This window comes from Patella vulgata, chromosome 3, assembly GCF_932274485.2.
Source record: "Patella vulgata chromosome 3, xgPatVulg1.2, whole genome shotgun sequence".
In the NCBI taxonomy this organism is placed as follows: domain Eukaryota; kingdom Metazoa; phylum Mollusca; class Gastropoda; family Patellidae; genus Patella; species Patella vulgata.
Window position 1 is genome coordinate 2,869,118 of NC_065881.2, and position 61,875 is coordinate 2,930,992.

The 61,875-nt window shown below is 37.6% G+C and overlaps 1 protein-coding gene and 3 long non-coding RNA genes across 6 annotated transcripts; 3 read left to right on the forward strand and 1 right to left on the reverse strand.

Annotated features, from left to right (window-relative positions):
• The first annotated feature begins 23,581 nt into the window (after positions 1-23,581).
• On the forward strand, positions 23,582-32,995 carry LOC130012222 (uncharacterized). Its single transcript, XR_008787602.1, has 3 exons — positions 23,582-24,814; positions 28,008-28,319; positions 32,091-32,995. It is a non-coding gene; the product is annotated as an uncharacterized LOC130012222 (long non-coding RNA).
• A 2,331-nt stretch (positions 32,996-35,326) lies between these two features.
• LOC130012219 (uncharacterized) lies at positions 35,327-37,204 on the forward strand. Its single transcript, XM_056099630.1, has 2 exons — positions 35,327-35,979; positions 36,273-37,204. The coding sequence occupies exons 1-2, from the start codon at positions 35,629-35,631 to the stop codon at positions 37,053-37,055; spliced, it is 1,134 nt and encodes a 377-aa protein (XP_055955605.1). The 5' UTR covers positions 35,327-35,628; the 3' UTR covers positions 37,056-37,204.
• Positions 37,205-37,292: 88 nt separating this feature from the next.
• Positions 37,293-56,635, reverse strand: LOC130012221 (uncharacterized). 3 transcript variants are annotated; one of them, XR_008787599.1, is made up of 6 exons: positions 56,579-56,635; positions 56,286-56,339; positions 55,965-56,060; positions 40,962-41,164; positions 40,620-40,742; positions 37,293-39,372 (listed from the first exon to the last, which is right to left on the reverse strand). It is a non-coding gene; the product is annotated as an uncharacterized LOC130012221 (long non-coding RNA). The 3 variants fall into 3 exon arrangements; XR_008787601.1 differs by lacking the exons at positions 55,965-56,060; positions 56,286-56,339; positions 56,579-56,635 and adding an exon at positions 44,206-44,298; XR_008787600.1 differs by lacking the exons at positions 55,965-56,060; positions 56,286-56,339; positions 56,579-56,635 and adding an exon at positions 41,338-41,532.
• LOC130012223 (uncharacterized) lies at positions 52,660-57,540 on the forward strand. The gene is made up of 2 exons (XR_008787603.1): positions 52,660-52,850; positions 57,396-57,540. It is a non-coding gene; the product is annotated as an uncharacterized LOC130012223 (long non-coding RNA).
• The last annotated feature ends 4,335 nt before the right edge of the window (positions 57,541-61,875 follow it).

Genomic DNA, 61,875 nt, shown 5'->3' on the forward strand with positions numbered 1-61,875 from the left:
GAAATAAAATTGAACCATATGTTAGTCCCAAAATGACCAAGTTTGTTTCGAGTGGACGTTAAATCCCATTTCTCTCTCTCTCTCTCTTTCTCACTTTGATAACCATTCAATAATTATTCCCTCGAACACCTCTTCCGAAGAACTTCTAATTAAATATTATATTGTTAAATATAATATAATAACATCAAAACCTTCGAACATCCCTATTAGATTTCTTTAAGTTAGAAAAATTTATTGATGAGAATGCTTGAATATTCCAGAACATCCCTAAATATTCCTTCTAACACCTTCTCCGAAGAGCTTCGAAATGAAATAAAATGAAAAGAAATGGTCCTACTGTTCTGCTCCGAACTCGACTAATGAAGACGGGCATGCGCCATACAGTGTGATATGAGGAAAATATTGCCCAGACAGCGGCACTACCGCCTTTTTTCATCTAGAATTCCAACTGTCAAGGGATCTTTTACGTGCACGCCAATGACTAGACAGCTGTGCTTGTCAGGCCCTCCGTCCTGCATCACTCTCAAGGGAGAACCACGCCGGACAATCTGGATGAACTTGTATCATCTATTTCAATCAAATATAGAACAAATCTACTTTGTTTAAGAAATAACTTTAGATATGAAATAAGCCTAAAAGGTAATTGTCATACTTAGAAATCACAATAAAAAAACTCAATCCTAAATATAACATCTAAAGTTACTAAATTAGATACCCTTAATGATGATATAACTGACAACTTAAATCCTTTAGGAAAATATCTCTCTAGAATAGCAGACGAATTGCCGTCTGCCAGCATTCGACCCATCTTTTAACCCCTAACATAAACACCAGTGATACAAGTCCCTATTATCCAGCTCTATCTAAACTATACAAATCATATTAGTCTTGCTCATCAAGTCATCTCAAAAAATTAACATTGAAATTGGCTATTGTAAACCTTTTCACAAGATATTCTCAGCCAACTCTGAATTATAACCGATTTTCTTGCTTACATTATCTTTATTTGCTATTGAAGTCACCAAATATAGTAACTTTTGATACATTAAGAGCCATATTTTAAAATTTAAAGCATATTTTCAGATAGACACTATGTACTCAATAGCCAAAAACCTCTGCACTCCAAAATCCTACTGCAAACCTGTTTATTAGAAAATATCTGCAAATTATTTTAATGCAATTCTTTTTCTATGTATAATCTTCATTTAGACGTAAAGTCATCAAATATTGCAATAACTGAAACATTGAAATTTATAATTAGTATTTAAAACCAGGTTTTCTCATTGACAATAAATGTACTTAAAATCTGTATCACTCTATTGTATAGGTGTCCAAAATACAGGTAAAGATTTTATTTGTATATATTATATTTTACTTTTTAATCTTTTATACATACTCAACTCTTATCCTATACATATTATAAATAATCAAAAATACCTGTTTTTATTATTGTATATTACTGTATTTTACTTTGCCTGTGTGTCTTATATAGTAACAGTGAATAAGTAAAAAATAAATTAAAGGTGTGGAAATTATAAAATACTGCAAATATTATAATGTATAATTATATTCTGTGAATAAATATATTACAAGCTAAAATAAATATCATTAGTATATCATGTATTATATATCTGACTGATATCATTACAATATCATTAGACCTCTACTATTGATCAATCAATTATATGTTATGATACTTCGTTTAGTCATAAAATACTATATTACTCGTCTAATGATAGCAGGTGTTTCAATGTTGATTCATTTCACTTGAATAGAAGTTCATTATACCCATTATAAATAAATACATCACTTGTACAATATAGGTTATGTTAATATTTGTTACAATTCTGATTCATTCCACATGGAAGCCACGTTGGTTCAGTGAGTAAGGCGTTAACTCGCTAACTTGTCAGTGGTGTAGGACAACTATAGTCGTTTGGATGGGATGAAAAACTGGGGTGAGGTTTCACGTACACATTGGCGTGACGTAAAAGAACCCTTGAGGGTTGAAATTTGAAATAAGAGTAGGCCGTAGAGCCTCTGTCCGAACAAAATTTATCTTATAGCACACTGCATTAGCCCAGTCGGAGCTGTACAGTAGGACGTTAAAATCCATTTCATTTCATTCCACTTGAAATATTCTGATTATAGAAGTTGATAATTCCCACCATAGCTTGTAATACAGTAAACTTTGATGTTAGTTATTCTCTACTATAAAACAATGATATGCTTGGTTTAGTAAATGGTGGGGGGGGGCGTACGAGTCGATGAATGTTAGAAGGGCAAAATCTGAAATGCCTGAAAACATTTCGGTTTACAGACGGTAGTTCCGGTCGTCTGCGAGAGGCGAAGGAGCTCCCCTTCCCGCAAATGTGTTTTCTTGCTGTTCCAGCCCACCAATGCAGCAACTTCAAAGTGATCTAATATACCCTAACTTAGGTAGATGACTCAGATACCAACCAATCGTTCACAGTCCACGGAGACGGAATTAACTGCCGCAAACTCGTTTTCCTGCTATTAAATTAACATCATTTGGTTCGGTAAAAATACGTCTAGCTATAGCTGCTTCCCCTCGGCCTCACAGGACCGCTCTTCCTGGTGTCGAGGGCAGACCCTCTCCCGAGGTCCGGGAGACCTCTCAGCCTCTACGGGTCTCTCTTGCCCCTCCGCTGTACCTCCCTGCCTGCTTGTAAACTGGGCTTTTTATATCGGTTAAGGCACGCCATAGTTAATACCATTAGTAATCAGAACAATGAAAAGTAATTATTAAGATTCACACATCTTAGCTCAAGACAAAAGCTGTCAATACGTGTTAAGCCCAAATCTTATATCATATAGACACTCTGAGTATACATGTTTGTACAATCCATTAAATCTTACATAATACTATTTCAACAACCTACACCTGATATATAGATTAAATCTTACAATTAATCTGTCACTTAATTGAGTTACAAATAAAATATGAATTCAGAATACAATATTAAAATTTAGATCCCAAATGATATTGTATTACAATGGAAGCGGACGTAAATTAACCTTGATATTATATCAAGTATTATACTATCAAGGGAGTCGCGTTGGCTCAGTGAGTAACGTCTGTCATATACGTGGCGTGTATTCGGTCTCCCGCATGTACGTGACAAAGAATATGATCGCCAGTCCAACCTCGTGGGTTTTTCCTGGTCCTCGGCTACGGTTTCCCTCCACAGCCGCATCTAACTAAATTTCCGCTTCAACCACAAGGATGTTAAAGATACATTGTCACAAATGTATTTATCAGGTGGTTATTTCCAGTAACAGTATGACATGATATATGAAAAGTTTAGACGCCCAATCTTACTAGGAAACTACTCGATTACCGTATCATCTCAATGGAAGCGGACGTAAATTAACCTTGATATTATGTCAAGTATTATATTATCAAGGGAGTGGGGGTGGCTCAGTGAGTAACGTCTGTCATATACTCATGTGGCGTGGATTCGGTCTCCCGCATGTACGTGACACAAAAAATATGGTCGCATGTCAAACCTCGCGGTTTTTTTCGGGTCCTCGGCTGCGGTTTCCCTCCACAGCCCCATCTCTATCTTTCTATCTAAATATAATCTAAACGTATACTGGGTTTCCTCTACCAACCCCCCCCCCCCCTCTCTCTCTCTCTCTCTAAATATAATCTAAACGTATACTGGGTTTCCTCTACCACCCCCCCCCCCTCTCTCTCTCTCTCTCTAAATATAATCTAAACGTGACACCAACTCTATCAATATCCGTTGTCATTTAATATAACATACTTTCATAATATTATAGTCGTGCACCGCTAGATATAGTGTCAATATGATCTAGCGTGATAGTGATAGCCTCTATTACCTACTCTAACAATATCAGTTGCAGTTGACGTACACCGTTATCGTCTGGGTGACAAAGGCTAATGTCGAAGGTCATTATATCAAAACGAAAATAAAAATAGAATTTCTAAGAAACTGTAGCAAGTCCATACATATTCAGTCAACCAACAACTCACAAACAGTGCGAGACAATGATTGGCGTGGTTTTCTATGTAATTTAGACGTTTTGGATAGAATTTCCGAGAAACTGTAGCAAATTTACGCTTGTACAGTCTACAGTCCGAGGAAGATAAAATGTGTGGGACGATGGTATTATAGACGTACACCGCTAAATATAGTGTCAATATGACATGGCGTGCTCGTGGTAGATTCTGTTACCCACTCTAACAATATCAGTTATAGTTGATATACACAGTGATAGTCTGGGTGACAAAGGCTAATGTCGAAGGTCATTATATCAAAACGAAAATAAAAATAGAATTTCCGACTTGTCTGCGATATCACCTCGGTGGAAGCGGACGTAAAACACAACTAACAAGTAGTAGTAGAATTTCCGAGAAACTGCAGCAAGTTTACGCATGTTCAGTCTACAGCATAAGGAAGACAAACTGTGCAAGACGATGAAAGATGTGGATTTCTATGTGATTTAGACGTTTTGGTGGAATTTAATACTTTTGATTTTTAGTTCATCTGTCTCGATATCAAATATTATATTGTTTGATTTTGTATTTTCGTCCAGTTTGAACTCGTATTGTCTACAACTATGTGCCTTAGACCTTTTGGCTAGCATTTCTAAGAAACGGTAGCCAATTTATGCATTTATAAGAAACTATAGCAAGTTTATGCAGGTTCAGTGTACAGTCCAAGGAAGATAAACTGCTCGAGAAGATGTCAGGCGAGGTTAGACGATTTGGCTAAATTTAGCAGTTTTGATTTCTAGGATATCGTATATATTATATTTAGCCTAATTGTTTGTTGTTGTTTTGTCCAGTTTATACAACCAGTGCAACAAACAGTTATTTAAAATGGCAGAGAAGGAAGTGTGTAGTATTTGTTTGAACGAATTTCAACAACGCGTGGTACTCGATTGTGCACACCCCTTTTGTTTTATCTGTTTAGAAGATTATGTGAACAAAACCTCCACTAAAGATCAGTTCCAATGCCCATTATGCCGTAGCTGTATAAATCTTAGTGACGGAGGTCTAGATAGATTTAAACCTAAACCAATTAATATTCCTCAATGTGATGTATGTACTGAAGATACATGTCAATATTTCTGTCGAGACTGTGATCAATATTTATGTAAATCATGTAAAACCGTGCATAATAAGATGAAAATTTGTAAAGACCACGTTGTGTCTCGATATGATGAAACACAGATATATCAAGCGCCTACTTCACACGAAACAATAAAGGAAAAAGCTTTGGCTTCGTCTATCACAAATCCTAAAGATTCCTGTCTGCGCCATGAAGAAAAGACTGTAAAATTCTACTGTAAAGATTGTACCTTAGCCGTTTGTTGGAGATGTTTCGTGGCTGATCATAATGGACACAATTATTTAGATTTACAGGAGGATGAAGTCAGACAAAGTATCAGACACGATTTAAAATCAATGAATGATGAATTAGAAAAACAAATCACTAATTTTCAGAAACATTATGATAATCTAAATAGCAGGTTAATTGAAGTCAAAACCTGCACGAAAACTGAATGTGACAAAATAGATGCACAGGTTGAGAAAATCTGCTCAGAATTTCACAAAATCGGAGAAAATATTAAAAAGAAAATGCAGAAAGCTAGTGAAGAGGAAGAATCCAAATTCAGGAAATTGATGGAGGACATTAAAAGACTAACAGAAGATTTAAAAGCAAGTGTTAAATATTCAGTGAATGTTTTAGAAGATTCATCCGTTGTTCAAGTTTTACAAAGAATACCTAAAGTTAGACAGGAAAAAGATGAAAGTTGTTGTAGAAAATTGGATATACCTGATGTAAGATATTCAACATTTCAAGTAGCAGAGATAGATAAAACTTTGTTAACTAATCAACTTGGTAAAATTGTAAGTTGTCATCAGAATATGATTGGTAAAGTTGTAAGTTGTCATCAGAATATGTTTGAAGATGTTTTTAATGTGGATACTGTGAGAGAAGGTTATTGGGGTTGGTATGGTGGTAAACAACATGTAGTTTCAGGTTTTACATGGAGTTTTGGTGTGTTTAAACTAGGATCATCTTTATTCTGTTTTGGATTAAACCTGAATGACGTAGAAGATAAAAGTATTACGTCATGTAAAGTTGACGTCACATTTAAACTTATAAATAAAACAGATGATAGACAATCTGTAGTTAAACAATGTAATGGGACTGTTAGACCTGGTGATTGGTTAGAATGTCATACTGATCTTATTGACTGGGAGAGAAGACTCAGTAATCCTGGCCGTGGATTTATTGATGATCATAGAAACTTTACAATTCAAGTAACAATTAATGACATAACTGACATTAAAAGATGTTAATAATTAGACTACTGTTATGGCTGAATGATTGTTAAATAATGTTTTGTTTACGGTGTAAGGGAGATAACATTATTTCTATCCGAAATGGAATAAATTATGGTCAATCGCTGGAAGAAGTAGTTGATAGTTTTTTTCAGATGGAACTTTAATACATGTATAATATCATTCCATATTATAATAAAAAATGATTCCAGATGGAGCTAAAATACGTGTATAATATCTTTCCATATTAGAATAATAATTGTAAACTCTTTGTATTGTTGTTTTATTATGAAGCACTGGTAGTAACCAACAGGTCAAGGGAAACAAAACAAGTTACTGAACACAGGCATTCCAACCCATTCTTGTTCGACACCGGCTTTGACTGAGAAAGTTGAACAATTTCCAGCCTGTTTTCCACTTTGTTAGGAAAAACGTGTAGTTACCATTTTTAAAACAGTTCTTGATCTTGAAGTCTGTTAACTTACATTAATGCAATAAGAAAAAAACCTGTGCGCCGTTAATATAGAGGTAGCAGTTTACTGCTAAAGGTACACCAGTGGGAGGAAACCGGTGGACCCAGGGAAAACCCAAGAGGTTGGACAGGCGATCCTACTCATTGTCATGAACAAGCGGGGAATCGAAACCACGCCACTTCACTCAATGAGAGACCTTATGATGCCACGCGCACGCATTAACCATTAGGCAACCCAACCACCTCTCACTAGAAGATAGGATAGAGGGTTACAAATCTGATCACAAATTTGTATTAATACCTACTTTAAATTAATAGCTGACTTAATTGGGTAGAAACGCCATTGTACGGACTAAATTCTCCCCTGTGCATTGCATTGTGAATCGTTATGTAAAAAAGTGAAGCAAAGTCTCTATATATTGGTGAGATTACAAGATTGTACCAAGGGTTAAGTAATTATCAGGAATTGTTCTTCTTATATAAAATATTCTTCGAAATGTCGCCTAAATATGGTACCTATTAACCATAAGCATGGTTAATACTGGTTTAGTCTATCCAATTAGTAAAACAAGCCAAAATATGGTAGCTGTTTACCTTAAGCATGGGTAATAGCATGTTAGTCTATCCAATTAGTAGATATCACTAACAGATTATTGCTCTGTCTTACTAGCTATCCTTGTATAACCCACCATACAAGTTGTACTGATGTCGTCATGTCACGTTATATAACACAGCTAGCAATATATATCTGATATGAACTGTAAGAAACTATACAGCTGCTATATAAGACTCTGACACATAAAAAAAACATGTTAAAAAGCCAAAATTAGTATAGAGCCCCCCCCCCCCTCAAATACACCCGCTTATAATTCTAAACTAGTTTATGATAACACATCCACTCGAGTTGGTGAAGTTGAAGGTAGACAAGTGAAATGATATGAAATAAGGTTTAACGTCCTACTGTTCTGCACCGACTGGGCTAATGAAGACGGGAATATACGACAAACAGTGTGTTATAAGTGAAATTTTGCCCGGATAGCGGAGCTGACTCTTATTTCGAATTCCAATTGTTAAGGTTTTTTTAAGGTCCCCGCCAATGTGTCTACGGGTCCCCGTATAGTCATCCTATCCGAACGCCTACACATGTTGCCCCGTGGCCGTACCACTGACAAGGAGGAAATATGCCGGAAAAAAAACGATGAACTTTCTTGGCCAACGATATGAGACCTCCAGGTTAGCGAGCCGACGTCCTACCCACTGAGCAACCGTGGCTGTCATGGGTTCTTTTACGTGTCCGACAACATTTAACGTCTTACTAATCACCACCGACTGCAATGAGGGGCCTTCTTTTATTTCGAATTCCAGTTGCCATGGATTCTTTTACGTGCCCGACAACGTGAAGACTGCAAAATGTCCCTCATAGTACACTGTATGGCGCATGCCCGTCTTTATCATGTCCACCCGAATTCCAATCAACCAATCAATCAGACGTCGGCATTGACCCGATGCCTGAAATTTCACACCCCGGGAAACAAGGCTCATGCCATGTAAAATGTGGCGCATAAAGCAGAGTGACAACTCTACTATTGCGCTAAACACTGTTTATTACACTGATTTAAAATGTGTAAATGTTAAGAGTGGTACTCGAGCTTTATCTCCGATAGGAATGTTTCTTAAGAGCTGAAAATGTCATATAGATTAAATTGTCGTACATCTCTGGACACTGTATCGGCACATAGTGTACAGGAGCATGGGAATATACACTCTGTCTCTGTCTCCCCCTCTCTCACCCTCTCTCTCTCTCTCGCTAACAAACAGACAGTGCTAGATTGACCTGTGGGCTTGACAGGATGAAACCTAGGAGGGTCTCAAGATATGAGGGTCATCGGGCCAAGATATGGGTGAGTGGAGGGTGGTGTGGGGGCTCATCGGGCCATGATTGGGGGGGGGGGGGGTCATCGGGCCAAGATGAGGTATGGGAGGAGGGGGGGGGGGGCATCAACTAAACATTCGTCAATATCTTCAATAGTGTTTAATAGTCACTTTGATCTTCCTGTTGTCGTGAGGATGGGGAGGGGCTTCAACTAAATCTGGCAATGCCAACAGAAAGACAGACAGAGCTAACATGTAATGTGTCTGATTTAATTAAAAAATTTAGTTGCCAGTTTGTTTTTGGTATAATCGTTCGGATGGGACGAAAAAACGAATCTTATGTACAAATTGGCATGATCTTTAAAGATCGCTAGATAGTAAGAATTCGATATTAGAATAGGCAGTAGCGCCGCTCTTCGGGCTAAATTTCCCTTATAGCACAGTGCATGACGTATGATCGTTTTCATTTTCACAGTCGAAGCAGTAGGGCGTTAAACTCCATGTCATTTATCATATCGTAAAATACGTTCTAAAAGAAACCCACAAACAGTTGTAATAATACATATCATTCATTTTAAACATATAAATTGAAATAAAATGACGTTTAACGTATTAAACCTGATTGACGTAGAAGAAATCCAACTGCCAAGGGATCTTTTACGTGTAGGCCAATGTATACGCGGGTTGTTTTAAGGCCCTCGGTCCTGTATCACTTTCAAGGGGAAACCAGGCGACCTCTAGGCTAGCGAGCCAGTGTCTTACCCACTTGACCACCATGGTTCCCTCTCCTATTTATAAGCCAGTACGAACACTATAAAGATATTCGGAGGTTGGTTGACCGAATGCTTAACGCGTGCGCGTTTAATAGATGGCCTGCCATTGATCAAGTAGAGTCGTCTAGCCAAGATCGTGGGTTTTCACCGGATCCTCCATTTTCCTACTATTGCTAAAGACCCCTTCGCTCAAGCGAATTATTGAAATAAAATCAAACCATTTATGTTAGTCCCGAAATGACCTAGTTTAAGTCGAGTGGACGTTAGACCTCATTTCAAAGATTCAAAGAGCCATAGAAACACACTTTCCAGTGATGTATGACACAATAACTGGAACCTCGTATTAAGACCGGTAATTTGACATTTGTTGGACATTCTCCCAAATGGTTAGTGCGCACTGTAATTGAATAAACTGGCGTGGTTTCGATATCCCGGTTGTAGGAGTAGGGTCGCCTGTCTTACCTTGTGGATTTTCTCTGGGCCTCCGGTTTCCTCCCAATGCAAAAGACCCGTACACACCAGAGAATTATTGAAATAATATTGAACCACTGTCCCGAAATGACCTAATTTGTGTCGATTGGACGTCAAACCTCATTTCTCCCTCTCTCTCTCCCCCACCGCCCCCCTCTCTCTCTCTCTCTCTCTCTCTCTCTCGTTAACTAACAGAGAGTGCTAGATTTACCTATAGGCTTGGCATGCTGAAACATAGGAGGGCCTCAAGATATGGGGGTCATCGGGCCAAGATAGTGGTGAGGGGAGGGGGGGGGCTCATCGGACCAAGATAGGGGTGGGGTCATCGGGCCATGGTGTATAATATTTTGACTGTAGTCTTAAACATTCGTCACCATCGTCAATAGTGTTTAACAGATACTTTGATCTTCCTGTTGTCGTGAGGGTGGGTGGGGAGGGGGCTTCATCTAAATCCGGCAATCCCAACAGCAAGGCAGACAGAGCAAACATGTAATGTGTCTGATTTAATTCAAAAATTTAGTTGCCAGTTTGTTTTTGTTTTTGTGTTTTTTAAACTAGAAACGGAAGTTTCGTATGAAAACCTGGGAGCCACAGTGGCTAAGTGAGTAAGATGCTGGCTCACATGAACACATTGGCGTGCACGTAAAAGAACCTTGGCAGTTGGAATTCGATATTAGAGTAGGCCGTAGCACCAAATGGCGTATGCCCAGTTGTAGCAGAACAGTAAAATAAAAGTGAGAAAAGTGATTGGATGAATGATATGTCTCTTTGTTTAAGAAATAACCTTTGGGTATGAAAGTTGATTTTATCACACTAAAATACATTTGACGTATTTAGGTATGAAAGTTGCCATACTTAAATATATTTGTCATATTTAGAATACACATTGAACAAGCTCAATCCTAAAAATATATCTAAAAATAAATAATTCCCATACTCTCTCTCTCTCTCTCTCTCTCTCTGTTGAATGCAGTCTGAATCTAATCAATTAAGTGGAATCTAATCATTAGTCAATATTGCAAGGGAGTTAAATCTTTGTTAATTTTTAGAATATAATAATTTATGTGTATATTATTCTTAAATCAGTCTGAATTTAATCAATCAAGTGGAAGTTCAGTTTACTTTTATTACAAATATTATTCGGGACACTTTATTACCTCGAAACTTTTAGATCTTTCGAACTTCGAGGTCGGGTATTCCCGAACTTAGTTTAAAATTACTTTTTAAAAGTATGTTGATATACTGTCTGAAGAGCTTGGAATCCATTTCTCAACTCTGAATGTAATATAGACAAAACATTCAAAAGCTTTTGCGTAATCTTAATAATTTTTTCAAAACAATTCATTTCACTCTGAATCTCTTCATATTTTACACTTTTGCCGAAGAGCATCTAATTCTTCTATCGTTGAACCTATTAAAGTCAAAATCTCCATACCTGAGAAATCTTTTTGGTTTCTAATTTATTTAGAATCTCATATTATTTCTCACTTGTTAGCACGCGCGCGCTGTATCACACGGTCTGTCATTGAGTCAACTGGTGGGGTTTCGATTCCCGGGTTGTACGTGACAAGGGGTAGGGTCGCCTGTCCAACCTCGTGGGTTTTCTCCGGGTCCTCCGGTTTCCTCTCACAGCTAAAGACCCCGTTATGGAAATTATGGAAATAAAATTCAACCATATGTTAGTCCCAAAATGACCTAGTTTGTGTCGAGTGGACGTTAAATCCCATCTCTCTCTCTCTCTCTCTCTCACTTTGATAACTATTCAATGATTATTCCCTCGAACACCTCTTCCGAAGAACTTGTAATTAAATATTATATTGTTAAATATAATATAATAAGATCAAAACCTTCAAACATCCCTATTAGATTTCTTTAAGTTACAAAATTTATTGATGAGAATGCTTGAATATTCCAGAACATCCCTAAATATTCCTTCTAACACCTTCCCCGAAGAGCTTCGAAATGAAATGAAATGCTCCGAACTCGACTAATGAAGACGGGCATACGCCATACAGTGTGCTATGGGGGAAATTTATCCCGGATAGCGGCACTACGGCCTACTTTCATATAGAATTCCAACTGTCAAGGGATCTTTTACGTGCACGCCAATGTGTACACGGGACCTCGTTTTTTCGTCCCATCCGAATGACTAGACAGCTGTGCTTGTCAGGCCCTCTGTCCTGCATTACTGACAAGGGGAAACCACGCCGGAAAATCTGGATGAATATTCTCGGCCAATGCAGGGATCGAAAACCGACTTCCAGGATAGCGAGCCAGCGTCTTACCCACCTAGCCACCGTGATCCCCTCCGAAGAGCTTCGAAGTCTTTCATCTATTTCAATCTAATATAGAACAAATCTACTTTGTTTAAGAAATAACTTTAGATATGAAATAAGCCTAAAGGGTAATTGTCATACTTAGAAATCACAATAAAAAAACTCAATCCTAAATATAACATCTAAAGTTACTAAATTAAATACCCTTAAAGTTGATATAACTGACAACTTAAATCCTTTATTAAATATCTCTATAGAATAGCAGACGAATTGCCGTCTGCAAGCATTCGACCCATCTTTTAACCCCTAACATAAACACCCAATGTTTGTCAGTGATACAAGCCCCTACTATCCAGCTCTTTCTAAACTATACAAATCATATTAGTCTTGCTCATCCAGTCATCTCAAAAATTACCATGGAAATTGGTTATTGTAAACCTTTTCACAAGATATTCTCAGCCAACTCTAAATTATAAACAATTTTCTTGCTTACATTATCTTTATTTGCTATTGAAGTCACCAAATATTTTAAAATTTGAAGCATATTTTCAGATAGACACTATGTACTCAACAGCCAAAAACCTTTACACTCCAAAATCCCACTGCCAACCTGTTTAATTAGAAAATATCTGCAAATTATTTATTTAATGTAATTCTTTTTCTCTATATAATCTTCATTTAGACGTAAAGTCATCAAATATTGCAATAATTGAAACACTGAAATTTATAATTAGTATTTAAAACCAGATTTTCTTATTGACACTAAATGTACTTAAAATCTGTATCGCTCTATTGTATATAGGTGTGCAAGATACAGGCACTGATTTTATTTGTATATATTATATTTTACTTTTTAATCTTTTATACATACTCAACTCTTATCCTATACATATTATAAATAATCAAAAATACCTGTTTTTATTATTGTATATTACTGTATTTTACTTTGCCTGTGTGTCTTATATAGTAACAGTGAATAAGTAAAAAATAAATTAAAGGTGTGGAAATTATAAAATACTATAAATATTATAATGTATAATTATATTCTGTGAATAAATATATTACAAGCTAGAATAAATATATTACAAGCTAAAATAAATATTAATAAATCATGTATTATATACCTGACTGATATCTACTACTAATCAATCAAATTATATGTTATGATACCTCGTTTAGTCATAAAATACTATATTACTCGTCTTATGATAGCAGGTGTTTTAATGTTGATTCATTTCACTTGAATAGAAGTTCATTATACCCATTATAAATAATTACATCACTAGTACATTATAGCTTAGATTAACATTTGTTACAATTCTGATTCATTCCACATGGGAGCCACGTTGGATCAGTGAGTAAGACATTAACTCGCTAACCTGGAGGCCCCGTGTTTAACCAATGCGTTGATCGAGAAAGTCCGCCCACATCAGTGGTGTAAGACGGAGGGCCTAGCAATGGACACCGTAAAGTCTTATGGATGGGACGAAAAACCGAGGTGAGGTTCCGCGAACACAGTGGCGTGTACGTAAAAGAACCCTTGACAGTTGGAATTGGAAATAAGAGTAGGCCGTAGAGTCACTGTCCGTGCAAAATTTCCCTCATAGCACACTGCATGGCGTATGTCAGGTATATAATACATGATTTATTAATATTTATTTTAGCTTGTAATATATTTAGTATACTAATGAGAACAATTTTGCCCGGACAGCGGCGTTCATCGAATGTATTTTTCGTGCACGCCGATATATGAATTGAAAAGTAGTGTTTAACCAATGCGTTGATCGAGAAAGTCCGCCCACATCAGTGGTGTAAGACGGAGGGCCTAGCAATGGACACCGTAAAGTCTTATGGATGAGACGAAAAACCGAGGTGAGGTTCCGCGAACACAGTGCCGTGTACGTAAAAGAACCCTTGACAGTTGGAATTGGAAATAAGAGTAGGCCGTAGAGTCACTGTCCGTGCAAAATGTCCCTCATAGCACACTGTATGGCGTATGTCTGTCTTCATTAGCCCAATCGGATCAGAACAGTAGGACGTTAAAATCCATTTCATTTCATTCCACTTGAAATATCCTGATTATAGAAGTTGACAATTCCCATCATAGCTTGTAATACAGTAAACTTTGATGTTGGTTATCCCCCACTATAAACCAATGATATGCTTGGTTTAGTACTAATTGGTTATCTATTGAAATGAAATGAAATGAAATGGAGTTTATCGTCCTACTGTTCTGCTCCTAACCTGGGCTGATGAAGACGGGCATACGCCATACAGTGTGCTATGAGGGAAATTTTGCCCGGACAGCGGCACTACGGCCTACTCTTATATCGAATTCCAACTGCCAAGGGATCTTTTACGTGCACGCCAATGTGTACACGGGACCTCGGTTTTTCGTCCCATTCGAATGACTAGACAGCTTTCCTTGTCAGCCACTCCGTCCTGCATCACTGACAAGGTAGAACCACTCCGGAAAATCTGGATGAACTTTCTCGGCCAATGCAGGGATCGAACACCCGACCTCCAGGCTAGCGTGGTTATCTATTATAGTTCATATAATATTAATAGTACATCATACTATGATATGCTTGGTTTAGTATTAATTGGTTATCTATTATAGTTCATATAACATTAATAGTACATTATACTATGACATGCTTGGTTTAGTATTAATTGGCCATCTATTATAGTTAATATAATATTAATAGTACATCATACTATGATATGCTGGGTTTAGTATTAATTGGCCATCTATTATAGTTCATATAATATTAATAGTATATCAAACTATGATATGCTTGGTTTAGTATTAATTGGCCATCTATTATAGTTCATATAATATTAATAATATAGGATGTAGGTAATAGTAAACATGTACAGTAATTATTGACTTTAATAAAGTTCAAATATCAATAATACATAGAGGATATTTGTCGTTTTAGAGTGAATAACATATTTTATTTCATCGAGAAGCAAGAAAACTTATATTTTCACGAATGCGTAGCATGAGTGAAAATATAAACGTTTTCTTGCTTAGAGATGAAATAAAATATGTTATTCACGACAAAACGACAAATGTTCTATTTATTTTATGATTTTACAATCATTTTAGGTAAAAACAACATGGACTACTGCTAGCCAGTCGAATAACACTTTTATTTCACTGATAAAACGCGGTATTCCACTACTGATCATAAAATAAATGATTATAGTCAATCGTTAAATGTAACGGTTCATTAGTATAATTAGAGAGAGAGAGAGAGAGAGAGAGACTGACTAACATATTGTTTAATTTTATGTAAATGATTCATCTAGTCTACTGCATCCAGATTTTTAAAGCGCGTTAACAATATGTCATTTTGGGATTAACATATCGTGCAATTCATATTCATTTGACAATCGGCCTAAAAATGTTGATTAACTTAAAATCGACCGTTTTATAATGCTGCCATTTTGGATTTCGAAATTTACATATAGCTTTAAATTAATGGTCTGACTATTTATTTGATTCGTTCATACCAGTGATGTGTTAAGATAGATATAGAATATGTTAATACAGCCGCCGTAATGCTAGGCTCTACTCGATAAGTCTCGATCCTTCGTCTCGTATGATCTTAATACGAATTTTAATACGAATTCTAGATATCATGTTAGGTATCACTGAAACGCACGTTCATTTCTATTTTCAAATATTTAAATAATTTTCTGGCACATTTATATTTACATACTTTGAAAAAATGAAATGAAATGGTGTTTAAGGTCCTACTGTTCCAGTCCGACCGGGATAATGAAGACGGGCATACAGTGTGCTAAAAGGGAATGTTTGCCTGGGCTGCGACACTATGGCCTACTCTTATATCGAATTCCAACTGCAAAAGGATCTTTTACGTACACGACAATGTGTACACCCGAATGATTAGACAGTTTTCCTTGTCAGGCCCTGGTCCTGCAACCACTGACAAGGCGAAAGCACGAAGGAAAATCCCGACATACTTTCTCGGCCAGTACAGGGATCGAACACGCGACATACAGGATAGCGAGCCAGCGTCTCGCCCACTTAGCTACCCTGGCTCCTTACTTTGAAAAAAAAATCTAATCTGTATCTTTTAACAACGGACGTGACAATGAATAGGGTCCGTCGGATACACCACTGGCAAATAAGAATGTACGTTTCCAACGTCTTCCAAAGTCCTACTCAATGAGCCAACGTGGCTCCAGAACAGTGTATAGTCGATCGGATAGGTCTAAAAAACGAGGACATTGTGCACGTAAAAGAATCCACCACTATTGGAATTGGTTAAGAGCAGATGGTATCGCCGCCTGTCTGACAAAGCTGCCCCCCCCCCCCCCGCCATAGCACACATCGATGGTCTTGGGTGGCCGAATTGTTAGCGCGTGTGCGTTGTATCATAAGGTCAACTAGTGTAGTTTCGATTCCCCGGCTGTTCGTGACAAGGAATAAGATCGCCTGTCCAACCTCGTTGATTTTCTACGGGTCCTCCGGTTTCCTCCCACTGCTAAAGAGCCCTACGCGCAAGCGAATTATTGAAATAAGAATGAACCATGTTAGTCCCGATTAACTTGGTTTGTGTCGAGTGGTCGTTAAACCACATCTCTCTCTCTCTCTCCCTCCATCTCTCTCTCTCATATTACAAACATTGTTCATTACATGTAAACACGTCAAGTAAAGACAGTCATGTAAAATGAATGCCGTACCAATTATTTATATATACTATTCAAAAAAAGTAGGGGATATTTGATTTTTAAGTGTTATTAAAGTCACCTAATGAAACTGACGAAGAAACAAATGACAAAATGAAATGAAGTTCACATTCATCGATTTATTCCAAATGATCGTTAGACTAAGTAAGGCACAGACTGACCATTATAAGGGTAAAATGATACCCGGGGTCAAACAGCAAAGTTACCACAGCATCACAACCAAGTCAGTAACGGGTAAATCCTCCTCTGTTTGCCAAACAAGCATTGATCCGACGTGGCATACTCCTAATGAGACATCTAAGGTCATTTTGGTCCAGATTGTCCCATTCCTGTTGCAACGCAGCAGCAAGTTCTTGGACATTGGCAGGACGTTGTTGACGTTGACGTAACCTCTGTCCAAGCATGTCCCAGACATGCTCGATGGGGGAGAGGTCGGGACTCAGTGCTGGCCAAGGTAATGTGGTGATGTTCTGTTGTTGGAGGTAACCTGTAACGATCCTGGCCCTGTGACATCTTGCGTTGTCATCCTGGAAGATAAAACGGCGGCCATGACGTCGTGCGAACGGCACAACATGGACTGCCAAGATGTTGTCCCGGTAGTACTGGCCTGTAACACGCCCTGCAACAACATGTAAAGCCGTTCTTCCAGCAACAGTGATGCCTCCCCACACCATAACAGAACCACCCCCAAATCGATCATGTCTGATGACGTTAACGTCTTGGAAGCACTCGTTTCGACGACGCCACACCCTCCTTCGTCTGTCCAAAAAATCAACAGTGAACCTTGACTCATCTGAAAACATCACATTGCTCCAGCGTCGATTATCCCGGTGTTGACGATCCCTACACCAACGACGTCTTGCCTGAATGTGATGATCTCTCAAACAAGGGATCACGCGAGGACGTCGGGCGCGAAGGTGACCCCTATGCAGTCGATTCCGAATCGTCTGGCCACTCACTCTCACACCAGTGTCTGTTTGAAGACGAGCGCTGATCTGATTTGCTGTGATGACACGATTTCTCAAGGTCAAGGTACGGATAAATCGATCCTGGGCTTGAGTTGTCGTCCTTGGTCGACCTGAGCGTGGTCTGTCCTGTACAGATTGTGTATCACGGTATCTGGACCATAGCCTGCTTATGACAGACTGAGAAACATTCATCGTCCGCGCCACAACCGCCTGTGTTGTGCCGATCTGTAGCATGCCAAGGGCATGTAACCTTTCATTTTGGGTAAGCCGACGCATATCAAAATTTGTTTTCTGGTCACTAAAACAATTAAACTGATGTTTCCACCCTGGAATTCAATGCCACAATGACTGTAACATTCAAAGTCAGAGTCGTGCAAATCTTGGGTTGGACCCCCATGATGATCCCAAGCATCACCTGCATTCCATGCGGTAGCTATTGGTGCGTTTGGACGTCACATGTAACTGGAAATGTTTCTTCTGTTAGGTTCTATAGTGACTTTTTTCGTAGTCATTTGCATATTTTAGTATTATGCCCCCAAAATCAAATATCCCCTACTTTTTTTGAATAGTATACAACACGAACAAAGTGAGTAAAATAGTAAAGACTTCCCTATTACAACCACTATATCAATCATTACAGTCACGAATATTCAGTTGTGCGACATCATCGCACTAGGTGTAAGCGGACGTTAACGACACACACACACACACACACACACAACAGTAGAATCCGGTGTTAAGCAGCAGTTTATAGTGAAAAACTGTTTTCGTGTCCAAATCGTTTAGAACATTATTACAGAGAGATTTAAAGTATTAAAATTCTTCAAGGTGTATGGATAAGTTGAGTGGGAGAACGACGGTAGCTACTCATTAGTATCTGTGAAAGATATCGGCGAGTCTACGAAGGTGGATAGGCCTACACCTTACAGAACAGGAGATAAAGCTAAGGTTAGAGGTCACAAGAAGATTTACAGCCGTAAGCTAGCTACAGTACCTGGTGGGTCTAATTGTTAAAGTAGCTAAGTCGGTTTATAGACATAACGGCGCTAAACCATAACGGTCAAAATAAGTCAATATCATCCAAAGTCTTCAACTTTCAAAACACGAATTATTTGTTAATTTAAATCAACATTGATATTGTGATCTTACCGGGAAAAGATGGGCTTCTGATATCCAAAATAATCATTTTAACATTGGTACACGAATCGTGTACCATAATGCGTTTCATGCCCATTTTTAACAAAGGACTCGACGAACGAGGCTAGACATATTCCACAAGTCATATCAAACGGCGACCCATATTCTTATCTGGAGAGCATGCGCCATAAATACTATGTAGACTGGAATAACCAGACACTAGAGATTGCCATGCAATTGAGACTTCCCCGAACATAACTGATTTGAAATTAGAGTCTCGGTTATTCATTTTTGCATTTAATTAGTTTTCAAAAATTGTATCCCAATCCGCTAAATATCGCAGGCTAGCGATGATATCGAGAGTTGATTATGGTCTGGATAAGTTAATTAATGTCTAATTAATAATTTATATAACATTTCAGGCCTAAAGAAAGACATGCAATAATCCGATTTAGCTCTTGTATAATGTCTGTTTAAGCCACGTTGATATATACCCAGATTCGTTATTTGACACATAATTAAGAAAACAAAATCATAATACAAACGCTGGATAATCTCCCTGACTGGATTCAGTCGGATTTAAAACGTGTTTGTCATTAAATTGTCGCGACAACAAAATGACCGCAGGCGTACTTCATATAGCGAGTAACATAGATCGATGGAATTTCTATATTGTATATATCTTTGTAAATACTGGGCAAAATTGAACCAACTTATAACTGATATTACAATTAGATATTTGTCTTCCGCCAGCGAGCCACGGTGGCTGAGTGGGTAAGACGTTGGCTCGCTGACCTGGTGGTCCCGTGTTCAATCTCTGCGTTGACAGAGAAAGTACCCCAATGTAGTTCCTCCTTGTCAGTGGTGCAGGACTGCAGACCTGACAAGGGACAACGTATACTGGCTCGGGTGGGACGAAAAACCGAGGTCCCATGTATGTGGCGTGCACGTTAACGATCCCATAAGAGTATAGGCTGTAGAGCCACTGTCCGGTCTAAATGTCGCTCATAGCACACTGGCAATGAATCTGGATTATCTAGTTTAGGTAGCGTAACATAATTAAACCGACTGCTCAAAGAAACAGCAGTGGCACCTGAATTAAATGGAGGTATGGTCTTAATCATCTAAATTTCACATATAAAAAAATATGGAGTCGTTTTTAATTTTAAATCATTGAAGTAACTTTCTACACAAAATACAATTTATGATCCAATGTTCCTCTGATTTTTTAGCAATCCTGGCTGATAACGATTAAGTGTCCACCTTTCCGGAATTTGAACATATGGCACTACACGTGATGAGATTCCACTTGAATCGGACGAATCGGAAGAGGGACCTAAACGAGAGGAGCCTGCCTGTAGTTAGTATTTAAAAATGGAAATCATCGAAATTATATTTTCTACAGGGGCTCGCTGTGGCTAAGTGGATAAGACGCTGCCTTAACAGGTTTACAATAGCCCCTTTTCAATGTTAAATTTTAAGAGCACTGGAAGAACTGGACTTATATGATGTATGGTGATAAAAAAGAACTGGAAAGTAGAGTCTTGTATAGCTGACACAGATTGAGTGTGTATAGTAGGTCAGTAATTGGGACGCGCCGCGCAGGCGGCAGAAATCTCGTCTGCTAGATACTGTGTAAAATCTTATCAGCTCGTAAATATAAGCTAAGATTTGTAATTGTCGTGACACCTTAAATACACTAATTAATATAAATGATTAGAAAACGATGAAGTAATTAATATTTAATTTTAAACTATAAATTATACTATTCGTATTGACTTAGATTACCATTACTGAATATCAAAATAGCCAAAACATCTTTAACATTATATGTACATACTATGTAACTTTGTGTAATTATATCTTGATTGAAGTTTCAAATTGAATGGCACCTTCTTTTAATACATATTGTAATTAACCTAATTTAAATATATTTATGAATTAATGTATGGATCCATTGATTTATTGATGTATTATTTCATCAATGTGTTAATGTGTCAATGGTTTTGTATTTTGATTCAGGAATGTATTTCTTTTCTTTTCATTTTTCTTGTTTTTTTAAAAAAAAAAAAAAATAAAATAAAAAAAAAAAATAATGCTTTTAATTGATTAAGAATATTTTGTGCTGTTCCATGATTAAAATGTATGATTATATATTTATTGAATAAACATATTTACAAAAAAAAAACGCTGGCTCGCTAGTCTGGAGGTCGGGTGTTCGATCCCTGCATTGGCCGAGAAAGTTCATCCAGATTTTCCGGCGTGGTTTCCCCTTGTCAGTGATGCAGGACAGCAGTCTAGTCGTTCGGATTGGACGAAAAACCGAGGTCCCGTGTACACATTGGCGTTCACGTAAAAGATCCCTTGACAGTTGGAATTAATATAAGAGTAGGCCGTATTGCCGCTGTCCGGGCAAAATTTCCCTCATAGCACACTGTATGGCGCATGCCAGTCTTCATTAGCCCAGTTCAGAGCAGAACAGTAGGACGTTAAACCCCATTTCATTTCATTTCATTTATATTTTGTACAGGTCATTTATAAACCGGGGCCACGGGGGCTCGGTGATTAAGTCGCTGACTCATTAACCAGCAGGTCCGGGTTCGATCCCGGTGTTGACCGAGAAATGTCCATATAGGATTTATAAGTGGTGTAGCATGGATAGTGTGACAAAGAAGACTCGCTCCCGGTGTTGGGTGAGAAATGTCCATATAGGATTTATAAGTGGTGTAGCACGGATAGTGTGACAAAGAAGACTCGCTCCCGGTGTTGGTCGAGAACGTTCGTCGAGATTTTCCGATGTGGTTTTCCCTTGTCATTGCAGGACGTAAAAGATCCCATGGCAGTTGCAATTAGATATTAAAGTAGACCGTAGCGCCGCTGTCCGGGCAAAATTGCTTCATACCACATTGCATGACGTATGCCCGTTTTCATTAGCTCTGTCAGAGCAGAACATTTTTATTTGGTTAACCGCGGTGGCAAACAAACTCATTTCATTTCCTTGATAAGTTTGGAAAATGATTCTTAGAATTGAAAAGTTCATGAATAAATGTATACGTCAATATTTGATGGGTCGTCGCAAAAACACAAGTCCAAACCCAAATAATATGATACATTAAGGGCATGGCTTATAAACATTAAGATGGGATTGCTTCCATGGACGACTTTGTTGTAAAACGACCCAGACACGTAATTTTAAATCTGATTATAACAAGGTCCTATTCGTTTCGTTTTTTATAGTTAAAAATTTCGTTTTACTTGTCTTCATAACACTATGATCTGGAAGAGTTGTTATATAACAGGCGCTCTGCTTCATTTGTGGAATTAACCAATGAACCGGCCTGTTACGGCGTTCCGTGCATGGAACTGTGGGTAAAGCACTAGAAACCGCAACGCTGCTTGATTAATCAATGTCTGACGTCATAGGGTGAAAAGACGCTCGTGTGACCCTTGAAACGACCTCGCACTACAGTCAGATCTTCGAATAGTAGAGGCCGTCGAAAGTATAAAACACGAAACGAAATATAGATCTGTATTTTAATCGGATTGGAGTGAGATGTTTGTATTCTATAAACGTAATGTCTAACACATTCGAACCATGTATGTTTTTTGATTAAATTTTCGACAGCTTTGAGATAGCAATAATGTAGAATAAATGTTCGCATTGTTTAAACAGAACATTTTGTTAAACTAAACATACATTATTACGTCACATTAATAATGATGTCATAGGAGTGAAATGTTATATATTATATAAACTATTGAATAGACATTTATTAACAAAACAAGACCATTAATCGACTCTCGATGGCATTGGATACTCGAGATTTTAACTAGATTAAAACGGTTCCCCATTTAAAAATTTAATTTAAAAATCCCGATTAGGCTATATCACTATCAGTGCCCTGGTTAACACTGTGCATACATCTTGTCAAAACTACAAACAATGATAACTTGGCTGAGAATGAAGTAAATCAAGGGGTTTCCACATGTTGCTCCATCTGTCTAAGATACGAGAATTAACATTGTCAATGGGGAAATCTTTAGTGGTTTGTGACCAAATAAATAAAACTGTGCTAACAAAATGAAACTAGATTTGCCACGGCTAGATCTTATTCTTAAGGTCAACTCAATTCTCGTCGATGTCGCTGGGATGTAATAAGTAGAGCGCGTGATTGTTGACGAGATTGTAGGTTAGGGTTAGACTAAGTATTAGGGCTATGTCCAGGGTTCGGGTTAGGGTTGGGATTATAGTGTTAACCCTGTTTACATCTCGTGACCTTTGGCCAAACTTGAAGTTGGCCTTATCAATTAGATTTAACCCTTTGTGCCTATCTTCCTATAAATTTTACTCGAAACGAAATATAATTTTATATAATTAATGTTGCAGTGTTTTCGGCACTATGTCCTTCCGGCACATTTAACCAAATGTGAATATTTTTGGGCATGGTAGGCCAACATTAGATAACTACAATGACTTAATATTGAAAATAACTGAAAAATAGATAAATTTCGTTTCGTGTGAAATTCTGTGTTTCAAATTTGAATTTGCTAGAGTTCGCCAAGGGAATAATACTAGATCATTGTGTCATCTGGAGAATATCTTCTCGAGGGTTAGGGTTAGGTTTATAAATTACATGTCAAACGTACAAATTGAAGCTGTAACAACGGTGGATTGTGGCTAAAACTATTCTGAAGGGTTAGGGTTAGATTTGTGGGTATAAATGTAACCGGGGGGTGTAAATTCTCAATAAAAACTAAGGTGGTTAGTTTTTAAACCTTTATTAAAAACCCTGAAATATATATACGTTAAAATTAATATACATATCACAGTAACAGTTGAGTACAATAAAATAATAGTAAGGCATGCATATTGGTACTCAATGAAATATATCAATAATTTATACACTAAAATACATCACTAATTAAATTAAACATATTAAACAGGCCTTAAGTTTATACTAAATATAATATAAGTAATTGATAACATACCCAAAGAAGGGGTTTTTAAATAAGACTATCAAGATGGTGAACAAAATCTTCAGATAACTATATTCTGGAAAATAACATTATTCTGATTATACATACAATATACTTTCAAAACGGTACCTTATAATCTACTATATATATGTATATATGAAAAACTAATGATCTTTACATGTTATTTTCTATCTATTTAAATAAAATGGTTGCTTAATATTACAATTTCTATCATTCCTACATCCGCTCCATCTAAACCCCAATTACCCAAAATAAGAGAATTAGCACACATACCTGTAATACTGAAGTAGTATAACTGGAACAATTCTCTGAAAATAACCTAACTAGATTTGGAAAATAAAGTTAAACAATTTGATTGAAGATATCAAATTGTCCTTACACTTCGAAATCTATCTAATGTCTGATGTCTAAAGTGAGGTTCAGATAAAAAGAAAACTTGCTTGTAACCAAGGGAGTAGAATTGTACTCACCCCAAGATTTGGGCTCTAAGAAAACAGTACAGGTTAACAAGCCAAGTTAAAGGAGAGATATTATTATAGACCAGTTGCAATTAAAATTAGTGTCAGTTTGTTAGTTTAAAGGTGCACTCACTCAATACACTATATTACTTGACATAATAAAACCTATAAACATATTAAAATTCCGCTTCGCTACATAAACACTGACAGATATTCTACAGATCGGTCAAGATCCAGTTATCGGTTTGCAGTAGAGGTTTTGGAAATCTCGTTAAAAAATCAACAGTAAAAAAATATTTTGAGAAAAAAAAATGGATATGATATGTAAGTTTAACGTGTTAGCAGTGCAGGTAACTGAAAATTGTGAATTTTGCTGTCAGCTGAAAGAAGCAAACAAGTTGTCAACATTTGGCTGCGTCGAGTTGTTTTGTTTAGATTTTGAGCGGATACTAAATCACCGGAATTCACCGGAATTCACTTTGCAAATATCAAAATTTGACTCCAAGGCCTACCTCTTTACATATATTTTGCATTAATATTAATAATAAATAATTGAAAAACACCGATGATCACCGGAATTCACTTTTAAAAACATATAAACACCGGAAATCACTTTAAAAAAATGGGGGGTTGGATGGCCGAATGGTTAGCACGTGCGCGCTGCGCTGTATCATACAGTCTGTCATTGAGTCAACTGGTGGGATTTCGATTCCCCGGTTGTACGTGACAAGGAGTAGGGTCGCCTGGCCTACCTCGTGGGGTTTCTCCGGGTCCTCCGGTTTCCTCCCACTGCTAAAGACCCCTACGCGCAAGTGAATTATTGAAATAAAATTGAACCATGTGTTAGTCCCGAAATGACCTAGTTTGAGTCGAGTTGAGGTTAAACCCTATTTCTCTCTCTCTCTCTCTCTCTTTCAGGGGGGTTGGATGGCACGTGCGTGCTGTATCATTAAGTCTGTCATTGAGTCATCTGGCGTGGTTTCGAATCCCCGGTTGTACGTGACAAGGAGTAGGGTCGCCTGTCCAACCTCATGGGTTTTGTCCGGGTCCTCCGGTTTCCTCCCACTGCTAAAGACCCCTACGCGCAAGCGAATTATGGAAATAAAATTGAATCATGTGTTAGGCCCGAAATGACCTAGTTTGTGTCAGTGGACGTTTAAACCCCATTCTCTATCTCTCTCTCTCTCTCTCTCTCTCTCTCTCTCTCTCTCTCTCTCACTTTCAAAATATGAGAATTCGCCCACAAGCCCTTGCTGCTTACATATATTTTGCATTAATATTAATAATGAATTTCCTTAAATACACCAAAAATGACTACTACATACGCCTTTTAGATTTAACTTGTCTCTTTGTAAATTTCACATAAATGGTCATTTCGAGACTTACACATGGTTCAATTATATTTCAATAATTCACATGCGCGTATGGGTTTTTTGGGGAGGGGGCAGAGGAATCGGCTTACACTACATGAAGATCTGACCAGTTGTACTGGGAGGTCATGTCAGGTGTCATACGGGCGGCTTTTGACCCTATGAAAGATATTGATTAATCAATCAGCTTTAACGTTTCTAGGGGTTTACCCACAGTTCCGTGAAGATCACGCCAAGAACTCGCCGTAACAGACCGTTTCATTAGCTAATTTCTCACATCAACTAGAACGCCTGTTACATAACAACTCTTCCAGTGTAGTAAAGAAAAGAAAACAAAATTTTGTACTATTAAAAAACATGAAATGAAATAGGATTTATAAAGAGCCGTTACCTTCAATGTGCCTACATATTTCTTGTAGCATATAGTCGATCATGACTCGTACTGGCTTTATATAACTTTTGGGAAATATTCCCCCTTATTTTTAGTTTGTTTTATATACGCCTACATTGAAATGTAGTCATATATTCAATTGTGTCACCCCCATTCGTCAATTCGTTGGTCCGGCGTCCACAATTGTTTGTGGACACTCTAGAGGCCAAAGTGAATATCCGATTGACATTAAATTTATACACAGTGTTTAAGGTCATGAGACGAAGAAGCCTATTGATTTTCAGCAATTTCTGATAATTACTGCCAGAGTTATGGCCTTTGATCACTTCAAAATATCTTGTGGATGCTCTAGAAGCTAAAGATGATATCCGATTGACTTCAAATTTACACTCAGTGTTCGAGGTCATGCGACGAAGAATCATATTGATTTTCAACATTTCTGATAATTACTGCCAAAGTTATGACCCTTGATCACTTTGAAAAATCTTGTGACGTCTAGAGGCTAAAGTTATCATCGGATTGGCTTCAGTTTAAGGTCTTGAGATGAACAAGTATATTGATTTTCAATGAATTTTGATAACTTGAACAGCTAAATCCATGATATTAAATGTTTCGTATACTAAACGTTAGCATGGGGCAGAACTTTATACAAACAAATCAAATTCTAATGATTTTCTGATAATTACATGAATTGATGAGTTGTTGTTACTCTTAATTGGTTATTAGTGTATTATAATTGTTTCATTACTAAAAAATGTAAAAATATGCGACAACACTTGTTGACTGCCCGGATGATTTAGCTGCTGTGGGTTGCCTAGGGGGTTGGATTGCTGAATGGTTAGCGTGCGCGTGCTGTATCATAAGGTCTGTCATTGAGTCAACTGGCGTGGTTTCGAGTCCCCAGTTGTACGTGACAAGGAGTAGGGTCGCCCGCCAACCTCGTGGGTTTTCTCCGTGTTCTCCTATTTCCTCCCACTGCTAAATACCCCTACGCGCAAGCCAATTATTGACATAAAATTAAACCATATGTTAGACACACCTAGTTTGTGTCGAGTAGAAGTTAAACCCCAATTCTCTCTCTCTCTGTCTCTCTCTCCTCTCTGGACTTTCGGGGATCACATGGGTAAGACGCTGTCTCGTTAGCCTGGAGGTCGGGTGTTCAATCCCTGCATTGGCCGAGAAAGTTCCCCCTTGTCAGTGATGCAGGACGGAGGGCCTGACAAGGACGACTGTCTAGTCATGCGGATGGGACGAAAAACCGAGGTCCTGTGTATACATTGGAATGCACGTAAAAGATCCCTTGGCAGTTGGAATTCGATATAAAAGTAGGCGATAGTGCCGCTGCCCGGGCAAAATTTCCCTCATAGCACACTGTATGGTGTATGCCCGTCTTCATTAGCTCAGCATAGGAGCAAAACAGTAGGACGTTAAACCCCATTTCATTTCATTTCTCTGGACTTTTACGGTCGACCTCCTGGATCCATTCACTCGATCTGATATGCACAGTTGTTGTGTGGTGCAGTAGCAGATATTGGACAGGTCAGTCGATTTGCACAGGCCAAGACAGTTAACATGGATTTTCCACAGGGTTCCCCCTAGTCACTGGTGCAGAGTAGGCCGCTGTCCGGACATAATTTCCTACATAGCACACCGTATGACATATGCCCATTTTAATTAGCCCAGTCGGAACAGAACAGTAGGACATTAATCTTGATTTCATTTCAAACATTTAGAAATATTTTTTTCTCTATTTTAGATAAAACAAACTGAACAAGTTGGATCAGGAAAGACTATCACAATGCCTAGAAGAAAAAGGTGCAAATGGATTAAAAATTTACAACAACATTGGTGTAAATGGCGTGATAGCATTGCAAATGAACCCCTTCCTGATTCAACAAATGAACCCCTTCCTGATTCAACAAATGAACCCCTTCCTGGATCACAAGATCAACCTGGATCACGAGTTGAACCCCTTCCGGGATCAATAGATGAACCCTTTCCTGGATCACGAGATGAACCCCTTCCGGGATCACCGGATCAACCCCGTCCTGCTTCAAGAGATCAACTGGTATGTTTGATATCTACATGTAAGCTTATCTACAAAAAAAGAAAAGCAGTTCATGTTTTTTTTTTTGTTGTATATTTTTTTTTTTGGCTGAGAAATTTCATCAGCTGTTTCCGACGTGGTTTCGCCTTGTGAGTGGTGCAGGATGGGGATAAAAGACTGAGGTCCTGTGTACACATTGGTGCACACATAAAAGATCCCTTGGCAGTTGGAATTCGATATAAGAGTAGGCTTTTGCGCTGCTGTCCGGGCAAAATTGCCCTCATGGCACACTGTATGACATATGCCCATCATCGTTAGCCCAGTCGAAGCAGAAAAGTAGGACGTTAAACCCCATTTTATTTCATCAGTATTTTTTCAGACAATCCTTCCCTTATAGAAGATTGTATGGCTTATGCCCGTCTTCATAAGCCCAGTTGAAGCAGGCTTGTAACAATCTATACCCCGACGCCCGGGCCTACCAAAATTAACTTACAGGCTAGTGATCTATTTAACCGTACTAGTCCTGGGCTAGTGGCCTTTTACTGGTTTGTAAATTAATCTAGAGATATAGATAAATAAACTGTAAAAACATCCTACATTTATTTCTCCAATTCCACACAAAACTCTATTATAACAATAGATTTTCTGTATAAAACTTAGGGCAGTATGGACATTTTTAGTACCTCGTCGATTCATTCATTCTTGACATTTTTCTCCACCTTGCACTCTTTGACAAGTCACGTATTCACCAGTTGAAATCAGGTTGATTTTTTTTAAAAAAAGCCTACATAATATTTTATAAGATTGGTTTTGACATAAATATTTGAAAGCATGCCATTGGATTTTCAAATACAAAATAATTTTGATTATTTAATATGTCCGGTATTTCCAAAGAATTTACTACACGTGTTCGTTGCACATGGCATGCTCAATGGTACCCTATCGACACACAGCATCGTGCTCGAGTGATAATGTAAACAATTTTACTATCCTGTCTATTTTAATATTATATCATTAATTATATTAATTTTATTGAAATAAAATTAAACCATATGTTTTTGTCGAGTGGGCATTAAACCCAGTTTCCCTCTCTCTCTAAAGTCTTGTTTCCATTATTGTACAGGAATAGTGCATCCTACTGACAAAGGTTGTAGAAGAATCGAAGAGAGAGAAATGAAATGAAATGGGGTTTAACGTCCTACTGTTCTGCTCCTAAACTGGGCTAATGAAGATGGGCATACGCCATACAGTGTACTATGAGGGGAAATTTTGCCCTACAGCCTACTCTTATATCGAATTCCAACTGCCAAGGGATCTTTTATGTGCATGCCAATGTGTACACGGGACCTCGGTTTTTAGTCCCATCCGAACGACTAGACAGCTGTCCTTGTCAGGCCCTCTGTCCTGCATCATTGACAAGGGGAAACCACGCTGGAAAATATGGATGAACTTTCTCGGCCAATGCAGGGATCGAACACCCGACCTCCAGGCTAGCAAGCCAGCGTCTTACCCACTTAGCCACGTGATCCCTGAAGAGAGAGAAATAGGGTTTAGCACTTGACATGGAATGACCCACAGGGGACTTTACTCCTTTTCACGTACAAGCAGGGATTCAAAACCACATCATGACTCAATGAACCATTCAGCCAGTTCGCTCCTACTGCTCAAGGAATGACCTAGTTTGTTTTGAGTGGATGTTAAAACCACTTTCTCTCAATACATAACATTGTTATAACTTTTATATATTACAGGAAACTAATAATATAACTTATCACAGGAAACTAATGATGTTATAACTTTTATATATTACAGGATACTAATAATATAACTTATCACAGGAAACTAATGATGTTATAACTTTTATATATTACAGGATACTAATAATATAACTTATCACAGGAAACTAATGATGTTATAACTTTTATACATTACAGGAAGCTAATAATATAACTTTTATATATTACAGTAAACTAATGATTTTATAGCTTTGATGTTATAACTTTTATATATTACAGGAAACTAATGATGTTATAGCTTTTATATATACTATTCAAAAAAAGTAGGGGATGTTTGATTTTGGGGGCATAATACTAAAATATGCAAATGACTACGAAAAAAGTCACTATAGAACCTAACAGAAGAAACATTTCCAGTTACATGTGACGCCCAAACGCACCAATAGCTACCGCATGGAATGCAGGTGATGCTTGGGATCATCATGGGGGTCCAACCCAAGATTTGCACGACTCTGACTTTGAATGTTACAGTCATTGTGGCATTGAATTCCAGGGTGGAAACATCAGTTTAATTGTTTTAGTGACCAGAAAACAAATTTTGATATGCGTCGGCTTACCCAAAATGAAAGGTTACGTGCCCTTGGCATGCTACAGATCGGCACAACACAGGCGGTTGTGGCGCGGACGATGAATGTTTCTCAGTCTGTCATAAGCAGGCTATGGTCCAGATACCGTGATACACAATCTGTACAGAACAGACCACGCTCAGGTCGACCAAGGGCGACAACTCAAGCCCAGGATCGATTTATCCGTACCTTGGCCTTGAGAAATCGTGTCATCACAGCAAATCAGATCAGCGCTCGTCTTCAAACAGACACTGGTGTGAGAGTGAGTGGCCAGACGTTTCGGAATCGACTGCATAGGGGTCACCTTCGCGCCCGACGTCCTCGCGTGATCCCTTGTTTGAGAGATCATCACATTCAGGCAAGACGTCGTTGGTGTAGGGATCGTCAACACTTGGATAATCGACGCTGGAGCAATGTGATGTTTTCAGATGAGTCAAGGTTCACTGTTGATTTTTTGGACAGACGTAGGAGGGTGTGGCGTCGTCGAAACGAGCGCTTCCAAGACGTTAACGTCATCAGACATGATCGATTTGGGGGTGGTTCTGTTATGGTGTGGGGAGGCATCACTGTTGCTGGAAGAACGGCTTTACATGTTGTTGCAGGGCGTGTTACAGGCCAGTACTACCGGGACAACATCTTGGCAGTCCATGTTGTGCCGTTCGCACGACGTCATGGCCGCCGTTTCATCTTCCAGGATGACAACGCAAGATGTCACAGGGCCAGGATCGTTACAGGTTACCTCCAACAACAGAACATCACCACATTACCTTGGCCAGCACTGAGTCCCGACCTCTCCCCCATTGAGCATGTCTGGGACATGCTTGGACAGAGGTTACGTCAACGTCAACAACGTCCTGCCAATGTCCAAGAACTTGCTGCTGCGTTGCAACAGGAATGGGACAATCTGGACCAAAATGACCTTAGACGTCTCATTAGGAGTATGCCACGTCGGATCAATGCTTGTTTGGCAAACAGAGGAGGATTTACCCGTTACTGACTTGGTTGTGATGCTGTGGTAACTTTGCTGTTTGACCCCGGGTATCATTTTACCCTTATAATGGTCAGTCTGTGCCTTACTTAGTCTAACGATCATTTGGAAAAAATCGATGAAAGTGAACTTCATTTCATTTTGTCATTTGTTTCTTCGTCAGTTTCATTAGGTGACTTTAATAACACTTAAAAATCAAATATCCCCTACTTTTTTTGAATAGTATAGATAAAACACGTAATTTGAAGAAATAATTCATACTATTAACACAATTTCTCCAAAAAAGTCATCAATTGACAAAAAAAGGTGCTAAACTACTGAATTCGCTCACATTAAAAATGGATATTTTTTACAGTGTGGGGTTACCCAGCCCATACCTAATACATATTAGCCAACTAGACTGAAACAATGGCCATTTTATAATGTATGTTAATCATTTCAGATTACTGTGTAGCAATGTCAAAGGACAAGAACGTGGCCATTAATCAAGCTCTTCACAACAAATTAACCACGTACAGATATAAGGCGAGGTGTAGGGCAACAAGTCCTGAATACTGATCATTGACAGTGCTTATCTAGATGAAATTATGGATGACGAAACCCCCGTGCTTATTGAAGGAGTCAAGTCGCTAACTAACTCAATATCATCCAGTCTTCGACAATGCAAACAGAAACGATTGATGTTTCAGTCAAAATGAAAATATTAACATTGGCACTTGAATTGCGTGTAGAATGCTTCGGGTACCATTTGCATTAAGGGACTCGATGAAGGAGACTTAATATATCCCACGTAGAAGAATATCACCTTTTAAATTCAGACCCTTCGCGTAATTCGTCAAACATAACTGATTATAAATTACAGTATGATAGAAACGATTGAATGTAAATCAGGTTATATATATTCATAATACATTATTATGTGTTGCGACCTATTTGTGTCCATTACTGGGTGCCACAGAATAGAGATTTAGCTCTTTCTGGGTTGATTGCATATTATATTCAAATACTAGATTGGTGGGGAAAACCCGTTCTTATTTAATCAAGATGCTGAGTTGGTGGAGAGATTTAAGGCCAAGAGTAGCGGAAAGATATCAGTAGAATAAACCACAAGTTCCAAATACCGATTATTGATAGTGCTTTTATTGCTGGGTTTGTGGGGGAAACACCGGATTGTTTAGTTAAAGTGCTGGATGGTGGGGGATACCCTGTGATTATTTAATAAATATACTGGGTTGGCGGGGAACCCCGGGCTTGTTTAGTTAAAATATTGGGTTGGTGGGGAAATCCCGGGCCTGTTTAGTTAAAATACTGGGTTGTTGAGGAAAATAAATTTATCTTTAAATTGAATCCGACTTCTGTTTTATTGTCTCTGAAACATTTCCACCGCGGCGCCCTAACCTAACCAGGCGGTGTGGCGTGTTTCATTGACTTGAAGACCATGATAAAAGTGACCGTAAATATAAAAGTAAATATAAAAGTAAACATAATCAATCGCTGTTTTAATGAAATGCAAATATGCTTGTTTTTGTTCAGTTAATATCGATGTGATTCATGATGTCATAAATCAACCTCTTCTATGTACCAGTTTGCATACATGAAATTAAAGGGAGTAAAATGAGATTTAACCTGTTACGAGTTTGGTCCAACTGGGATAATGAAGACGGACATACGCCGCTACGCCCTCCTCTTATATCGAATTCCAACTGTCAAATGTACGTCAAAGTGTTCACCGGAAAATCACAGAGAACTTTCGAAATCAACAACGGGATTGGACCACTTGCCCCTAGTCAACGAATAACTGAGCCACGGCGGCTCCCATTTGTTAAAGTATCAAATATATCAAGTATCATCAAGTCTATAATACCCGCCCTTGTCTTCTGCCCCGATTGGGTTAACAAAGACGGACATACACCACACACAAGGCGCTATGAGGGGAAATTTAACCAGTCAACGACGCTACGGCCTACTTTTATGTCAAGGGTTCTGCACGGGACCTCAGTTTTCTGTACCATCCGAATGACTACACCTTTTTTCTTGCCAGGTCTGAAGGCCTACACCAGTGCCAACCCAGGATGAGTCAATAGGGGGACGATTAGGTTAACGTCCGCTTTAATTGAATCAAGTGGTGTGGGTTCGATCCCGGCTGATTACTGGCCACCGTCGTGCTAAAGACCTGTACACGTGCAGGCTAATTAATTGATGGATTAGAGAAATATCATATGTCGACGGTGTTAAAAAAAACGCAACTAGAACGCCCAGGGTCACATCCCACTTGTCCGGGATCCCTGTCAGCGAGAGGCGTGGGGGGTCGATGAATGTTAGAAGGAGGCCATTCCCGCAAATGCGTTTTCTTGCTGTTCCAGCCCATGAATGCAGCAACTTCAAAGTGATCTAATGTACCCTTACTTAGGTAGATGACTCGAATACCAACCAATCATTCAGAGTCCACGGAGACGGGAAAGTCGGGAGAAAATTTTGAAACTTTAACTGCCGCAAACCCGTTTTCCTGGCTGGTACACCTATGAGAGAGAGAGAGAGAGAGAGAGAGGGAGATTTCGGGACTAACATGGTTTAATTTTATGTAAAGGATTCGCTTAAGGATCTTTAGAAGTGGGAGGTAACCGCAAAACCAGGGGAAAACTTATGAGGTTGGACACTACGTCTTGTCACGTACAAGCGGGGAATCGAAACCATGCCATTTGACTCAATGACAGACCTTATGATCTAACGCGCTCGCGTTAACCATTCAGTCACGCAACCCCAAGCAATATTTGGAGAATTAATCTCTCAACTAAATATCCGCTTCAACCACAAGGATATTAAAGATACATTGTCACAAATGTATTTATCAGGTGGTTATTTCCAGTAACAGTATGACATGATATATGAAAAGTTTAGACGCCCAATCTTACTAGGAAACTACTCGATTACCGTATCATCTCAATGGAAGCGGACGTAAATTAACCTTGATATTATATCAAGTATTATAATATCAAGGGAGTCGCGGTGGCTCAGTGAGTAACGTCTATCATAGAGTCAATTGGCGTGGATTAGGTTCACGCATGTACGTGACTAATACCCCGTTCAGACGCTTATTTTTAAACCAGTTCAAAATCGCCGGGGTTTTTAAGACAGCGTCGTGTTGCGTTCACACGTACTATAAGTCAAACCTGTTTAACTATTCTGACCTCTTCGGTCGGAGGTTAGAGTTAACTATGCATGCGTACATACCATTTCCTGGTAGAATATGTAAACATCCTGTGAAAAAAAAATCCGCGAAATTTGTTTCTCTTACTCTCGGATAGTTTATACACATTTCCTAGAAATGAATACTAATGCTTTGAGACATAGAATTAAACAGTTTAGACAACGACAGAGTCAACAAAGGTACTTCTTTCTGATGCTAATGAGTGTCACTTCTGTGATATTCATGCCAACCAACAGGAGAATATGGTCACGGTATCACAGTGGCAATTGGTGGAATCACGCATACAGGTTTGGTTTGATATATTCATATATATTGTTTTAAAATTTATAATCATTATAATGTAGTCAAATATGTACACGGACAAGGGGTCATCAATTAAATATTTATAGAAAATATAACGTCCCCCCCCCCCCCCCCAAAAAAAAAACAACCTAAAAAAACAAAACAATCTTCACACAAATAGGCCTGTGCTATTATATGTGCCATATAGACAATTTTTAATTTCGAATAATAATAGTTGCATGCTTAAAAGAGATAAATTGTTAATATTTGGGATCTAGAAATTGACACAAATGGGTCGCAACACATAATTTCTAATTAGTTATATTTGTCGAAATACTCTAGATGTCTAAATCGAATGGCAATGTCTAGCAACTGGTTATTCCAGTCTACACTGATAGTATTTATTGTGCATGCTCTCCAGATAAGAATATGACTTGTGGGAATATGTCTAGCCTCGTTCTTCTAGTCCCTTGTTACAAATGACACTGAAATGCATTACACAATTCGTGTACCAATGGTTAAATGTTTGTTTTGTCTCAAATATTGGATATCAGAAACCCATCTTTTCCCCGTTAAGATCACAAGATCAATGTTGATTGAAATTGACAAATACTTTGTGTTTTCAATGTCGCAGATTTTGGATGATATTGACTACTTTAAGTTTAATTATTTACCTAATCTAATTCCTTTACATTTTATTTTCAGCTTTTATGATGATATACAGTATTTGGAAAACTTCAGAATGTCAAAATGTACATTTGAATATCTGTGCAGAATTTTGAGACCATTTCTTGAGAAACAAGTAACAAGTATGAGGGAACCAATATCTGTTGAGCGACAGGTAGGCTATTTTGCATTTTATGATCGCTGTATTGGTTGAGATATTCACTTCTGCTTGAGAATATAAGAACATGCAACACATACTATTATTTTCTATGTTGGCCGCCTACTGATTTGGATTGGAAGTAGATATTTGTTTGTACATGTAGATGGCCTTAGTAAAAAACAAATCTAGTTTTGTCAATTTAATACTAGACTGAATAATAGATTTTATCACTGAACTAAAATGATTGGAAATATTGAGAACAATCTTCTACCCCTCCCATTTTAAGTATGGTAACCCTTTTTTTTTAGGTTGGCATAAGTTTATGGGTTTTAGGGACCAATGCTGAGTACAGAACTGTGGCTGCATTATTTGGGGTTGGCCGGTCAACCGTGTCTTCAATTATACACATATTTTGTGAGTCCCTGATTTCGATCAAGGACAAATTCATTAAATTTCCATCAGGTGAAGAACTGAATAGAGTTGTAAATGGGTATCGGTCGAAATGGGGATTTCCAAATGCAGGTGGAGCAATAGATGGCAGTCATATTCCTATATTAGGACCGAGCATGAACCATGCTGACTTCCATAACAGAAAAGGGTGGTATTCCATCATTGTTCAAGCAGTTGTGAATGATCGTTATGAATTCACAGACCTAAATATCGGGTGGCCAGGAAGTGTTCATGATGCACGAGTCTATGCAAACTCCAAAATATATGCAAAAGGGCTGTCTGGGACATTATTTGCTGGCAAGATGATTGATGTCAATAATGTGCGCCTGCCTATCATCTTGTTTGGTGATCCGGCTTATCCATTATCCAACTTTCTAATGGAACCATACACAGACAATGGACACCTGACCCAAAATCAAAAGACATTTAATTATAAGCTAAGTAGTTCACGCATGACGGTAGAAAATTCCTTTGGTCGCCTAAAAGGTCGCTGGCGCTGCTTATTAAAGCGATTGGATATGAATGTTGACAAGGTCCCCAATATTATTATGACCTGTTGCATACTTCATAACATATGCGAACAAGCAAAAGACCCATTTAGGGTTGAATGGCTAGAGGATGTAGCAAAGGGAGAAAACTAAATGCCTCAGCCAAATCAAAGTAACGAAGAGGCAATCAATGCAGACTGCACTAACATTAGAAATATCCTGGCTGAATACTTCCAGGAATAATTTAACCTTACAAAACAAATAATTAAGAAAGTAATAATTGACCATACTGTTACATACACTCACTACAAAGAATTTCTATGTGTATATGCCATCTTTTGTTTACTTTTATTGTTTCATTTTGTGTGTTTGCAGAAAACTAAAAAATGGTCAAACTAAATTGGTTTATTTTCATAATAAAAATCATACAACAGAAAAATAACTGATAATCTTATAACACAGTGGGTCTATTATAACTATATATGTGATCAGCTCTGGCCAAATGGTTGCTATGGAGTTCAATTTGTTTCCAAAATTTTCAATATCTTCTTTCTTAAAAGTAATATTATGGTACATTCAAATTTAAATATTCCAAGCATATTTCTAAGTCACATACTAATTTAAAGGTATTTGGATACAGAATTTAAATTGACACCTTTTGGCATCTTGATTTTTGATCCATGCATCTCATTAAGCCAGAGTTGGATTATATAATAAGAGGTCCAATTGTCATCTTTGTTGTCCATCACTGAAGAAGTGTATGTAATTAAAAATATACAGTGGACTCTTTCACTTTCAACATTGTACAGGACCGATACAATGCCGGATTATACACCATGACGGAATACTTAATTGTCTCAAAACCGCAAGTATTATTGTACCTCGAATACCAAAGTATTATTTTAATGCACCTTCGAATACCCAGAACTTAAAAATATGATAAACCTTTCTGTACATTTGAAACTTTATTATATAAAATTATTATGTTTTTACTTTGGGTGCGTACAAAACACTTGTGCGTCGTTATGAACAAAATATTATAATGATAGTGATTCTTCATCTCAGCAATTTATATTTAATGTTGCTGTATTTGACGTGAAAAAATCAAATGAAATACCAAGCACTCTCTTACAAGAAATTATAAAATTATCAAGGTTTTATTAACAAAGACTGACACATACTTTAAGCTCACCGATAATTGATTGCTTGTCGGTTAACACCCACTGATTGAAGGCCGGATTATCCAATGTTAATTCAACAGAAATCGTTTAACGGGGGTCCCCAGATTGGTCTAATAATTCAGAATATTCCGAGTCCACTGTACAAGCCTACACTATAAAGTTATTGATCAATTTTTAATTTATGTCTTTCAATTAATGTATTAAATAAAAGAGAATTTACCATTTTTGAAAACATAACAGACTGTTTTGTTCTTATTAGGGGCTTATCAATTGACTTACAAAGAAGAAAACACCCACCTCATACCGTTTCGCATTATTTGATAACGATAAGAAGCCAAGTCAAAACTTTGCTTTAGATATAAACAAGGATTGTCCTGTGTATTCCCAGTTCAATTGCTAAATGCCATTGAAACAATTAATCTCATACTGGTAATTTAAATTCATAAAAACTGAAATCACATAAAACGTGTTACAACTACAGTTAACTTTCACAACCAAGTACATATATCAGCTTCATGACACATTTGATAATGATATGGATATTAATAATTAAAACATGGAAATAAATTTATTAAAACTTGAGCCATGGTAAAATGGAATGACAAATAAAATTCATGTATTTGTAGAAACAAAAATAAACTGTTATCAATGACAATAATTGCGCTACATGTCAGATATTTTGGCACAAAATGGTATATCTTGAAAATAATATGATTCAGCTTCATGATACATTAAGTTAAATGATATGGATATTAATAATTAAAACATGGAAATTAATTTATTAAAACTCTAGCCTTGGCACAATGGAATGATAAATAAAACTATGTATTTCTACAAACAAAAATTAACTGTTATCAATGAAAATAAATGCTCTACATAGCAGAACTTTTGGCACAAAATGATAGGTCTTGAAAATAATATGGTTTTATAAATTTGTATATGTGTGTCCATTAGCTCCTTGTAAAAATTGTGGCTGCGGAACATGTCCATTTTGTTTTTGAGAAAATTGATGCTGCTGAAATCCCTGATTGGCAAACAAACTCCATAATCTTAATTCATGTTGCCTATCTCTTTCCCTATCCTCGCGTCGTTGTTCCTCAGCTCTAAGTCGATCCTCCCGTCTCTGATCTTTTCTAAGTCTCTAAAATCTGCCTCCATTCTCATTCTTTTTTCTTCGAATTCAAAATATGATCTTTCTTGTTCTCTTTGATAATTTATAAAGCTGGTTGTTGTCTCATTCAGAACACGTTGAATTATATCCTCTCTGTTTCTTTTTTTCTTTTCTGGTCCTGTAAGTAAATAAAATAACTCTTTAATGTTTAAATAAATGAACAATGATTGACAATTCGGGCCTCGAAATATCCCTTCAGTAACTAACCTGTCACTCTTAATTATCCAAAAACAACCACAATATTTACCATGGTGCCGTTACACATGTACTTCTGTGTAGATACTTCAAAATGCTATAGATGAAAACTTGTGTGGATGGTGTGTTAAAGTTCTTATACAATAATTGGGCGTGGTTCTGTCCCTGGAGGTCAGGCATGTACCAAAAATAACCATATTGTAAAGGAATAATTAAATAAATGTGACATCATAATGAGTAGGCCTATTGTGGTCTGGAGTCAATTTCCTGAACATTAGTAAATTTAGTCCACCTACTTACTACCTGTCAGACCTGTCAGAGAACATTTCAAGTCCTGCATTTTATTTCCATATAGGTATACACCTTATTAAGTCACTCTTCTGTTTTGTTTTACCTATTCATGGCTACACTATTTTGAATCCGATCTTATTATGTATTAAAATCATAAACAAAATTCTTTAGGTAAATAATAGCTATATAAAGTAGTTAAGGGCGTTGTCACAGGTATGACTTTTTTGAACACCTATAATTTCTAATTTGATTGGGGGGATCACGTGGCTAAGTGGGTAAGACGCTGGCTCGCTAGCCTGGAGGTCGGGTGTTCGATCCCTGCATTGGCCGAGAAAGTTCATCTCGATTTTCCGGCATGGTTTCCCTTTGTCAGTGATGCAGAACGGAGGGCCTGACAAGGACAGCTGCCTAGTCATTCGGATGGGACGAAAAACCAAGGTCCAGTGTACACATTGGCGTGCACTTAAAAGATCCCTTGGCAGTTGGAATTCGATATAAGAGTAGGCCGTAGCGCTGCTGCCCGGGCAAAATTTCCCTCATAGCACACTGTATGGCGTATGCCCGTCTTCAATTAGCCCAGGTTAGGTGCAGAAGAGTAGGACGTTAAACCCCATTTCATTTCATTTTCTAATTTGATTGGGATACAAAATCAAATGTTCCGTGTACTTTATAACCAGTAAACATACCATTTGTCCTGCACAACACTCATCTATACGTACAGCTAGTTTTCAGTGGGATGTTATTCTAGCATTTTTTAAAATTTATATTGAATCACAGAAGGAATTAGTGACCGGTTTACCACGTTCTTAGACAGAAAGCAGCTCCAGTGTTGTACTTTTTCAAATATTGATAACCATTTAGAATAAATAGCAACTGAACCTTTTTTTTCTGGCTGTTTACGGAGGACGGTTTCTGTAGGCTCATTTTCTTCATTTTCCAAATTGACTCTTGTTGGTTCCTCATCATTATCATCATCATCAAAATCATCCAAATCTTGTGTTTCTATAAAAAATTAAAAAAAATACCATTATATAATTTCCATAAGTTTTGATTTTAAAACACTAATTCTCCAATGGCTATTATGCAAAAAAATTTGATTTAATTTGTTTTGTGTGTATATGTGAGTTTGATCCCATGTTTGTAGGCTTATATTGCCTGCCAACTATCGCATCGATTTAGTCTTGCTCCTGACAATATAATAACAATAACATGTTCGCTTACCTGAATTAATACTTGTCTCCAGAATATGTGTTGGACGGGTAGCGGGTCTGGTTCCTAATATTTTATCCATAGCGTCAAAAAACTTGCTAGTTTTCTTGCCACTCCCACTTTTATTGTTGTGGTCCTTTATTTTTTTTATAAGAATGCTTCATATTCTTTATGCGATTCTTGCAGGCGTCTGCAGATTTTCTGTACCCATTTTCCTGATAGATAGAAAATATAAAATAAATTTACTACTAGAATATGAGAAAACCGGGATTTATGAAAAATGCTTACGCTGTTATAAATAGTATTACTAAAAGAGAACTAAATTTTATTAACTTGTAATATACACAACTAAAAACAGTTGTTTATGTAACTGTAACTCGTGGCTTACTGTACTCCAAACAATAGAGGGTATGAGTCTTCAGATTTCTATTTAATTGCCTAACTATAGACACTCTGAATTTAAATTCGCTGTTAAATTGGACACATTGAAGAACACACTATTTTTTATACAACTTTTACAAAGTACAATTGTGTGCCCAAATTTTCCCAGCATTTGGTGCCCAAAATGGGGGGGGGGCGCCCCCCCCCCCAGGTCGTACGCCTATGGACAAACAATGATAATTTGGCTGAGAATGAAGTAAATCAAGGGGTTTCCACATTTTGCTCCATCTGTCTAAGATACAAGAATTAACATTGTGAATGGGGAAATCTTTAGTGGTCTGTGACCAAATAAATAAAACTGTGCTAACAAAATGAAACTAGATTTGCCATGGCTAGATCTTATTCTTAAGGTCAACTCAATTCTCGTCGATGTCGCTGAGATGTAATAAGTAGAGCGTGTGATTGTTGGTTAGGGTTAGATTAAGTATTAGGGCTAGGTCCAGGGTAAGGGTTAGGGTTGAGATTAGCGTTAACCCTGTTTACATCTCGTGACCTTTTGCCAAACTTGAAGTTGTCCTTATTAATTAGATTTAACCCTTTGTGCCTATCTTCCTATAAATTTTACTCGAAACGAAATATAATTTTATATACTTAATGTTGCAGTGTTTTCGGCAATATGTCCTTCCGGCACATTTAACCAAATGTGAATATTTTTGGGCATGGTAGGCCAACATTAGATAACTACAATGACTTAATATTGAAAATAACTGAAAAATAGATAAATTTCGTTTCGTGTGAAATTCTGTGTTTCAAATTTGAATTTGCTAGAGTTCAAAAGGTCAATTTCTGTTTATCGGTTTGCAGTAGAGTTTTTGGAAATTTCGTTAATAAAAAAATAACAGTAAAAAAATATTTTGAGAAAAAAAAATAAATATGATATGTAAGTTTAACGTGTTACTAGTGCAGGTAACTGAAAATTACGAATTTTGCCGTCAACTGAAAGAAGCAAAGCAGTTGTCAACATTTGGCTGCGTCGAGTTGTTTTGTTTAGATTTTGAGCGGATACTAAATCACCGGAATTCACTTTGCAAATATCAAAATTTGACCCCAAGGCCTACCTCTGTACATATATTTTGCATTAATATTAATAATAAATAACTTAAAAACACCGATGATCACCGGAATTTACTTTTAAAAACATATAAACACCGGAATTCACTTTCAAAATATCAGAATTCGCCCGCAATCCCTTCCCTGTTTACATATATTTTGCATAATTAATATTAATAATGAATTTCCTTAAATACACCAAAAATGACTACTACATACGCCTTTTAGATTTAATTTGGCTCTTTGTAAATTTCACATAATTGTTCATTTCGGGACTAACACTTGGTTCAATTATATTTCAATAATTCACATGCGCGTATGGATTTTTTGGAGAGGGGGCAGAGGAATCGGCTTACACTACATGAAGATCTGACCAGTTGTACTGGGAGGTCATGTCAGGTGTCATACAAACGGCTTTTGACCCTATGAAAGACATTGATTAATCAATCAGCTTTAACCTTTCTAGGGGTTTACCCACAGTTCCGTGAAGATCACGCCAAGAACTCGCCGTAACAGACCGTTTCATTAGCTAATTTCTCACATCAACTAGAACGCCTGTTACATAACAACTCTTCCAGTGTAGTAAAGAAAAGAAAACAAAATTTTGTACTATTAAAAAACATGAAACGAAATATGATTTATAAAGAGCCGTTAATACCTTCAATGTGCCTAAATATTTCATGTAGCATATAGTCGATCATGACTCGTACTGGCTTTATATAACTTTTGGGAAATATTCCCCCTTATTCTTAGTTTGTTTTTTAAACGCCTACATTGAAATGTGGTCATATATTCAATTGTGTCACCCCGTCCGTCCGCCCATTCGTCGGTCCGGCGTCCACAATTGCTTATGAACGCTCTAGAGGCCAAAGTAAATATCCGATTGACATTAAATTTATACACATTGTTTAAGGTCATGAGACAAAGAAGCCTATTGATTTTCAGCAATTTCTGATAATTATTGCCAGAGTTATGGCCCTTGATCACTTCAAAATATCTTGTAGATGCTCTAGAAGCTAAAGATGATATCGGATTGACTTCAAATTTACGCGCATTATTTGAGGTCATGAGACGAAGAATCCTATTGATTTTCAACATTTCTGATAATTACTGCCAAAGTTATGACCCTTGATCACTTTGAAAAATCTTGTGACTTTCTAGAGGCTAAAGTTATCATCGGATTGGCTTCAGTTTAAGGTCTTGAGATGAACAAGTATATTGATTTTCAATGAATTTTGATAACTTGAACAGCTAAATCCATGATATTAAATGTTTCGTATACTAATCGTTAGCATGGGGCAGAACTTCATTCAAACCAAACAAATTTTAATGATTTTCTAATAATTAATTGATGAGTTGTTACTCTTAATCGGATATTAGTGTATTATAATTGTTTCATTACTAAAAAAAGTAAAAATATGTGACTGCCCGGATGATTTAGCTGCTGTGGGCGTATCTTTCGTTGCCTGGTAACCTATCTTTTTCATTTTGAGTAAATCTGTTGTCTGCATCACTACAGTCCAGGGACTGTACAGGGGAGCTGGATGGCCGAACAGTTAACGTGTGCATGTTGTATCATAAGGTCTGTCATTGAGTCAACTGGCGTGGTTTCGAGTCCCCAGTTGTACGTGACAAGGAGTAGGGTCGCTCGCCAACCTCGTGGGTTTTCTCCGGGTCCTCAGATTTCCTCCCACTACTAAAGACCCCTACGCGCAAGCGAATTATTGACATAAAATTAAACCATATATGTTTGTCCCGAAATTACCTAGTTTGTGTCGAGTGGATGTTAAACCTCATTTCTCTCTCTCTCTGTCTCTCTCTCATTTATATTATGAGATAAAAAAGTTCATTGTTGGTGGCACAGAGATAAACTGTTCTAATGATTACCATGGGAACTGCCAGATCCAAGTTATAAACCATAAAACTACACTGTTTTTTAATTTTAAATGTAAATATGTTTAGATGATTTATATAGAGGGGGTGGGTGGAGCTGCAATTTTAAGGCCCTTCTGACTTGGGGAAAGCCCCACATAATTGGTTAGATTTTCGAAAAATACATTTTCCATGCATGGAACAATATTTCTGGTAAGTTGCAGCCATTTAACTGATGACCATATAAAAAGTCACATTTTTAGGGCGTGGCCAGGTGGGCTTTAGGACCATCTGACTTGAGGAAAGCCCCAACATTTTTGGTTAGATTTTTGAAAAATATGTTTTCCAAGTATGGATCTTTGTTTCCAGTAAGTTTCAGCCATGTAACTTGTGACCATATAAAAAGCCCCATTTTTAGGGTGTGGTCGGACATACTTTAGAGCGATCTGACTTGGGGAAAGCCCCCAAATTTTTGGTTAGATTTTTGAAAATTGTATTTACCAAGTGTGGATCTTTGTTTCTGGTAAGTTTCAGCCATGTAACTGATGACCATATTATTAGCCCCACGAGGCGATATTGGGTGTGGTCTGATTTGGGGAAAGCCCTGGAAATTTTGGTTAGATTTGTGAAATATTTACTCCGACTATGGATACCATTGTCCCTACAAAGTTTCAGCCATGTAACTTATGACTTAATTTTAGGCCTACTTTAAGGTGCTGCTGCGGCTATACGCCCCACCAGTGCCCGATCTGACCAACTGATTTTTACTCGTACGGACACCTGCTACGAATTTGGGTGTTCAAACCTTTTGTAACTGATGACCATATTATTTTGTCATTAGCTCCTGGACTATAAGGCACCTGTCACTGACAATATCAGGCACTGATTCAGGCTTTGTCAGACACTAAACCTCTGATGCCTGTCATTTTGTCTGGCACTGATTTGTCTTTTTTATTGATATTATTAATACATGTCCGGCGGTAAGTTGAAAATGTCAGGTACATATACTCTTTCATTAGTGCAAGACATTTTGTCAGGTACACGTAAAACCGTTATTTCCAGGCAGGCCTGTGTACATTTGTTGTAAATTGTGATTTCTGTGTCTTGTGTGTGGTGCAGTAGCAGATATTGGACAAGACCAGTCGATTTACACTGGCCGAGAAAGTTCACATGGATTTTCCACAGGGTTTCCCCTAGTCACTGGTGCAGAATGGGGACGGGGGGAGCCTATAAAAGAACACTTGTCAGTTTGATTCCAAATCAGAGTAGGCCGCTGTCCGGACATAATTTCCTGCATAGCACACCGTATGACATATGCCCATTTTAATTAGCCCAGTCGGAACAGAACAGTAGGACATTAATCTTGATTTCGTTTCGAACGTTTAGAAATATTTTTTCTCTATTTCAGATAAAACAAATTGAACAAGTTTGATCAGGAAAAACAATGAAATGAAATGGGGTTTAACGTGCTACTGTTTTGCTCCTTAACTGAGCTAATGAAGACGGGCATACTTCATACAGTGTGATATGAGGGAAATTGTGCCCAGACAGCGGCGCTACAGCCTACTCTTATATCGAATTCCAACTGCCAGGGGATCTTTTACGTGCACGCCAATTTGTACACGGCACCTCGGTTTTTCGTCCCATCCGAACGACTAGACAGCTGTCCTTGTCAGCACTCCCCCCCCTCCCCCCGTCCTGCGCCACTGACAAGGGGAAACCACACCGGAAAATCTGGATGAATGTTCTCGGCCAATGCAGGGGTGGTGAAGTTGAAGGTAGACAAGTGAAATGATATGAAATAAGGTTTAACGTCCTACTGTTCTGCACCGACTGGGATAATGAAGATGGGGATATACGACAAACAGTGTGTTATAAGTGAAATTTTGCCCGTACAGCGGAGTTGACACTTATTTCGAATTCCAATTGTCAAGGTTTCTTTAAGGTCCCCGCCAATGTGTACACGGGTCCTCGGATAGTCGTCCAATCAGAACGACTATACGTTGCCACTTGTCTGTACCACTGACAAGATGGAAATACGTCGGAAAAAAACGATGAACTTTCTCGGTCAACAATAATGAGACCTCCAGGTAACCAAGACAACGTCCTACCAACTGAACAACCGTGGTGTCCTTTTGAAACTTGACAAAGTGAAATGAAATGAAATTTCACGTCTTACTTATCACCACCGACTGCAATGAGGGGCCTACTTTTATTTCGAATTCCAGTTGCCATGGATTCTTTTACGTGCCCGACAACGTGAAGACTGCAAAATGTCCCTCATAGTACACTGTATGGCGCATGCCCGTCTTTATCAGCCCAGTCGGAGAAGAAAAGTAGGACGTTAAACCCCATTTCATTTCATTTCTTTTCTAAATATTGAGCTGGAGATTTTGATCGCGACTTTTTTTTAGTTTTTCCACCGGTAAATCGAGACTATACTATACCCTCAGTCAACCAGTCCCCTCTTACTTTATGACTCATTCCAAAATAAAACGAAACGCGACATTTTGTGTAGGTTTATGAGCCGGATGAGTGGGAGGGGCAGAAATGATGAACCCGAAAAAAAAAAATCCTTTGGTTTTGCAACCGAAATCCCATGTTATTTCCACCCGAATTCCAATCAACCAATCAATCAGACGTTGGCATTGACCTGACACCAGAAATTTCACATCCCGGGAAACAAAGCTCATGCCCAATAAAATGTGGCGCATAAAGCAGAGTGACAAGTCTACAATGGCTTTAAACACTGTGTATTTTACTGATTTAAGATTTGTACCCATAGATCAATTTTAAATAATTTGGATTCCCGAAAACTTGATAATAAACAAAATGGTGGATATCTGAAAGTGTCACACACAATCCACTTAAAAGACAGATCCTATTTCGTTTCATTTTTTATAGTTCAAAATTTTGTTTTACTTGTCTTTACTACACTAGGATCTGGAAGAGTTGTTATATTTTTTTATTTTAAATGTTAAGTGTGGTACTTGAGCTTTATCTCCGAAAGGAATGTTTCTTAAGAGCTGAAAATGTCATATAAATTAAATTGTGGTAAATCTCTCGACATTGCATCAACACATCAACACATAGTGTACAGGAGCATGGGAATATACTCTCTCTCTCTCTCTCTCTCTCTCGTTAACAAACAGACAGTGCTAGATTCACATGTGGGCTTGGCAGGCTGAAACCTACGAGGGTCTCAAGATATGAGGGTCATCGGCTCGATATGGGTGAGTGGAGGGTGGGAAGGCTCATCGGGCCATGATAGGGGTCGGGGGTCATCGGGCCAAGAGGTTGGACGGGGGGCGGGGCATCGGGCCATGGTGTATAATATTTTAACTCTAGTCTTAAACATTCGACACTATCCTCAATAGTGTTTAACAGACACTTTGATCTTCCTGTTGTCGTGAGGGTGGGGGTGGGGAGGGGGGCTTCATCTAAACCTGGCAATGCCAACAGAAAGACAGACAGAGCTAACATGTAATGTGTCTGATTTAATTCAAAAATTTAGTTGCCAGTTTGTTTTGGATTTTTTGGGGGGGAAAACTAGAAACGGAAGATTCGTATGAAAACCGGGGAGCCACAGTGGCTAAGTGAGAAAGACGCTGGCTCGCATGGATGTAGCGGGTTTGATCCCGGTGTTGTCCAATGTCCCGTGAACTCATTGGCGTGCACGTAAAAGACCCTTGGCAGTTGGAATTCGATCGATACTAGAGTAGGCCGTAGCACCAAATGGCGTATGCCCGTCGTCATTAGTCCAGTTGTAGCAGAACAGTAGGACGCGTCCGGATAAGCGGTTTTGACGTTCACGTCCAAACGACTCAATATCGCGAGACACGGTACATACATTGCATACAAACACAGACTTTTATTTCGGAGACTTTGTTAAAATCGGGATGGTCTCTTTAAACCCGATTTCATTTCCGGATGAAACCCAAAAGATTGAACAGGTAAACCTTTGTCAGGTACAAATGTGATATCGAACCCTGTATGGGTGGTAAATTTATGATATAGTTAGTTCACTTTCCTTCAAATGCAAAAATTAAATAGAACAGTTAGCTCCCTTCTTTTCGGCAGTAATCGATTTAATGGCGACGGGCATAAGCCATGATTGAATTTTTGCACGGACTCTTCATCAAGTCCAAATTTCAAGAATTTGCGAACGACTGGACGTTTTTATGAGAACTTGGACCAGTAACTGGGGTGGCGCTCTTCGAAGAACCCTAAGGCCCAGTTTTATACTACTGGGGGATACTTGGCACCCATCCATTCTAGTCACGGCTAGTTGCATATTGGGATCCCGAATATAAAGTTGAGTAACGAATAACGAGGTAGCTTCATGGATATGGTGATTCAGTTCCTTGTCCATAGGAAGCTTATTTTTTTTATCAGACTCTCGGTAAACACGAGGCTTTCCATTGATAAATATTAGATAGAGCTCTTAACAAATCACGGACATCAACGTATAGTCGTTCGGATGGGACGAAAAAAACGAGTCCCATGTACAAATTGGCATGCTCTTTAAAGATCCCTTGGCAGTTGGAATTCGATATTAGAATAGGCCGTAGCGCTGCTGTCCAGGTTACATTTCCCTCATAGCACTCTGCATGGCGTATGGCCGTTTTCATTTGCTCAGTCGAAGCAGTAGGGCGTTAAACCCCATTTCATTTATCATATCGTAAGATACGTTCCTCCCACAGCTAAAGACCCCTTTATGGAGATTATGGAAATAAAATTGAATCATATGTTAGTCCCGAAATGACCAAGTTTGTTTCGAGTGGACATAAATCCGAACTTGACTAATGAAGACGGGCATGCGCCATACAGTGTGATATGAGGAAAATATTGCCCAGACAGCGGCACTACGGTCTTTTTTCATATAGAATTCCAACTGTCAAGGGATCTTTTACGTGCACGCCAATGACTAGACAGCTGTGCTTGTCAGGCCCTCTGTCCTGCATCACTCTCAAAGGAGAACCACACCGGACAATCTGGATGAACTTTCTCTACCAATGCAGGGATCGAAAACCGACCTCCAGACTAGCGAGCCAGCGTCTTACCCACCTAGCCACCGTGATCCCCTTCGAAGAGCTTCGAAGTCATTCATCTATTTCAATCAAATATAGAACAAATCTACTTTGTTTAAGAAATAACTTTAGATTTGAAATAAGCCTAAAAGATAATTGTCATACTTAGAAATCACAATAAACAAACTCAATCCTAAATATAACATCTAAAGTTACTAAATTAGATACCCTTAATGATGATATAATTGACAACTTAAATTGTTTATGAAAATATCTCTCTAGAATAGCAGACGAATTGCCGTCTGCCAGCATTCGACCCATCTTTTAACCCCCAACATAAACACCAGTGATACAAGTCCCTATTATCCAGCACTATCTAAACTATACAAATCATTTTAGTCTTGCTCATCAAGTCATCTCAAAAAATTAACATTGAAATTGGCTATTGTAAACCTTTTCACAAGATATTCTTTTAACCCCTAACATAAACACCCAATGTTTGTCAGTGATACAAGCCCCTACTATGCAGCTCTTTCTAAACTATACAAATCATATTAGTCGTGCTCATCCAGTCATCTCAAAAAATTACCATGGAAATTGGTTATTGTAAACCTTTTCACAAGATATTCTCAGCCACCTCTGAATTATAAAGTCATCAAATATTGCAATAATTGAAACATGGAAATTTATAATTAGTATTTAAAACCAGGTTTTCTCATTGACACTAAATGTACTTAAAATCTGTATCGCTCTATTGTATATAGGTGTGCAAAATACAGGCAATGATTTTATTTATATATATCATATTTTACTTTTTACTCTTTTATACATACTCAACTCTTACACTATACACATTATAAATAATTTTACTGTTCACTCTTTTATATCTACTCAACTATTAGACTATACATATTATAAATAATCAAAAATATTTGTTTTAATTATTGTATATTATTGTATTTTACTTTGCCTGTGTGTCATATATACATGTAGTAACAGGGAATACTTTGCCCGTGTGTGTCTTATATAGTAACAGCGAATACTTTGCCTGTGTGTGTTTTATATAGTAACAGGGAATAAGTAAAAAAATAAATTAAAGGTGTGGAAATTATAAAATACTGTAAATATTATAATGTATAATTATATTCTGTGAATAAATATATTACAAGCTAAAATAAATATCATTAGTATATCATGTATTATATAGCTGACTGATATAATTACAATACCATTAGTATATCATGTATTATATACCTGAATGATATCATTACAATATTATTAGACCTCTACTATTGATCAATCAATTATATGTTATGATACTTCGTTTAGTCATAAAATACTATATTACTCGTCTAATGATAGCAGTTGTTTTAATGTTGATTCATTTCACTTGAATAGATGTTCGTTATACCCATTATAAATAATTACATCACTTGTACAAAATAGCTTAGGTTAACCTTTGTTACAATTCTGATTCATTCCACATGGGAGCCACGGTGGCTCAGTGAGTAAGACGTTAACTCGCTAACCTGTCAGTGATGTAGGACAACGTATAGTCCTTTGGATGGGATGAAACACCAAGGTGAGGTCCATTGTACATATTGGCGTGCACATAAAAGAACCCTTGAGAGTTGGAATTGGAAATAAGAGTAGGCCGTAGAGCCTCTGTCCGAACAAAATTTATCTCATAGCACACTGCATTAGCCCAGTCGGAGCTGAACAGTAGGACGTTAAAATCCATTTCATTTCATTTCACTTGAAATATACTGATTATAGACATTAATAATTCCCATCATATCTTGTAATACAGTAAACTTTGATGTTAATTATTCTCCACTATAAACCAATGATATGCTTGGTTTAGTATTAATTGGTTATCTATTATAGTTCATATAATATTAATAGTACATCATACTATGATATGCTTGGTTTAGTATTAATTGGTTATCTATTATAGTTCATATAATATTAATAGTACATCATACTATGATATGCTTGGTTTAGTAGTAATTGGCCATCTATAATAGTTCATATAATATAAATAATATAGGATGTAGGTAATAGTTAACATGTACAGAAATTATTGACCTTAATAAGAGAGAGAGAGAGAGAGAGAGAGAGAGAGAGAGTTTCGTTATTAACATATTTTTCAATTTTATGTAAATGATTCGCTTATGCGTATGGGTCTTTAGAAGTGGGAGCAAAATTAAGAGGATGGGCCCTACTTCTTGTCCCGTACAAGCGGGGAATCGAAACCACACCACTTGACTCATTGCAGACCTTATGATCCAACGCGCATGCGTTAACCTTTCAGTCACGCAACCTCCCGCAATATTTGGAGAATTAATCTCTCAACTAAATATCCGCTTCAACCACATGGATATTAAAGATACATTGTCACAAATATATTTATCAGGTGGTTATTCCCAGTAAAAGTATGACATGATATATATGAAAAGCTTAGACGCCCAATCTTACTAGAAAAATACTGGATTACGCGAAAAACAGGAACTGTACAAAAATGTCAGGGTATCACTAACTGCCAACCCGACGGCTCATTGTATGCTAGTTTAACTGAGGGAGCCAACACGACGGCTTATTGTATGCTAGTTTAACTGAGGGAGAGGTTGTTATTTCTTGATCGAACGGTTTGTATACGGTGAAGTATCTTTAAAATATTCTGGCTTATCTTGATATAACTGACGTTTTAGTCATATAACCACAAAATAAAATAGGAATGTAATTTAACATTTCGTTAACACAACACAATACTACCGGCTTTTTATTCTGTTATTAAGGGATGTTATGCTAATGAGAAGAATTTTGCCCTGACAGCGGCGTTTCATCGAATGTATTTTATGTGCACGCCAATGTATACACGTAGGAACCATCCGAAGGACTAGTCAGCCCAATAGACGTTATACCCCTGACAGGTGAAACTCAGGCTTGACAAACCTCAAGGTTCTTCTCGAGAATCGAACTTAATTCCCTGACATCAATATGTTATTATCAGAATACTTAGACATTGATTTATTGTCTACACTGTTAGAAAAAATCTGGTAAATTTACATGAAAATTACTGGCAGCAAAAGTTGCCAGTAAATTTACTGTAAATAAACATTCAGCTGTAATATTACAGAGTTTCTGTAATTTGACTTTGTGAGTAAATTTACCTTAAAACAGTAAATGGAAAATAACATGAGTTTGTTTTTTAACTTTGAACTGTAAATTCACCGCAACACAGTAAATGAACGGTTACAGTAAGTTTGTTTTTAGATTCCCCAATGTAAATTTACCTAAAAGCAGTAAATGAAAAATTACAGACAAATGTTAAAATAAAACACAATGATTTTAACTTCCGTTCCAGGATTTTAGATGTAAGCTTGTGGTACTGTCTACTGCAGGCATTGTAACTCTCCTCTAGAGACAGTCAAGCTAACACTGGCCAATCGGTTTAATTAACCGTCTTCAATTGACCTTGGTTACGAGATAATACAATCTATGACAAGTAAGCAAAACATTTTTTTTATACGTTAATGAACATACTTACAATCTGATCAACGTACGATGAATAATAATACACGTTTTAGATCGTATAAATAAAGAAAATTAAATATATATAACATGCAATATACCAAATTGCACAAAATGTGATAGTCCATATTATGGTTAATAAATTAGAATGAATACTATAAGACAATAATTATTAGGAATGGTTCGTTGCTATTGAATACTAAAATAAAATAAGAGACAGTAAATTTACATAAGAGACAGTAAATTTACCAATAAGTAAATTTACAAAATAATGTGAATAAACGTAAATCTGTAAAATTACCTACTGGCTTTGCTATTTTCATTTCAATATTGAAATATTACGCATGTATTTTTACCGGGGTTTAATGTGCCTTTGGTTTCATCAAAGTTTATTGTAAAAAAGAATGAAACTTGGTAAATATACATCATTTTGGTAAACATTCCGAACATTTTTGGTAAAAATTTAATTGCTGTAAATTTACTTATATTTCTAACCTGAAAGTTTACAAAATAATGTGAGTAAACGTAAAATCTCTAAAATTGCATGCTAAGAGACAATAAATTTACCGAATACGATAACTACCAATAAGTTAAACATACATTATGCAAGAGCTAAATCTGCCTATTGCAGGTCTTTCTTTAGGCCTGATATGTTCTATAAACTATGAATTAGACATTTATTAACATGAAAAGACCATAATCAACTCATGGATGCCATCTTATGTGTTGGATTTTCACTGGATTTGAGTCCGATCTGGGGCTCAACGCTCATTAATGATTAAATTCAAAAATAGATAATCAAGACTATGTTTTTTTTATCGTACTGACTTAATAAGTAATGATGATCGAGGCTAGGCCTAACATCCAGTCTCTAATATCTCGGTTCCGAGAGGATCAATTTGACAGAAATTTTCAGCATATTCCCATTACATTATCTAGTTTTTAACTATTATAGTGAGAACTGCTGTAATTTTATTTATATTTCTAACCTAAAAGTAAATTTACAAAATAATGTGAATAAACGTAAGATCTGTAAAATTACATGCATGATTGTTTATTTTGAGTTCAGTTTGGAAATATTACATATGTAAGAATGTATTTTTACTGATTTTGAATGTGTCTTTGATTTCATCACCGTGTATTGTAAAAAAAGACACGAAACTCTGTAAACATACACGAAACTCCGTTAAAATACGCCAGACTTGGTAAAACTACTACATTGTGGTGAACATACCGATAATTAATGTACAAAAACTGCTTGTACTACTGTAATTTTACAAAAATTTCTAACAGTGTACGGTATCAACTCAATGGAAGCGGACGTAAATTAACCTTGGTATTATGTCAAGTATTATATTATCAAGGGAGTCGCGATGGCTCAGTGAGTAACGTCTATCATAGAGTCAATTGGCGTGGACTCGGTTCCCCGCATGTACGTGACACAGAATAGGGTAGCCTGTCCACCCTCGTAGGTTTTTTCCTGGTCTATCATATACATAGAGTCAATCTGCATGGAGTAGGTTCCCCGCATATACGTGTCAACGAATCTCGTGGGTTTTTCCGGGTCCTGAACTGCGGTTTCCCTCCACTTAACCCCATATCTATCTATCTTTCTCTCTAAATATAATCTAAACGTGACATGTTAATACTATTATAAAGATAGATCTAGGAGTAGCCCGTGTCACCAACACTAACAATATCCGTCGTCCTTTAATATAACATACATTCATAATACACCGCTAGATATGCATAGTGCTAGATATGCATTCATATATATAACATAAATATAGTCTCAATATATATCACACTATAAGTTGATCTACTTCCATACTACCTATGAATACTAACTCAATGCATGAAATTCAAACAAAAATCGAAATAATAGAACAAAATACAATACAAGGTTACGATATTCTAAAATATATAAATTAGCTGAGGTCAAAAACAGTGCTAAAAAGCAAATTAAACAATTAATCAATCAAAATAATACAGTATTTGATAATGAACAAGATATTCTAGACACAATTCACCAATATTACCAACAACTATATACTACCCAAAACATTGTCGAAAACCTAATAAACTCCTATATTGAAAACAGTAACATAAATACCCTAACTAACACGGAAAGAGATTCCCTGTCTCATTTCATATCTAAAGATGAAGATCTGAAGGCGTTACAAAGTTTCAGATCAAACCGTAGCCCAGGCATCGACGGTATTCCAGGAGATTTCTATATCAAATTCTTTGACACAATAGGAACCGACCTGACAGAAGTAATAAACAACATCTATCTACAGGGTGAATTATCTAACCCAATGAGAACCGGTATAATAATAATCTTTCAGATAATACCAATTCCAACATATTTGAAATAGTGCAAAAATACATAAAAGACAGCAAGAGATTTTAAAACTTTAACATTTAAAACTTAAAATTACACTTCAAAATGTATATATGTTTGTTACTCACTGTCTGTACATATGTCACCACTGTATTGTAAACATAAGAGTTAACTATTTTATATGTTTGGAGAGAACTTATATAGGCCTTGCCTGTTGTTCAATCCAATTCAGTTTATTGAATAAAATATTGTTTAAACTAATAATAATTAATTATAAGAATAAATTGTTTGTCTATAAGAATAGAGGCGACCACCGATTATTTAAGAACTATAGACCAATAAGCCTGTTATGTGTCGACTATAAAATCATCACAAAAATATTAAGTATATGAATGAACACAGTTATTAACAAATTGATCTCTAAAACACAAACGGGAGCCGGACCAAATAAAAGCATCTTCGATAACCTGTATTTAATTGATTCAATCCTAAATTATTTAGACACACATGAAACTAATGCCTATATCTTATCGTTTGATTAGGAAAAAAGCCTTTGACCGTATTGAACACAATTATATAAAAACCCTACTAAAACATATGAATTTTCCAAATGACATTGTAAATTGGGTTACAATACTGTTTAAAAATTTGAAAAGTAAAGTTCAAGTAAATGGATCCTTCTCTCAAAATATCAAAAATAATCGTTCGATCCGTCAAGGTTGTCCACGATTCTTTATTCCTTACGTATAAATGTTGGCTCCGTATATAGCTCTCAACTAAATTAAGATAAAACCGAAATCCACCATGTTGGTGTTCGTAAACCATCCCATGACTCATTTCCTGAAAATATAAACATAAACATTAAAACAGACACAATTAAATTACTGGGCTTTTGTTTTGAGATCAATAAAATGGAAAAAAATCTGGTTACCCCTCATCATGACGATTAAATCAACTATTAGTCACTGGTCTACTTACAACCTATCGATTAAAGAAAAAGTCTGTACTTGTACTGGTCACTCATTGATAGTAAGAACGTACAACCAAAAATAAACAAACACCTACCTCATATAAATTTTGAAAAAGTTTGGCATAATTTATATAAATGTCCAACACTATCTGAAATAGAAAAAGAATTTATGCACAAAATAATACACAATGCATTTCCCACAAAAGATATTCTCCACACTCCAAATATTTACGTAGATGACTATATATGTCAATACTGCAAGAAAAATAATGAAACCTACAGTCACTTATTTCTACACTGCCCTAAATTACAGCACTTTAAATCCTTTGCTGCTACACATATAAACAATATACATTCCACAAAATCCTTCCATATCATGTATCTCTACCTCTGGATCATATGGTCCAACAGAATGCATCCCTATATCAACAACATCTCCAACCATCTGATATATCAATTCTATACAAAAAGAAAAGAAAAGAAAATATAAATAAAATCACCAAGCTTCACCCTACTCTGCCTTACTAAATTCTCTGGTGTAAGGCAAATTATCGTTCTGTGTGAAGCTTCTAAATTAATTACTCTATTATGTGACTGAGCAGATCGTGCTATTTACTTTTAAGTTGCCATAACTTGGCATCTTAATCATCTTTCGTTTTCGTTAAATGGCACTTTCATACTGTGTCGTATAAACAAAATACCCAGGCACCCACCGAAATAATTGTATGTTCAAAAGAAAAAAAAGAAGCAGGTGCAGGTTCGAAGGCATGGCAAGAGGAATATCAGTTAAGTCGTCCACGAGCAAAGTCGTCCACACGAAAAATCTGGTGAAGTCGTCCACACTCGTTGGTGCAGTCGTCCACATAGGCGTACGGGGAAATTTTTGACTGGGGGGGGGGGGGGGCGGTGGTGGTTGGTGCCCAAAAAATGTAGTTAGGTTCTTAGTATGTTACATAATAATAATAAATTCGCTGTTAAATTGGACACATTCAAGAACACAATATTTTTTTTATACAATTTTTACAAAGTACAATTGTGTGCCCAAATACGTTGGTTAAGTCGTCCACACGACATAGTTTACTTTCGGGACACATTCGCTTTATCATTTCGGAACATCTCCACGCTAGAGCGGGCCCGTTTATTAATAAACAACAAAGTAAATTGTACACTAAAATATATTAACAATCAAATATTTATTTTTTCAGTTACAACAAAAAAGCATTAACGAAGGATTTTTCAGGCGGGATATCCGTGTGGGGAAGAATCGCCATGGAATTGTTGCCACAGAGAATCATTGAATTTGTTATATTTATGAAATTGTTATGTATTGAAATTTTATTGTACACTTTATATTGAATTTTATTGTAAATTTTGTTGTACACGTATCATCTGCGGGCACTGGATCATCTATTAACCTAAAAAATCAAATAATACAAAATACTAATTAACCAGGGACGAAATGGCTCGGATGGGACAAAAAACCGAAGTCTCGTGTATGTGGCGTGCACGTTGAAGATTCCTTGAGAGTAGGCCGCAGCGCCGCTGTCCGCTCTAAGTGTCCCTCATAGCACACTGTATGGCGTATGCCCGTTTTCGTTAGCACAGTGGGAGCAGAACAGTAGTTTGCTGTAGTTTACAAGTGATTCCAATCGCTTAAAGTGGCAGATCGAGACATTAACCTAATTCCGTTCTAAACAGGGAGCCAAAGGGTGCTAGCTTACTAAGTGAGTAAGACGTTGGCTTGTAAGCATGGAGGTCGCGGTTCATCTGGATTTTCCGATGTGGTTTACCTTTGTCAGTGGTGCAGGACGGAGGGCCTGCCAAGGACAGCTATCTAGTCGTTCGGATGGGACGAAAAACCGAGGTCTCGTGTATACATTGGCATGCACGTATGCCTTGGCAGTTGGAATTATTGGGTATTATTAATTGGGTGTTATTGGGTAATTCAATACGCCCGGTCGGGGCATATTAGAAAAAATGTTATAGGCCAAGGCATGTCATAGATTTAACATTAAAATCACCTGGGGAAAGAATTACTAATTACTAATTACTGACATCATAATTATGAACATGCTTAGAGTTATAGCCCTTGATTTCACATAAAACGTATCAAAGCTATATACAGGGCTGAGTTATTGCCCGAATTTCATGAAATTTGCTAAAATCCATATCAGCGTGAATTTGACCATCTTTCTTTTATTTAAATTTGGTTTTGGTGTTCAATAGGAGAATGTCTCAGTCACGAATACGGAAGGACTCCTCACTTTTTTTTCTATTTGCAATTTTTCTATATACACCCACGCGTAATATAGGCGTATAGAGTTGTCGGCTGTCGGTCAGCTGTTTCGTTACACAAATTTACAAACCTTGACAGGATGATCCATATCCATTTATCCTGCATTGTTGCAGTTTTATAGTAAAATAGATAGGGTGACTAATGTCGTCCAAGTTTATAAAACAATCAATTATTGTACCAGGTGAGAATATATAATAAAAATACATCACCTATTGATATATAATTATATATAAATAATCTTGTCTTGGAGAGCGGCGCGACAGCTTACTCTTACACGGAATTCCAATACCTGCACGCCTGAGTAGACAAGAACTGTCGGAACAACTAGGTGTTATCTATTGCCAGGCCCAAAGTCCTGCACAATGGAAAACGGGGGAACCACGCCAGTTCATGACAGTACATTTAACCCCGTATTTATCACAGTCACACCCAATATATATAATACTAGAATGGGGTTTAACGTCTCCTCAATTTAAGACTAATTAATGTATTTTTCTTTTCAATCGCCAGGCGTGCAATACGATGGTGAACTTTGCCTGGAATGCCGCTTTTTACCCTATCCGATGGATTAGGCACATTTCCTTTGTCAATTCCGCCGGGGCCACCCTGAAAAGCGAGAACGAGTTCTTCTCGGGCCCATGGCGTGATTCGAACTCTAAAACGCAATTTAAAGTAATATTTAACTGTAAATGATGTTACATCAAAACAGCTGTTATACCTTCTTTTAATTTTCTCTACCTTAATTATGGGGGGTTGGATGGCGGAATGGTTAGCACGCGCGCTGTACCATACGTGTCGGAGCGGCCCCTTTTACTGATCGCGGAGCCCGGATGGGGGAGTCCGGGTGCTCTCCCCCGGGAAAATTTTGAAAAATGGGAGGCCATTTCACGCAATTTGAGACCATTCCCGACATCCCAATTCTGTAATTTCATCTCTGTAAATAACGAGTTAATAAAAATGTTAAGGAATGTTTAACACCAGTCTCAGGAAATCGTCTCGCACTCATATTCAGCAAGCAGACTAGCTATCATCAAATTTTGCTGAGGCCTTAAAATTGAAATTTTTTTTTGAGTTACAAACGATCGGCAGACGTTTCTGACGTATCCCCAGAAACAGGGTGCATGGGACTTAATAATTAGTAAATTTGCCGGTGAAAGTGTCTGGTGAATCCGGTGAAATTTTCGGATTCCGAATTCCGGCCCACACCCAGCACACCCGGCCCAGAAAGTCTATTATACCAGCCCATTCCAAACTCCAGTGATGGCGTGGTGGCCCGTTAAAGCTACCGGCCACATACAACATGATCATCATCGCTGCATGACCGGTTCAATACACCCCCCCCCCCCGCCCCATATAATGTTCAGAAGAAAAAGGTTTTATTAGACGAATTGCACCAAATTATTTTTTTCATTTTTTGTCTGACCGGCCGATGGTTGTATGTGACAAGGAGTAGGGTCGCCTGTCCAGCCTCTTGGGTTATCTCCTTGTCCCCCGGTCCCAGCCCTACGTGCAAGCGTATTATTGAAAAAATTGAAATACACTGTATATGTTAGTCCCGAAATTACCTAGTTTGTTTCGAGTGAACGTTTAACCCTATCTTCTCCTTCTCCATTGTAAAATACTGATTATTTGTTTGTTCTCAAATCCCCCCCCCCCCCCGCATCAACAATTGTAATAAAATAAGTTTATTTTAAACAATAAACCACAGCACATAATTATGGAAATAATAATTTATTTTGACATTAGGAAGTAATCGCTCTTTCCACCGTAAGAATATAAAAAAATGTCCGCCTAGTATCCGGTATCAATTTTGGCCTATCTTGATATTACTGATAACCACAAAAAACACAACACACTACTCCCGCTTTTTTCTGAAATGACATGAAATGAAATGAAATGGGGTTTAACGTCCTACTGTTCTGCTCCTAACCTGGGCTAATGAAGACGGGCATACGCCATACAGTATGCTATGAGGGAAATTTTGCCCGGACAGCGGCACTACGGCCTACTCTTATATCGAATTCCAACTGCCAAGGGATCTTTTACGTGCACGCCAATGTGTACACGGGACCTCGGTTTTTCGTCCCATCCGAACGACTAGACAGCTTTCCTTGTCAGCCCCTCCGTCCTGCATCACTGACAAGGGAGAACCACGCCCGCTTTTTTATGTTGTCAAGGGTGTGATACTAAAGAGAAGAATCTTGTTCGGTCATGGGCATTTCATCGAATTTCTTTTAAGAGCACGCCAATGTATACACGGGTGGACCTCTGTTTATCGTTACATCCGAAGGACTAGTCAGCTTAACGAACGCTGTCCCTGGCAGACGAAAATCAGGATCGACAAATCCTTCTCAAGATTCGAAATGAAATAAAATGAAATGAAGTTTAACGTCCTACTGTTCTGCCCCGAAATGGGCTAATGAAGACGGATATCCATACAGTGTACTTTCAGGGAAATTCTGTCCGGGCAGCGACACTACGGCCTACTCTTATATCGAATTCCAACTGTCAAGGGATCTTTTACGTACACGCCAATGTGTACACGGAACCTCGGATTTTCGGACCCTCCGAACGACTAGACAGCGGTCCTTGTCAGGCCCTCCGTCCTCAATCACTGACAAGGGGGAATCACGACGGAAAATCTGGATGAATTTAACTTTCTCGACCAATACAGAGATCGAACACCCAACCTCCAGGGTAGCGAGCCAGCCTCGAGATTCGAACTCAATCCCCTGACTCGTTGACTACCACGACCATCAATATGTTAATATCAGAATACTTAGACATTGATTTATTGTCTACGGTATCATCTCAATGGAAGCGGACGTAAATTAACCTTGATATTACGTCAAGTATTATATTATCAAGCGAGTCGCGGTGGCTCAGTGAGTAAGACACTCGTTCGTTAACCAGGGGGTTATGGGTTTGATGCCAGTGTTGGTTGAGAAAGCTATTCGGGATTTTCCGGCTTGGTGTCCCTCTGTCAGTCCTGCAGGAACACCGTCTAGTCGTTCGGATGGAGCATGGGATTAAAATCGGAGAGTCCCGATGAACTTTCTAAGTAAGGATATAGCGCCATGTGGACCCAGCCGTGTATATTATACTATTCAAAAAAAGTAGGGGATATTTGATTTTTAAGTGTTATTAAAGTCACCTAATGAAACTGACGAAGAAACAAATGACAAAATGAAATGAAGTTCACATTCATCGATTTATTCCAAATGATCGTTAGACTAAGTAAGGCACAGACTGACCATTATAAGGGTAAAATGATAGCCGGGGTCAAACAGCAAAGTTACCACAGCATCACAACCAAGTCAGTAACGGGTAAATCCTCCTCTGTTTGCCAAACAAGCATTGATCCGACGTGGCATACTCCTAATGAGACG

Bases quoted from the DNA above. Each gene is read 5' to 3' on its own strand.
- LOC130012219 (XM_056099630.1), top strand. From the start codon at position 35,629: ATGCATTACACAATTCGTGTACCAATGGTTAAATGTTTGTTTTGTCTC. The intron at 35,980-36,272 runs GTAGGCTATTTT...CTTTTTTTTTAG, and splicing joins CAATATCTGTTGAGCGACAG to GTTGGCATAAGTTTATGGGT.